Here is a 72,089-nt window from a genome sequence, read left to right as displayed (position 1 = left end):
TCGTGAAGACTCTGTGGCGGCCCGGCGCTCGTGAAGACTCTGTGGCGGCCCGGCGCTCGTGAAGACTCTGTGGCGGCCCGGCTCTCGTGACGGGTCTGCGCGGCCCGGCTGTCTCGTGACGGGTCTGCGCGGCCCGGCTGTCTCGTGACGGGTCTGCGGCGGCCCGGCTCTCGTGACGGGTCTGCGCGGCGGCACGCCCACGGAACCTCGAAACAGGGCAGCACGCTTGTAGATGTCCGGTGCCAGCACTGACAGCTCATGGGAATGCTGGGATGCCAGGCGCGCGCAGACGCCGGAGTTGGTGCAGAGCGTCCACGAGAACCCCGAACACAGCAGCTCGCTTGTACTGACCCAGGGCAGGGCCATGTGTCCGAGGAAACCCGGGAACTGAGCCTCGCGTTCTTTCATGCCCAGGGACGGAACCGAGCACCTTGGAGAATCCTGGAACGGAGCCACGCGCTCTGAAGAACCACGGAATGAAGCTGAGCACCGTGGAGAACCCTGGAACGAGCTGCGCGCTCTGAAGCACCTTGAACGAAGCCGAGCACCTTGGAGAATCCTGGAACGGAGCCGCGCGCTCTGAAGACCCATGGGACGAAGCTTCTTCATCCTCAAGGGGACTGTCGTGGAGATCCACCACCTCCATCCCACACATCCCCAGAAGAAGCTCGCAGAATTCGGCGAGTGAGCCAAAATTGCCCCCATTGGCGCTCCATAATCTGCTGGTTTTTGACAGAGCGTCACCAGACAGGAGAGAGATGCAGAAGGCGATCTTGGCTCGTTCTGAGGGAAACTGCACAAAGTTTTCCTCCACATACTCGCCGATGCTCCTTAGAAACCCGCCCAATTCTTCTCCTTTCCCGGAGAAGCGAGCCGGAAATCCCTTCGCCGCGGAGGGCGTGGCGCAGCCGCGCTTTCATGCTCCGGCTTCTGTGGCTTTGAGCCGCGGAAGCAGCTTGGAATCCCGGCGAAAATCTGAGGCTGGGTTTGGCTGCCACTTCATCGCGCCGAAATCGCGGAGGGCGATTCCGCCGGTTCAGGTCGGTTCTTCTGTCAGGCTGATGACGCGAAGCGAAATAGTTCAATCATAGTCTTTATTTACACAGTTCAACAAAGAAACACTCACTGCTGCCGAGGTGAGAAAACAAACAAAAGAATATCCGCCGAGACGAGTAATCCCAAAACGAAACCTTGAGTCCGAAACGAAAGTAAAAGGCAACTAGTAATCCCAAGAGAACAGAACCAGGATACGGAACCAGCGGGAATGCTGGCGGTCGAACAGCCACGGGTATCACCAGCATGACAACACAAGAACCGACAGCCTGTGACTCGAGAACGTGAGTTTATATAGTCTGAACCGTAACGAGTCACAGCTGTCGGTGTTCAGGCAGGTACGGGATAATGAGGAACATTGAGAGCTACTGAAGGGGCGTGGCAGGGTGAATCTCTGACAGCGGCCGAGGAAGGCGTGGCAGGGGAATCCTGACGGTGGCCGAGGGGGGCGTGGCAGGGGAATCCCTGACAGTACCCCCCCCTCCAGGGGCGGCACCCGACGCCCCAAAACCCCACCAACGCCAGGCGGGCCGGGGACTCTGGAACGAGCTCTCTTGGGGACTCTGGAACGAGCTCTCTTGGGGACTCTGGAACGAGCTCTCTTGGGGACTCTGGAACGAGCTCTCTTGGGGACTCTGGAACGAGCTCTCTTGGGGACTCTGGAACGAGCTCTCTTGGGGACTCTGGAACGAGCTCTCTTGGGGACTCTGGAACGAGCTCTCTTGGGGACTCTGGAACGAGCTCTCCTGGGGACTCGGGCACGAGCTCTCCTGGGGACTCGGGCACGAGCTCTCCTGGGGACTCGGGCACGAGCTCTCCTGGGGACTCGGGCACGAGCTCTCCTGGGGACTCGGGCACGAGCTCTCCTGGGGACTCGGGCACGAGCTCTCCTGGGGACTCGGGCACGAGCTCTCCTGGGGACTCGGGAACGGGAGCGAGCTCTCCTGGGGACTCGGGCACGAGCTCTCCTGGGGACTCGGGAACGGGAGCGAGCTCTCCTGGGGACTCGGGAACGGGAGCGAGCTCTCCTGGGGACTCGGGAACGGGAGCGAGCTCTCCTGGGGACTCGGGAACGGGAGCGAGCTCTCCTGGGGACTCGGGCACGAGCTCTCCTGGGGACTCGGGCACGAGCTCTCCTGGGGACTCGGGAACGGGAGCGAGCTCTCCTGGGGACTCGGGAACGGGAGCGAGCTCTCCTGGGGACTCGGGCACGAGCTCTCCTGGGGACTCGGGCACGAGCTCTCCTGGGGACTCGGGCACGAGCTCTCCTGGGGACTCGGGCACGAGCTCTCCTGGGGACTCGGGCACGAGCTCTCCTGGGGACTCGGGAACGGGAGCGAGCTCTCCTGGGGACTCGGGAACGGGAGCGAGCTCTCCTGGGGACTCGGGCACGAGCTCTCCTGGGGACTCGGGAACGGGAGCGAGCTCTCCTGGGGACTCGGGAACGGGAGCGAGCTCTCCTGGGGACTCGGGAACGGGAGCGAGCTCTCCTGGGGACTCGGGAACGGGAGCGAGCTCTCCTGGGGACTCGGGAACGGGAGCGAGCTCTCCTGGGGACTCTGGAACGAGCTCTCTTGGGGACTCTGGAACGAGCTCTCTTGGGGACTCTGGAACGAGCTCTCTTGGGGACTCTGGAACGAGCTCTCTTGGGGACTCTGGAACGAGCTCTCTTGGGGACTCTGGAACGAGCTCTCTTGGGGACTCTGGAACGAGCTCTCTTGGGGACTCTGGAACGAGCTCTCTTGGGGACTCTGGAACGAGCTCTCTTGGGGACTCTGGAACGAGCTCTCTTGGGGACTCTGGAACGAGCTCTCTTGGGGACTCTGGAACGAGCTCTCCTGGGGACTCGGGCACGAGCTCTCCTGGGGACTCGGGCACGAGCTCTCCTGGGGACTCGGGAACGGGAGCGAGCTCTCCTGGGGACTCGGGCACGAGCTCTCCTGGGGACTCGGGCACGAGCTCTCCTGGGGACTCGGGAACGGGAGCGAGCTCTCCTGGGGACTCGGGCACGAGCTCTCCTGGGGACTCGGGAACGGGAGCGAGCTCTCCTGGGGACTCGGGCACGAGCTCTCCTGGGGACTCGGGCACGAGCTCTCCTGGGGACTCGGGCACGAGCTCTCCTGGGGACTCGGGAACGGGAGCGAGCTCTCCTGGGGACTCGGGAACGGGAGCGAGCTCTCCTGGGGACTCGGGAACGGGAGCGAGCTCTCCTGGGGACTCGGGCACGAGCTCTCCTGGGGACTCTGGAACGAGCTCTCTTGGGGACTCTGGAACGAGCTCTCTTGGGGACTCTGGAACGAGCTCTCTTGGGGACTCTGGAACGAGCTCTCTTGGGGACTCTGGAACGAGCTCTCTTGGGGACTCTGGAACGAGCTCTCTTGGGGACTCTGGAACGAGCTCTCCTGGGGACTCGGGCACGAGCTCTCCTGGGGACTCGGGAACGGGAGCGAGCTCTCCTGGGGACTCGGGAACGGGAGCGAGCTCTCCTGGGGACTCGGAAGCTGAGCGGCACCCTCAGCGGAACTCGGAACTCTGTGGCGGCCCGGCGCTCTCGTGAACACTCTGTGGCGGCCCGGCGCTCTCGTGAAGACTCTGTGGCGGCCCGGCGCTCTCGTGAAGACTCTGTGGCGGCCCGGCGCCTCGTGAAGACTCTGTGGCGGCCCGGCGCCTCGTGAAGACTCTGTGGCGGCCCGGCTGTCTCGTGACGGGTCTGCGCGGCCCGGCTGTCCCGTGACGGGTCTGCGCGGCCCGGCTGTCTCGTGACGGGTCTGCGGCGGCCCGGCTCTCTCGTGACGGGTCTGCGGCGAAGCGGCACGCCCACGGGAACCTCGAAACAGGGCAGCACGCTTGTAGATGTCCGGTGCCAGCACTGACAGCTCATGGGAATGCTGGGATGCCAGGGCGCGCTCGCAGACGCTCGGAGTTGGTGCAGAGCGTCCACGAGAACCCCGGAACACAGCAGCTCGCTTGTACTGACCCAGGGGCAGGGCCATGTGTCCGAGGAAACCCGGGAACTGAGCCTCGCGTTCTTTCATGCCCAGGGACGGAACCGAGCACCTTGGAGAATCCTGGAACGGAGCCACGCGCTCTGAAGAACCACGGAATGAAGCTGAGCACCGTGGAGAACCCTGGAACGGAGCTGCGCGCTCTGAAGCACCTTGGAACGAAGCCGAGCACCTTGGAGAATCCTGGAACGGAGCCGCGCGCTCTGAAGACCCATGGGACGAAGCTTCTTCATCCTCAAGGGGACTGTCGTGGAGATCCACCACCTCCATCCCACACATCCCCAGAAGAAGCTCGCAGAATTCGGCGAGTGAGCCAAAATTGCCCCCATTGGCGCTCCATAATCTGCTGGTTTTTGACAGAGCGTCACCAGACAGGAGAGAGATGCAGAAGGCGATCTTGGCTCGTTCTGAGGGAAACTGCACAAAGTTTTCCTCCACATACTCGCCGATGCTCCTTAGAAACCCGCCCAATTCTTCTCCTTTCCCGGAGAAGCGAGCCGGAAATCCCTTCGCGCTCGCGGAGGGGCGTGGCGCAGCCGCGCTTTCATGCTCCGGCTTCTGTGGCTTTGAGCCGCGGGAAGCAGCTTGGAATCCCCGGCGAAAATCTGAGGCTGGGTTTGGCTGCCACTTCATCGCGGCCGAAATCGCGGGGGCGATTCCGCCGGTTCAGGTCGGTTCTTCTGTCAGGCTGATGACGCGAAGCGAAATAGTTCAATCATAGTCTTTATTTACACAGTTCAACAAAGAAACACTCACTGCTGCCGAGGTGAGAAAACAAACAAAAGAATATCCGCTCGAGACGAGTAATCCCAAAACGAAACCTTGAGTCCGAAACGAAAGTAAAAGGCAACTAGTAATCCCAAGAGAACAGAACCAGGATACGGAACCAGCGGGGAATGCTGGCGGTCGAACAGCCACGGGTATCACCAGCATGACAACACAAGAACCGACAGCCTGTGACTCGAGAACGTGAGTTTATATAGTCTGAACCGTAACGAGTCACAGCTGTCGGTGTTCAGGCAGGTACGGGATAATGAGGAACATTGAGAGCTACTGAAGGGGCGTGGCAGGGTGAATCTCTGACAGCGGCCGAGGAAGGCGTGGCAGGGGAATCCCTGACGGTGGCCGAGGGGGGCGTGGCAGGGGAATCCCTGACAACATGTGTCCCTTAGGAAATATTATTAGAAGGCAAGGGATTAGCTTCCACTGTTACGCTGATTATACCCAGCTATATATCTCATCAAAACCAGGTGATACAGCTCAATTGGCTTGGATAACTGAGTGTGTTTAAGAATTAAAAGACTGGATGACCGATTACTTTCTACTATTAAATTTTGATAAGACGAAGATTTTGCTCATCTGCCCAAAAACCAGTACACAGAAGCTCCAGCATTTCAACCTGCATTGAGCTGGATGTTCTGTAACTACTAGTTCAACAGTAAAAGACCTGGGAGTTATTTTAGACCAACTTGTCTTTTAAAAATCATTTCAACCATGCTACAAAAACAGCCTTCTTCCACCTTAGAAATATTGCTAAGCTAAGAAACATGTTATCGTTATCTGATGCAGAGAAGCTCGTCCATGCATTCATGACCTCCAGACTGAACTACTGTAATGCATTACTAGGTGGATGTCCTGCGTCATTAATAAAGAAACTACAGTTAGCCCAGAATGAAGCAGCCAGAGTTCTCACAAGGTCAAGGAAATATGATCATATAACCCCAATCTTATCATCCCTACACTGGCTACCTGTTAAGTTTTGAATCGACTACAAACTACTGCTTCTTACTTACAAAACACTAAATGGTTTAGCTCTTAATTATCTTTCCAGTCTTCTGGAAATCCGTCAATCCGTCAATCCGTCACGCTTTCTGACATCTCAAAACTCCGGACTTCTAGTAGTTCCTAGAATAGCAAAGTCCACTAAAGGCGGTAGAACATTCTCACATTTAGCTCCTAAACTTTGGAATAGTCTTCTTCTCTTTTTAGCACAGCCTACACATAACAAACATCACATCATAACCTTGTGCTTCAGTACATCTAATCAAATGCACATTATCAACTTGTGCTGTTAATATCATGAACAACAGCTACGCTAATTTCTCTCCACTGCTTTTCTTTCTCTCCCCATCCAGAAGCATCCTTGTCAGGGTTGGCTGGCAGAAAGGACCCAGGAAGGACCCAAAAGCAGGACGCCACCGGAAGAATAAAACCAGGTCAGAGGGGGTAGCACAGGCAGGAAAGAAAGAATGTCAGAATACTTGTGGCGACTAGGTCATGGCACTCACGGGGTTAATGTTGAACGTCCGTGGTGCAGGGAGCACGAAGCAGAAAGCGGATCTAAAGAAGCATAGTGAGTCCGAAACCAGTCTGAGGTCAAGAGCCGGAGAACAGAGCAATAGAGGAAACCATGCTGAAATCGAGGGGAAAAAAATTTTCCACAAGGGGAAATGATGGTGCCGAACCGGACGCTGACGTCGTGACCATGAAAATGTTTGTGCAACTGGCTGACAGTAACCCCCCTCCAGGGCGGCTCCAGACGGCCCACCAGGACCTGAAAGAGCGATATGCCTGTGGCAGTGGTGGGAAGAGTATTATAAGCGTATTCAGCCCAAAAAAGGTTTTCCAACTATGTAGATGTGTCTTGTGAACAAAGAATGCGGAGACTAGTCTCAAGTTGCTGGTTGAGCCTTTCAGTCTGGCTATTGGACAGAAAATGAAACCCGGAGGAGAGACTGATGGAAACACCCAGGAGACGGCAGAACTCCTTCCAAAAAAGAGCAGAGAATTGGGGACCCAGATCGGACACAATGTCCCAATTATTTATATATATATATATATATATATATATATATATATATATATATATATATATATATATATATATAAACACCATTTAATACTTATAGCACAGCCATCTTCAAGTTTTTCCAATTGTTTTTTTGAACAGGTTTAGGCTCTGACTGGTCCTTTTGAAAATGTTGATCTACTTCAGAAGCATTTTCTTTGATGACTTGGGTTTATGTTTAATGCTGGAATGTATTTCGTCATCTTTAGCTGTTTTGCAGACACTTGCAGGGTTTGTAGATTTTTTTTTGTGCCTTCCATGATTCCATGATACATTGCCAAGAGTTCGAGTTGCAGCTAAAGTGTAGCAACTCAAATCCAAGATCCATCCACCAGGAGGCTTAACACCATGTATGGAGTTAGTCCTTTATGTAGGAGGCACAACCCAAAAAAGTTTAGATGCTGTGTAAAATATAAAAGAAAACAACAATGGATTAATCTGAAAATCTCATAATTCAAATTCAAATTTTATTTGTCACATACACTTTCATACAGACTATTTTGGGTGATTCCAAGATGGCAGCGTGGCAGTAGCTCACAGCGGCCTCTCTGGATTCAGTGATGGTGCTTTTACCATATTTAGCCCGACTTTTCACAATACATGGAGACCAGAGACAGCTGTGTTCATGTGTATGACCACCAGATGCTGTTACGGTACAGGAATCATACAACCACTAATCTGCATGATAAAGTAACCAATAACCATCACAACCTCGACTTGCTGCAAACTCGGCCACAAAGACCAGGCCCCCAGCCCTTGGTGTCATCTGATGACATTGGCCAGGAGAGGGGACGTTAAAAACGCTGCTTGATAAAGCGGAAGTGCAACAATCAGGCAGGTGTCCGTGCTAGGCTAAATGCTAACTCTAGCCGGCCAGCTTTCTTGTCCATTATTCTTTGTGAGGTCTGTTCCGAGTGAAACCCGTCTTGGAAAACCTCTGTATGACCCTGAACACTTTACTGTAACTCAGTTTCAGGGTGTAAAGGATCTTCTTACATCCTCGGGATCTTTGTGGAGAGAGGGTGCCCCTCCGCTCCAGTGTTTCTGCCGAGGGTGCCGCTCCAATCCAGTGTTCTGCCGAGGGTGCCGCTCCGCGACAGCGTTCCGCCGAGAGTGCTGCTCCACTCCAGAGTTCAGCCGAGGGTGCCGCTCCGCTCCAGTGTCCAGCCGAGGGTGACGTTACACCGCTGCCTGGCCACGAAAGGGACATCGTACCACCACCTGGCTGTGAAAGGGACGTTGTACCGCCGCCTGGCCGCAAAGGGACGTCATACCTCTCCAGGCGATGTCACTCCTCTGAGTTCCTCTCCAGGAGACATCACCCCCCGATGTTCTCTCCAGGTGATGTCACTCCTCCAACCTCTTCTCCAGGTGACGTCGCTCCTCCAAGTCCATCTCCAGGCGACGTCGCGCCTCTGAGTCCCTCTCCAGGCAACGTCACGCCTCCGATGTCCTCTCCAGGAGACGTCACGCCTCAGAGTTCCTCTCCAGGTGATGTCAATCCTTGAAGTTCCTTTGAGGACGACAAAGCCCTTCCGAGCTCCTTCCAAGGTGCCAAAACCCTCCAGAGACCTGCCATGGACGCTGTCAGACCCCAGGATCTGCTCCAAACACCCGCAGAAGACGCTGCTCCGCTCCTGTCCTCTGCCAAGGGCATCGTACAAAAACCTTCTGCAGCTGGCAGAAACTGCAGGTGCTGAGGACGAGGATGTGATACAGCACAATAACACTGAACCCCGCCGAGGGCGTCGCTTAGCTCCAGACCTCTGCTGAGAGCTATGTTCGGTCTCTGGGCTCTGTCAAAGGCGTCATTCTGCTCCTGTTCTCCGCCGTGGGCATTGCACAGCTCCTGGACTCCGCCGTGGGCGCTTTTTGGCCTCTGGACTCCACCGTAGGCGTTGCTCGGCCCCCGATTTCTGCCGAGAACATTGCTCGGCCTCTGATCTCCTCCAAGGACCTCGCTTCGCCTCTGATCTCCGCCGAGAACTTCGCTCCACCTCAGATCTCCACAGGGGACATCACTCCGCCTTGGGTCCTTCCCGACCTTCCCCAGTTTCTTGGCGGTGCATTACAGGCCTCCTTCTTCGACCCTGGACGGTTGGCGGGGCCTTCCTCTGAGTGCCCTGCCCCGCCTGGTGTGGGTGGTTTTGGGCCGTCAGGTGTCACCCCTGGAGGGGGGTAAGGTCAGGAATCCAGTTCTGTCTTCACTAATGTCAGACCTACTCAATGGCTACGGACACCAACCTTGTTTGAGACTGCCAGCATTCCCCGCTGGTTCCGTGAATTACATTCTTTCCGAGGTTTACTTTCCTTTCAGTGTGGATTACACTCCTTCAGTGGATTACACTCCTTCCGTGGATTACATTCCTTTCGAGACATGATAGAGCTACTCCCTCCTCCGGTTCGTGGTCCGCACCCTAACAGAAGCATCTTTGAAATATTTTTTAAGCATCTTTGATGTATTTTTAAAGCATGCTTGAAGCATCTTTGGAGTATCTTTGAAATATTTTTGAAGTATCTTTCAAACGTCTTTGAGGAGTTAAATGTCATTGGTGTTTGTAGAGCAACACTGACTAAATGGATCAAAATAATGACTTGTTTTTCTTATTACTTTCTTTCGGCTTCTCCCGTTAGGGGTCGCCACTGCGGATCCTCCGCATGTTTTGATTTGGCACATGTTTTACGCTGGATGCCCTTCCCAACACAACCCTCACCAATTTATCCGGGCTTGGGACCGGCACTGAGAGTGGCTGGGGATGGTTCCCTGACCGGGAATCGAACCCGGGTCGCAGCGGTGAGCGCGCTGCATCTTAACCACTAGACCACCAGGGGACCTTACTTGTTTTTCTTATTAATTAAATAAAAAGCTCACTAGATATAGAATTCTGCTGCTCTGAAGCACGCAGAGAGATAAAGTAGTGCCATATGATCAAATCTATCTTCGTTTTTGGAGTTAAGACCTGGTGCTGTTTTTGTAAAGTTTGTCTCCAAATTCATCTTGTGCTTCAGGCTGTCAATCAGAACTTACCGTATTCGCCATATAAGTTCCACCACATGCAGACATTGTTCATGAAGGAGTCGGTAAGGTCATTAGGAAATGTCTACAATAACTTTCTCACTTTGGATGGAACACTGGAACTAAATGTTACTATATAAATTGATAGATCTTACAAATACTGACCTCAGGTTCAATGTTGCCCTCTGATCCATCCACCCTCGACCATTGTTTTATTTCTCCCTCCATCCTCCACCACTGATCCCTCCATCCTGTACCACTGCTCCATTAATCTATTCATTAATCGATCCATCATCTACCACTGCACATCATCCATCCTCTACCACTGCACCACTGATCTCTCCATCCTCTACCACTGCTTCACTGCTCCATCCATCCTTTACCACTGCTTACTGACCCCTTAATCATTTACTGCTGCTCCACTGATCCCCCTATTCTCTAGCATTCCTTCAATGATCTATCCATCATCCACCACTACTCTATTGATCTTTTCATCATCTATCACTGCACCAAATACACACATACTCCCTCCTCTACCACTGCACCAAACACCCTCCATCCTCTACAACCACTCCACTGATCCCTTTATTTTCTACCATTCCTCCAAAAACTATCCATCCTCGACCACTAGTCCACTAATCTTTCAATTTTCCAACACTGCTTACTGATTTCTCCATCCTCTTGCACTGCTCCACTGATCCCTACATTCTCAAAAACTGCACTGCATGTTCTTAATCTTCTTTCCCAGCTCCACTGATCCCTCCATCCTCTACCACTTCACCACTGATCCCATAATTCTTTACTGCTCTACGCAACCCTCCATCTTCTACCACTGCACTATTGATCATTCTGTCCCCTACCCCTGATTGCCTGACCCCTTCTCTATTATCATCACTGGCTCACTAATCTATTCATCCCTTAGGATAAAAAGAAAACTTGCATCTTTCCCGTTCTGGCACTGAGGAATAGAATGAGCGTCTACTTGATGTCCAAGCATTTCTGTCTAAAACAGTTAAAGACCTACATTTTCCAGAAGTACTTAAATAAGCATTTAAAAAAATATATAAATTCTTTTGCATTTTTGCAACTATATTTTCTCCCAACAAAATTTTTGACTTACAGCATTCCGGGACCTTGTCAACCAGTATCAGGATTTATTAGTTAATGGGGCCTTTGTATAAGGAGGTCATTAAGCAAAGACAAATACAACAAAGCAATCTGTGATTAAACTTCACAGAACAAGACGTGGGTCACATCTGGCACATTTCTCAGCATACATAGAAACAGAATGTAAATATTGCCAAGCAATGACATTTGTTTTAACAAATAATCTATAAACTAACTGACACATACACCTGGCATGGGCAAAGTCCATTATGTATGCAATTAGTGTAGTGGCAGGCCATCAGGGCCAGCAAGGCCTTTTCTGCTGGCCCAAACATTGTCCATGAATAGGTATTAAATTATTCCCAATAGTCTATTCTGTGGTTGAAGAAATCAAAAGGCACTACAAAAATAAACAGAAAACCTGGGATTTTAAGTTAAAAGGTAGATTGATTCAGGTAGGACACCAATTAAGGCCTAAGTGTGAAATGCATGGTCCTACAGGTAGTTAGGGAAAATATTGAGTTGGACAATACCAGTAAAACGTGATCGTTTATGGGAAGAGTAATGGCTCCGGACACATCTTGCAGATAGACAGTACTTAAAATATACATACATGTAGTATTGACTTCAGATCTCAAAAAACAGAATAAAGAAATAAGCATGTCAGGATCTTCCGGGCACACGGCGCACACTTTGCACTTTCTGCTGGCTCTGTTGTTTGCCTGTGCCCCATTAAATCCTGTTTTCTCTTACCCTTTCACATCCTGCATTTGAGTCCTCACTCACCCAATCACCTAGTCACCTGCATTTTCTAAAAAAAATAATCTGGCCCTGCACACCTGCTTTTCTGACAAAGCGAGCCTGTAGTTTATAGGTCAGTCGAAGTCGAAGATCTCCTGCTATAATAACACCCTTGTAATTTCCATTTCAACTCTAATAAGTTTTCGTTTAAAGATGTATATTTTACTCTTCTTTTTGGCCTTCTGTCCACACTGAAAACGTAGCTTTTTAAAAACGCTCTCCAAAGTTAATACATTTCAAAATGTAATTTTCACATCACAGTGTGTACTGTAAAAATGAAGGCTTTTAAAAAAGGCTTTTTTATCATTGCCACGATGATTCAAAGAGTTGGAAAGTAAATGAACATCAGGCGGAAATAACACAGGTCAAATCGTCTAACATTTTGCTCATTTGCAGTACAGGGACATAAGTGTTTTCATGAGCAACTTTTGGGAAATGATTGAAAACGATAGTGTGGATTGTGTGGAGTGTTTTAAGACACCATTGTCAAAGTAATCTGGATTAGCTTGAATGAATCTCTACAAATCTCCATAAAATCTAGTGGAACATCTTCCCAGTAGAGTGGAGGTTAATATAACAGCAAAAGAAGACTAAATGTGAGACTTTAGTTGATGCAGACTGAGACATGTTTTCTGCACAACTTTTTTTGCACTATTATGAAATCTTAATTCTGGACTGCCACTTTATACCACACCACACTGCACATGGACACTTCAAGGACAATCACTAAATCACTTTAATTTTTTTTCATAATAATTTTTTTAGCTTTGAAATTCTATTTATTTTGTATGCTTAAATGTTGGACAGTCAAGGGACAAAGCATTTTACTGTGTGTCATACTCTGTATGTATGTGTGTGTGACAAAATTGATTTGATTTGATGTGGAATGTGATATTCAACAACAGGTGCCAGGTGTACACAAAGTTTTGCCCATTTAGTGCATTCAACATTTTAATTTATTGTTGTAGCTCTTTGTTTCTTGCTCATTTCCTAATGACATTTGTATAGTTGATGAATTGATTAATCTTATTTTGTAAGTTTCTGTTTAATTGCACAAACTTTGCACTGGAGGTCCACTGATTTCTACTGAAAATTCAGTGTGTGGTCTCATTAAATATGCTGAAAACTACACGTGTCCATACAGGAAATGGACAAAAGTGTGGCACAATTGACGTTTAGTCTGACATTATTCCTAATGTATCCTACACTGTAAAAAATAAACCGTACATTTTACGGTAAAAACGGCAGCTGTGGTTGCCAGAACTTTACCATCAAAAATACGGTAGGAGCGTTATTGGTTTTACGGGATTGCACCCATTGTACTGTATATTTTATGAATTTTAATTGGTTTTATAACTGTCCAAACAATGTTTATGTTGTTATAAAAGCAGTTAATACATTTCAAAATGTAATTTTCACATCACAGTGTGTACTGTAAAAATGAAGGCTTTTAAAAAAGGCTTTTTTATCATTGCCACGATGATTCAAAGAGTTGGAAAGTAAATGAACATCAGGCGGAAATAACACAGGTCAAATCGTCTAACATTTTGCTCATTTGCAGTACAGGGACATAAGTGTTTTCATGAGCAACTTTTGGGAAATGATTGAAAACGATAGTGTGGATTGTGTGGAGTGTTTTAAGACACCATTGTCAAAGTAATCTGGATTAGCTTGAATGAATCTCTACAAATCTCCATAAAATCTAGTGGAACATCTTCCCAGTAGAGTGGAGGTTAATATAACAGCAAAAGAAGACTAAATGTGAGACTTTAGTTGATGCAGACTGAGACATGTTTTCTGCACAACTTTTTTTGCACTATTATGAAATCTTAATTCTGGACTGCCACTTTATACCACACCACACTGCACATGGACACTTCAAGGACAATCACTAAATCACTTTAATTTTTTTTCATAATAATTTTTTTAGCTTTGAAATTCTATTTATTTTGTATGCTTAAATGTTGGACAGTCAAGGGACAAAGCATTTTACTGTGTGTCATACTCTGTATGTATGTGTGTGTGACAAAATTGATTTGATTTGATGTGGAATGTGATATTCAACAACAGGTGCCAGGTGTACACAAAGTTTTGCCCATTTAGTGCATTCAACATTTTAATTTATTGTTGTAGCTCTTTGTTTCTTGCTCATTTCTAATGACATTTGTATAGTTGATGAATTGATTAATCTTATTTTGTAAGTTTCTGTTTAATTGCACAAACTTTGCACTGGAGGTCCACTGATTTCTACTGAAAATTCAGTGTGTGGTCTCATTAAATATGCTGAAAACTACACGTGTCCATACAGGAAATGGACAAAAGTGTGGCACAATTGACGTTTAGTCTGACATTATTCCTAATGTATCCTACACTGTAAAAAATAAACCGTACATTTTACGGTAAAAAAACGGCAGCTGTGGTTGCCAGAACTTTACCATCAAAAATACGGTAGGAGCGTTATTGGTTTTACGGGATTGCACCCATTGTACTGTATATTTTATGAATTTTAATTGGTTTTATAACTGTCCAAACAATGTTTATGTTGTTATAAAAGCAGTTTATACCTGTCAAATTACAGGGTTTACATTTACATTTATATTAGGGTTCATAACCATCTTTTTTACAGCTCAAAACTGTTTAATTTAAAGGTTTATGTTGTAATAATTACAGTTCAAACCTATAATTATTTCACAAAGCAGGCAGGAAACTATTTAAACTAAGGAAAAAACATTAAATATGTAAATGCTGTTGAATTATTTTTTATTATAAACAACCACAGTGAATTCAAAGCATCATTTAATCACACTAGCTGAAGCCTAGAAGAGCTAAAGTTACATTTCTAAGCATTCAGATTTTACCTTTAAGAAACTATTAAGAGTACTTTTATTCTAATTGATGAACACAAACCTAAATCAAATCATCAAAACCCATCAAAATCTATTAATAGACTTGGACATCAGTGCGGTCCCATGTATTTTTTTTTATAAAGATTGGCAGGCATTTAAAACAACATTACTGTATTTTCTGTTCTTGTGTTTTAACAGAGGTATACAGTGGTTTAAGATCAGATTAAGATGTCAGTGAAGACTACTCATTTAAAATTTAGATTAAGAATTTCAAACATTTCTGCTACCCAACTGCCACTTTAAACTGAGCTTGAGAAGATACAGTAGGTAACGGTTTAGATAAACATTTACAGTAAGAACTACTAAAGCAGAACAAGGCACAAATGCTTATTGAGTATAGTATATTGTTACCACTAAACATGTGGTTAGGGTGAAGATTCTTGGGTTCACTAGGTGTCACTTTTTGCTTTTCTTTTCCACAACTTTTGTGCCCTTTTCAGGATTGATGAAGAAAAAAACACCTTGAAAAGAAAGAAACAACACTGAAACTAAATAAAGCCACATATCGAATGAACCTTCCCTCCTAGATGTCTTTACATACTTCTGCAGGAATTCAAGCACTGACGCCAGTTCAGTAGGGTAGTGAATGTTGAAACAGTAGTAACTGCCGAACATTAGGCAAACAGCATCGATGAAAGTAGTGATGTCATCGTTCACAATCTTGAGGTCCACACTGAACATGAATGAGCAGCATAGCAGGAGCGTCCTGTGGATACATTTCAATTCAAAGAAGACATGTACATGTAGCAAGGTAATTGTGTATTTACCAGTGGCGGGCCGTGCATTTGGTACCTGGGCCTTCAGTGGGGACGTACCCGACTTATTCCACCTCTTAATACAACCATTATCACGTCATGATTATTGAAACCATCAATACTGTACAAAAACGCAATATAACAATGCGCGGCATTAGAGAGAGAGGCTTTTAGCATATGGAGGCTAAATAACACTTTACTAAAGCAAGAACCCCAGTTAGGACAACTCCAAACGTCTACATTACCACCGCAACTATGCACCTACATCATCTGGAGCAGTTCAGAATCATGACAAAAACAGAAAAATAAAATAAAATCCAACCTACTCAACAGAGATGCAGACTCATAATTTGCAGCACTCCTCAGAGGCTGTAATCCAGTGTACTGCTCGTATTCACTGGTCTGGAAATTGCAAATAAACCCTTACCCAGGCTGAGACACGCTAGCTAGCTTGGCCGACCTCCTCACGATGTCTAGCTTTTACACAGTGTTGGGGGTAACGTGTTACAAGTAACGTGCGTTACGTAATAATATTACTTTTCTGGAGTAACAAGTAAAGTAGTGCGTTACTTTATAAATGTACACATTAATTTCTGAGTTAATTTTTGTTTTAAAGTAATGCGAGTTACTTTTCAGTTAAATTATTTTGCATAAAAAAAAAAATACTGAATTAAAATGAACGTAGTCACGTAGAATCGCGCACTCACACGTGCGAGCCGCGGGAACAGAAGCTGGTCAGAAGCGAAGATGGCAAAACAGAGCATTACATTACTGTGATGGAAGTGTTCTTATTGTTTTGAAATAGTCGAGAAAAAGGAGAAAGAAATAATGGTTAAGTGTAGATTATGTGTTGGTGAAAAGCTCTTGTCAACTGCAAAAAATACCACTTCAAAAAAAAAAAAACATCTGCATGTAAAGCACAGCACTACAGATGTGTGTGTGTGTGTGTGTGTGTGTGTATAATGTTGAATATATGCAACATTATGCGATGTTGAATATATGGAAATGGAGACAGAAATATAGAAAACTTTTGCCGACTTTCCACCACTGCAGATCTATGGACTGCTCAGAATAAAAGTTCTCCGTGGGAGACACATGTACGATGCCATCACAGCGGAGAGAGAGAGAGAGAGAGAGAGAGAGAGAGAGAGAGAGCAAATTCACAGCTCGTTTGCTCTTTGTGGGAAGATAAACTGCCACAGTCACTGATAATAGCGCGAACTTTGTAAAAGCGTTCAGAATGTTTCAAGCTGATGATGAAGCAGAGAATGATGTAGACGAGGACGAGGTCATATTCACGGAATTGCACGATGTTTTACGAGATGACGGCGAAGGCAGATTGAAAAGCAGTGTACAGAAGAGTGCGACTGAAAAGTGTTCAGCCTTGTGGTCAAAATTTAGTCGATCATCTTATTGTTCTCTAATAAGTTATTAAGCATTTTTAATGTATAAGAAATGTCTTTTGCTCTAATATAACTGATTTCTAAATGGCAATTATCTATATTACACCTGTTACACCTGTAAGGCGTGAAAGAGATACAAGTAATGCAAAAGTAATATAACGCATTACTTTCCATAAAAAGTATCTAAGTAATGTAATTAGTTAGTAATTAGTTATTAGTTAATTAGTAATTAGTAATTAGTAGTTAGTCAGCTGTGTCTCATTTTGTACCCCTTATTATACATACAATGATGGTGCCCAAATGTTTAGGTACAGACAAACAAAAACACAAACTATACAATTTCCAGCATAGACACCACACATTACTGTACGCAGAAGAAGAACATTCAAATAGAAGTTACACACACTTTGCATATGCATATTTGATCAGATTTATTCTTCAACAATATTTCACAGAAATAACAGCTAAACATTTTAACCACATAAACAAACATACACCTTACTGCTGTTTCAAACACCTAAATGATGTTATACATTTTGGACTGGACTTTATAGAGCTTGCAAATCTGACTACATGCGCTGCCTAGACATGTTTATGCGTCATGAAAACAGAGACAGGATACATGCTATACTCGTGTTTTAAACCACACACTGATTAAAACAGTTTAATCCAACTTACCACTGTGCCCATACACATTTATCTTTAAAGCATATTTCTACTAATTTGTAGTTCAGCTCCGACAATGCTTCGCAAGAATCGCCATTTGGCCACTGCTCAAATGTGGGAAAGCAAACGTGCCATGTGCTCCATACCAATCGTATTCAGGTGCTAAGGCGTAACGTTTATCATGGTTGGATAATGTTAACGGTTACCTTTCAAATGCTTGTTGAATTTTCTTACCTTTAAACAAACTCCTGAGGACAGAGACATAACAGATCATTGAATTTCACAGAAATTTTGTTTTACACACCCTAAAAAATGTTAAATCACTGTTAATTACAGCAAAATAATATTACAGTTCTTAAAATCAAATAGACAAATGTCAAGGTGGACATTTGTAAGCGTTTTAGGCCAATTAAAGCATACAATTTGTTTTTAGTTCTTGTATTTCAACTTTACACAGACAAAGATGATTTTATCAAACATATGTTACAATTATTTATGCCCTCTGTCCTGCATTGTGGTTTTCATTTGCACACTGCACAGGGATGTCAATCATGTTTATGTATTTGTAATAAGATATGTTAGGATTCCATGAAACAACTTTAAAATAAAAAAGATTCAGTTTTTACCAAAGGTATTTTAACATGTTTATTTCCCTTTTGTAAAATAAAAAGGCAATTATTATTCTTTTTTATGGTAAGTAATACAGTATATTGTTACTTTTACTTCAATTCATATGTTTTTAACTGTTAAATTTAAGGTCTTACTCTGTAAAACTAATTACAGTTTTTCACTGTAAAATCTACGGTTATTGCAAGTTTTGTGAAATACGGTCTTATCCTGTAGCATTTCTACAGTTTTTTACTGTTAAATTTACAGACATTTTTTTACAGTGTACTATAACAAATGTGTAGCAAATAACCGCTTTTAATTAGAGCCTTCAAAAAAGCTTCAAAAGCCGACAATAACAACCGAGAAAAATGTGTATGTTTCAGCCTATGCATTTTGTAGGTTTTGTAGGTTGGTTGATGCTTTTTAACATCCTGTCATGTCGAATAATTTGGATGTGTGTGTTTTGTAGACTTTCATTTCATGTTCTCCTTTGATTTTACTATCTAACAAAGTTATATTTTATGTGATTTTTTTTGTTTGCTTATTGACAATTAGTTTTATTAGAATTATTATTTTGATTAGTATTTTCAACTAATTTATTCATTTCTATTTCTTATATACTTGGAAAGCGCTTTGAGATGTATTTTTTAAAGGCCCTATATAAAAATAAAGATGATGATGATGATGATGATGATTATTATTATTATCGTTATCTTTCAATTGTAAAATGAGTCTCACAATTTTGCGTTAAAATATTTCTGTTGTGTACTTGTGTTACTTTGTTATGGCTATAGAGACGGTTTCTTGTAAAAACAAATCCCCTGCTACTGTTGTTCTTTTGAATAACTCTTGCTACATTCTTAGAAAGCCAGCTAGATTCTCATTTTAGTAGGTATTCTTGCTAAACTGGAAATATATATGTTGCTGTGTTTTGTTTTACTGCTTTAAGGTGAGGCTTTGTTTGACAATGCCATTTTGAGCAGTCATATTTAAATTTAAATTAATTATTTTATATATATATATATATATATATATACACTTTTGCTCATCAAAATCATCAGCTTGTGTACTACATTTCTTACCTACATGTTTCTTCTAATCGATAACTCCAGAAACAACCATAATTAATTTATACCTTTGCATGAGCTACATACCTAAATATTTTCAACTAAAGACAGGTACACACTGTGCGAGAATTTTTACAATTTGGTAGACAAATTGTAAAAATCCTAAAAGTTTATTAACCCTGGCTAAAATCTGTAGTCTTTGATCGCTAGTTTGCTGGTTTACCAAAAGTTTAATCACTGTTGTGATCATTTTTTCCCTCCGATAAAATTCTGGCAGTATCAGAAGATTTCAGCCACTTTTCTGCAGCATGACTTCCCCTAAGACCAAAAACCGAAAGGAGTGCCGAACCTGATGATGCAGTTAGTGGGAGAACGTCAAACCACCTCAGGGAAAATGTTAAAACGAGTCAGGTGGACACTACTGCAAAAAGAGAAACTTTTTAATAATAATAATCTCCTTTATAGACTGGAAAATGTTGTGTTCTGGCTCAGGTCTTATCTGATTGATCGTAATTAGTTTGTTGATGTAAACGGTGAGTTCTCTACACTTACTTTAGAAATGTCAGTCGCTTTTGTTTTTATTTTTTATGTATGCTACGTCTGGGTGAAACTTGTTTGCAAACATGGTAATTCTACTGTAAGCCTTGAGACATCGGAGACATAATAATGTTCAGCATGCTCCTGAGCTGTCAATGACCCTGCCCCCTACTGCTCTTGGGACCCTTTAGATTTCATGCTGATGCCCTTTTTCTGGATTGTGCCTCCAAAACTGCCAGCCTACAAATACAAGAGCTTATTGTGGATCTGATTATGAAGGTGGCTTTGAAATGCAGTTTAAACAAATAGTTGAAGGTGACCCAGGTGAGGATGGGTTCCCTTTTGACAATAGCTTCCTCTCTAGGTTTCTTTCTAATGAGGTCTGAAAGTATCATCATGATCACCTCTGGCTCTCTTAAAAGGGATAAACTGGGGCCAGTGGGAGCTCAGTGGTTAAGGCGCTGGGTTACTGATCGGAAGGTCGGGAGGTCAGGTGGAGCTGCCACAAGTCTTTTCTAAACGTATAAAATTATACAAATATATACAGAAGCAAACATTAAGATTATATGTAGAAATATCAGCAATTCTAATTTTTAAATATGTATTTTAAAATAAAAATACTTAAAATATATTTCCTCCACCTATAGGAAGCAGTTAAATAGGTGCTATAACGAGCGCGTATGTAAACCTGCTACAATGTGATATTGTTAGTATACTTTAATGACATATTTATTCATGTATAATAAAGAGGACAGTGACTAATAAGACAATCATCATCATAAATATGTGTCCTTTGTTTAGGCAAATGTCAGATTATGCAGCATGTCATAACACACTCAGATACACACCTACAAAGACAAAGCCAGGAGACTCAAAGGCAAAAAAATCCATGTTTAAAGTATTGAGTGATCATCTGCATGAAAAGTTACAGTTTGGGCGCAGTGCCAGCCGGCCGTCCACACACCCCTCCCGAAAAGATCTTGAATTTGCATATTTCTGTCTAAATGAAACTGCAGCAAATCCCAGAGAGCTATCTCTGGAAAGAACACTGAAGAGCGAGATTAAGTAGAAGCTCCTTGTACACAATAACATGCATAACTGACATGACATGTCAGTCTGAATGCATTGCAAATACACGAGGGCACATGCCTAGAGCTCATCTGCCGTCAGCTCGCATGAGAGAAAGGTATAAATGTGAATCATCGCATTCACATGAATAAAACACTTTATATATGGTTTCCAGTGCATACAAAATGTAATCATTCAGTAAATAAATAAATAAATAATGTGATATAAATATAGAAATCATTATTTATCCATAAAGTCAAAAATATTGTCGTTTAATACATACTATATAAATAAATTATTAAATAAATAATTATTGCATTTTAAATAAAACGAATCATTTATTTAGAAATACATACAGGTAGTAAGTTACGGTGGTTCGACTTACAATTTTAGATGCGCTACACTTTATTACTTTAAAACTGACCAATAATTTGTGACCAATATTTTTCTGTAAATATCGATCGATTCCTCCATTAAACTGTTTCTCGAGCACCTTCTCTCAGAGCCACTGCTGCGACATGAATATGACATTTCACAACGCTACGGAGACCGAGGTGCGTCCTGAGAGTCACATAGAATACAGATTAACAAGGCAGAGGTAGAGCTGTAACTTCCTGAAGCAAAAGTGGGAAGTAATGAAGTACAAATACTAAAGTAGTACTTAAGTCAATTTTTCTGCTATCAGAATTTTACTTCACTATTTATTCGTCTGACAACATTTTACTTTCACTTATTACATTTTTGACCTAAATATCTGTATTTTCTACTCCTTACATTTAAAATATATATTTTTTACAAATATTTTAACTTTTAATTTTTTAGGCAACAAGAAGTATTTTGGATGAGACAGAGGGAGTCAGCGACAGAAACATTCCTGATCACCAGATCATCATTTTCTCTGCTTGTGTTCCATATGGTGGATGTTCAGCCTGGATACATTCATTAGGTTACAAAATTTGTAATTTGTTTGTATTAATATATTAATATAATGTGAGGTCCAGTTATCAGCGTGACACTAAAAAAGGTTGTAGTAATTACTTTTTTACTTAAGGGCATGTCACTTCTTTACTTTAACTTAAGTAAAAAGAACTTCGAATCAGAACTGAAACTTTTAGCAGATTCTTTTAAAACATGAATATCTGCACTTCTACTGAGTGAAGGATGTGTTCTTTTGTCATCTCTGTCCTAGAGGCAGAACAGGTAAAGAATGTCTGGTTTTATTTACATTGTTTCTTCTTATTTTTTTTCTCAGCACAATGTCGTGTATGTGAAAGGGGCCAGAAGGCTTTCTGTCTAAACCGAAGAAATCAAAGTGAATTATCTGCACCATATTCAGATTTTTTTTTTCAGAATCAAATCGAGTTCGGATCGCACTGCATCGTATTGGGGTAATTCGGATCGCAACACATTGGTAGCTTTAATCATAATGTTATAAAAAAAAAAAACTTTTGATTGCAATATTGAAAAATAGTTTTCTAAAATAATAGTGCCTTTCATACTAGTTACTCACACGCACATGTCCACGCATGCACCCACACACACACATCACACCTGCTCGTCACGCACATACAGTACAAACACTTCAAAAGCACATATTAGACATACCATTCACCCATCGACATACACATAGGGGAGTGGTTGCTCTGTGGTTAAAGTGCTGGGTTACTGGTCTGAAGGTCGGGGGGTTTAACCCCCAGTACTGCTAAGCTGCCGCTCTTGGGCCTCTAAGCATGGTTCTTATCCCTCTGTGCTCCAGGGGTGCCGTATCATGGCTGAGCCTGCTCTCAGATTCCAAGTAAGATGGGAAAGGTGAATAATTTCACTGTGCTGTTATGTATATTTGGCAAATAAAGGCAACTATTCTATACATACATATTTTCCACTGTACTGTAAGTGATGAACAGCAGGGTATAATTTTTTTTATGTATTTTTTTAAATCTTCATTTATGATTTTCTCTATTAAAAATAAAGCTCATACACTTAAAGCAATACAGAACAAACAATTAGGTCATTAATGCAAGTAAACTCAAACAACATCAATTAGGGTACCAAACACAACTAAACTTTTATTTTTCCTATTTTCGAGCTTCCTTTTAATGTTATTGATTCAGAACTTGATATTTCAGATAATTAGACATGTTTAAGCTTGAAGGATTTCATTACCATTTTTTACATTGATGGATTTGTTTTGCCTTTTGGTCTACCAAACACTCACTGTCTCTTGTATTAGTGTTTCTCGGACTTCCATTAAACCACAAATGGATTCTACTAAACCTGTATCCAAGTCTTGTTCATTGTTAAAAACTTGCTTCCTCTTCTTTCGGCTTCTTCCATTAGGGGTCGCCACAGCAGATCATTCCTTCATCTGCACATGTACAAACCATCTCAATCACACCTCTCTCACATTATTTCTGTGATGCTATGTGATGCTACACAGTAGTAGTCTGAAATTATTTGGGTCATGTTGCAGCCATCAAATTCCAAAAAAAAAAATAATAATAATTCCAATAGTACATTTCTTCAGGTTAAACAATTTATATGTTTTCTATGTTTTGTTGTAAATAAAATGAAATTTGCATAAAAATGTATTCTGTTCTTATTTACATTTTACACAGCATTCCAGTTTATTTGGTATTGAGGTTATAGACTATAATTTTTTTGCCTACTGTTGTCCACAAAAGTCTTCAGAAGCTGATTCGATCTGTCCTATTTATTCCATCACTTGTAACAGATGTATGTGTGACAAGATATCTTAAAAAGATAAATAAATAAATAACTTAGATTACACTACTTAGATTACAGTTAACCACCCACAAGACATTTTCACATCCTTTGATTGGACGGTCAGAGAGCGCACTTGTCAGGGCTCACAATCCGCATCTGTTGCAAACTTCGCAATCTCAAATATATCCATGTGGATTTAATAGCTGTTTTTTTATTTCACAGTGACTGACAGAAAAGAAAAGATTTGTTTGGTTGCAGATACACTTACTCATCAGGACAGACTTTTAAATAAAAGCAGGACATGTCTATTATATGTCCATTATGAAAATGTTTTATTATCATTGTTGTTGTTGTTATTATTATTATTATTATTATTATTATTATTATTATTATTAATTATTTGCTGTTTATGAGGTGGTTTCTGGTAGATCTCTACTACATGTGCACAAAAAGTCAAATTCACAAAATTATTATTTTTTTATAATATCAATTATGTGTGTCTGTGTGTGTGTGTATATATATATATATATGTGTATATATATACACAGTACAGACCAAAAGTTTGGACACACCTTCTCATTCAAAGAGTTTTCTTTATTTTCATGACTATGAAAATTGTAGATTCACCCTGAAGGCATCAAAACTATGAATTAACACATGTGGAATTATATATGGAATTATATACATAACAAAAAAGTGTGAAACAACTGAAAAATGTCATATTCTAGGTTCTTCAAAGTAGCCACCTTTTGCTTTGATTACTGCTTTGCACACTCTTGGCATTCTCTTGATGAGCTTCAAGAGGTAGTCACCTGAAATGGTCTTCCAACAGTCTTGAAGGAGTTCCCCGAGAGATGCTTGCCACTTGTTGGTCCTTTTGCCTTCACTCTGCGGTCCAGCTCACCCCTAAACCATCTAGATTGGGTTCAGGTCCGGTGACTGTGGAGGCCACCCATATATAAGCCACTGAATTTTACAAATATTTTTATTTTGAACATCAATAAGCCGCTGGTGTCTACACTAATGAACTTTACACAGGCTTTAACGAAAGACACGTTACACACGGTGTAACGGGTGAAATATGTTGTGCTTCCTTTAGGAGCATAGCGGTATTTTGGGAATAGCATGCCACTGCATTTATCCGGTATTACTGCGTGTGTGCAAGACAAGGATTATGTCCTTATTATTTTCTGATGCTCATTTCTAAATTTTGACTAACCCTTAATGCTGTTGCCAAGAAAAATAAAAAAGCACGAGTTTTGGAAACCTGTCTGAGCTTATATGATTTCTGAGCTATCCCATGACCCTGACTCAACGTGTTACAACGGCTTGTATCTAAACAGTAGCCTACCAAGTAAGTCATTGTTCACTGTCTTCCTCCTTCCTTTCACAACTATTTATCTCGGGAGATTATCTTTTGGCATTGTTGTGCGTTTAAAAAATCACCTGGTGAATGCTTTTCTCCCGATGCCGTGCAGCTCAGAACGCAGGTGAGGTGCGTTTTTTCGTTTCTGTTCGGAAATTTCATTGGTCTAATGTTATGTCGCTCAGTTTTTTGGCTTGAAGTTTGTGAAACCAGGAAAAACCCAGGAAAAATTCATAAATAAGCCGCTTCGTTGTTTAAGCCGCGGGGTTTAAAACGTAGGAAAAAAGTAGCGGCTTAGTAAAAATATGGTACTTATTATGTGTCTATCAGAAAGCACAGTTTGTAGCAGTTGCACTGTAGCATCTTGAAGGGTTTCTTAGTGATGGCCAGTATCCCATATACCTCCAGAATCCCTCATGTTCATGTTCAAGTCACAAGTATTGGGATTTTTTAATTTTCCAGCCATATGTTATTGTTTTCCCCCCATAATTGTTTCCATAAAGTTGGAGGCGCACAACTGTATCGATATCTTTGGATGTGGAATAAAATTTTTCTTTTACTTGAACTAGGCTCCACTTAAACATTTTTAAGCATGACAATGCCCCCGTGCACAAAGCCAGCACCCTGAAGATCTGCTTTCCATGGATTTAATATGTGTGGAAGATCTCCTGCTATAGAGCTTCAACCCTCTTTAATAGCTTTTGGGATGAATGTAAACACTGACTGCACCCCAGGCCTCCTCACCTTTCCCACCTACATCACTACCTGACTTTACTAATACACATGTGTCTGAATGAATCTTCATAAAATCCAGTGGAACATCTTCCCAGAAAAGTTTTTTAAAGGACTATTTAAAGAATTCCATACAATAAATGAATAATTCAGTCAGCCAGTGACAGTGACAGTATAAAGCACAAATAAAGAAAAATAAAATGAAGACGTTATACTGAATCAAAAGCTAAAACAAGGAATACACTTGCAAGAGTTTTACATATAGGCACTAACATATACATTTAAATTGTATAACCTTTTTTATCTCTATAAAGCTTTTATGAGAACATGTCCATTATTAAAAGCCAGTATCAGGCCATGCATTTCACCTCCAGGCCTTCAGTGGTGTCTGAACCAATCCACCTTTTAATACCATCATTATGGTGTCACGTCTACAGAAACCATCAGTTTTATAGAGAAGCACAGTAGAACAAAGCGCTGCATCACATACAGGAATCTCATAGTAAAAATGAATGTAATTACTAAAACAAGAAACCCAATAAACACAATTCAACATGTCTTCTTTCACTGTAGCCACAACTGCACCTCACACATACATCATCTCTAGCAGAAGCCTCGATATTCACCTCATCCTGATCTCATAATTATGAGTTACTAACTCAAAATTATGACTTAGTATCTCATAATTATGTTTTAGTATCTCATAATTATGAAATAAGTTGGGGCAGTCTGTGGCAGGGGAGCATTTTAGTGCATAACATCTAAGGGAGCTTTTCTTTGCCACAGTCACCATGGCTGCTCTTCAGCGATAAATACACATCATTCACTGTTCGTAACTGTTAGATTCTGTAAAGCTGCTTTGAGACAATGTCTGTTGTGAAAAGCGCTTTAGAAATAAACTTGACTTGACTTGTGATGTTAGAAAGGTTGGAGTTGATGAGAGAGTCTTTTCATGAATCGCCATCTGTGAGGGTTAAAAGAAAAGAAAATAGTGGATTATATAATCTTTCACATTATTTCTGGGGAAACTCAATTACCATCAGTACTGTTTATACTGAACATTTCAGGTTGAGGTTTTGTTGGGAAAATGTATGTTGCAATCGCAGTGCTATATAATTGAAAAAGATTTGGCACTTTACATCTTATCTTTTGTGACTATACTTAAGTCAGTTCAGTGTATGTTTCTACTTGACTTAAGTGTTGGTTTACTTAACTTTACTTAACTACAATTCAAAATTTATTTGCTGATAAAAAATGAGCCCAAAGTCAAAATCAACTCAAAAGATAAAAACCAAAGAACCAACTTAAATATCTGACTCAGATATTTATCTGACTCATAGATGTGACTCAAAGACGCAAGTAAAATTTTTGACTGAAAGATCTGAATCTAAGCCCTATCAAATATACATATATTTCTCAAAGAGCTCACAGATTTGACTTAAACGCACAACTCAAATATTTAACTGAAAGAGTTTACTTCAATCTAACCTAGATGTCTCAGTTCAGCTTAATTTAGGCTCAGGTTGTCCACGCTCTGAACCACGTGTGAAATCTGGCCAATAGGCAACATCGCCACAACCAGGAGCTACAAAATGGCTGCGCTGTGGTAGCGACATTAGCTTCTGCTTATTCAGGTACGCGTTTTGTGTGTGAGATTCTGTTCAAGCATGGCAGCCCCATTTGGGCTGGACGCCACGGTGCAGACGTGGCCGAGGCTGTGTCTGTATGCCTTCCCCCCGATTGCACTGCTCTCGGGAGTTCTGCAGAGAGTTTGCCGGGATGGAGCCCGTCTGCTCCTGCTAGCACCTTGTTGGCCGGGCAGACCATGGTTCGCGGACCTGTTGTCCCTCCTCGAGGGCCCTCACCCCCGCTCAGAGTTGTGGAGGCTATGGCTGTGGCCCCTGAGGGAGCACAGTTTATAGCAGCTGGTCTCTCTACTGATGTAGTAGAAACCATCCTTCATTCCAGAGCTCCCTCCACAAGGAGGTTGTATGCTGCAAGGTGGCGTCTGTTCACAATGTGGTGTGAGCACCACCAGTGAGACCCAGTTAAGTCAAGTCAAGTCTAATCAAGGTTATTTCTATAGCGCTTTTAACAACAGACATTGTCTCAAAGCAGCTTTACAGAAATCAACAGTCAACTGCCGGTTAACTGCCCGGTTGGTTCAGTTCTGGAGTTCTTGAAGGAACAGTTTGCAACAACGTTGACTCATTCAACCCTGAAGGTTTACGTGTCCACTATTGCGGCTTATATTACCCTGCCTGCGGGGCAGTCGCTGGGTAGGCACCCTCTTATTACACGTTTTCTCTGCGGCGCCTGGAGGCTGAAGCCTGGGACGTGATCCACAGTGCCATTGTGCTGGTGGCTCAATCGGAGCCCCCCTTCGAGCCCCTAGCCAAAGTGGCCCTTAGGTACCTGTCTGTGAAGAACGCTTTCCTCCTGGCAATTTCCTCCCTGAAGAGGGTCCTACAGGCTCTGTCCATGGCCTTGTCTACCTAACCTGTCGTGCTGCAGGCATTCTACCCTCCTCCGTTTTTAGCCCCTGACCAGGAGAAGCAAAACCAGCTGTGTTCTATGCGAGCACTGGACACGCTCTTCAAAGGAGGAGTCCGTAGAGAAAGTCACAGCAACTGTTTGTCTGCTATGGCCCAAACAGGAAGGGATTCCCTGACAATAACTCTTAGCAGTATGGTACTGGATGCTATCTCATCGTCTTATGAGTCCTCTGGTCTCCCTGCTCCGCTCTGGGTCAAGGCTCACTCCACTCAAAGTGTGGCGGCCTATTTGGCCTGGTCTGCTGGAGTCTCACTCCAGGACATCTGCGACGCTGCAGGCTGGTCCACCCCGCTGACCTTCGTCAGGTTTTATGACCTCGACCGTAGAGCCACTCTGGGCTCCTATGTCCAATATGCTGGTTGTGAGGCTCTCACACACTAGGCAGGGTCTGGTCAGTGTGGTGTGATTGGACACTCATTTCCAAAGCGTTGCGACGCAGCTAGAGTTCCTGTAACCCTAACCCTAACCCTAACCCTAACCCTAGATCCCTGAGGGAACGAGACGCTGCGTCCCTGGGCCACACTCCCTGCGTTGCTGCGGCACTTACCTTCTCTTTTTGCAGAAGCTAATGTTGCTACCACAGTGCAGCCATTTTGTAGCTACTGGTTGTTGCAACGTTGCCCGCCGATGACGTCACGACTTGCCTATTGGCCAGATTTCACACGTGGTTCAGAGCGTGGACAACGTGAGGCATTCCCAAAGTGTTGCGGCGCAGCGTCCTGTTCCCTCAGGGAACTATGGTTACATATGTAACATATAGATGATGTAAGATAGTCATCTACTTGCACCACTAGATGTTATTAATGTGACTTCTATTGAAAAATCTTTCTTTGCAGAATTAAACTCAGAATTGTTTTTTTTATTTTATTTATCCATCATTTGCTTACGAAAGCAGGGGTCTGGAGATCAATATCAGCTATGTGTAGGTCAAGGTGCGGGAAGGAGACAGGAAATGACGTATGGCTTGATCGACAAAATATGAAAACTTTATTTTCTGTTGCCTTGGATGCCAATATAAGAATTGTTAGCTTTTAAACACTGTCCACTGTGTAACAAAAAATAAAACAACTATAAAAACATTTTTATTTACATGACATTTTGCTAAGGATACAGGGAGCCACAGTAGGGGAGGATACAGCTCCAGAGCTGGAGGTTGCTGACCCCCAAATTAGCTGTATTACTGGTTGGGTTACAGTCTACATTATTTTAGATCATTTTGTCCAGGCCTAAATGGGTAAAAGCTCTGGTATTGTTGGAAAAGCAAAAATGAAATGCCATTTGTTCAAACTAGCTGTTGGTTTGACAGAAATAGTCTAGAACAAGAGCACACAAGTTTGTTCACAGTCTGTTTAAAAGTAAAACATTTTTTTTTAAATCTCTTTAGTAAAAGTAAAGATTTTTTTTCTGTCATTGTTTTTCCATTTGTAACATGTAATAGTTCACTTGAATCAAAGAGCAGAGAAAGAAATGGAGCACTTTACCTGACTCTATTCCCATCCCCTGTACAGTTTAATCCTCTGTTGCTGCTCAAGTTTCAGAATGAGGTCATATTCGACTCTTCCTCTGTGTACACCAGAATTGACTAATGGATGATGCCAGTGGTCAAAGTAATGGTACCATCGTCGGTTTGCACTGGCCCCGAATCCGAATACATTCACCTGCGACAGAAAGAGATTATACTCATTATTTCTCCTTGAGTTTTTTGTTGGGAAACAAATAAAGGGAATAAATGTTTTATTAACGGGCTTTATTTCTTAAGAATCTTCATCGTTTGGTTATTTAGTTATTTTTGGCCTGGCATTACATCAAAATCACGCAGACTAATGATTTATTGGCTGCAGTATTTATGATACATATGCAAAAGGTAATTTTACTTATAGTAATAATCATTTTAAAGTTTTTACCTAGTCGCAGATGTGCATCGCCAACATGAGCATGATGAAGCCAGTGGACGGATATTTCCCTTGTTTCTTCAGCCAGCTTTCGTAGATGTACCTCATAAACTCTGGATTAATGATCATCACCTTTGAAAACAACATCAAAAAACTTATTCCGTTTTTGGTAGATCCAAATCAAAGCAAACTTTAAATGATCTGAAGGATCATGCGATCTAGTATAGTAACTGATACTCACTTTAGCAATATCGCTACAGCGGACTAGTCGCAGAAAGAGCCGATCGCTCTCCTTTAATAAGGGCAGGGCATCTTATGTCTATGAATCTCTTTGTGGAGACATTTCACATAAGGAATCTCCATTGTCAGTGCTTTTTAGCAATTAGAGACAATGTGTTTTAAAGTTACATTTTCTGACTTTGGAATGTATTCAGGATAGAACAGTTAAAACTTTGGTTTTGAAAGTGACAGCTGTATGTGAAAAAACCTGTATTGATTGCAATTATATACTGATGATATGTTGTTAACATATAGCCGCTATACAAATTAACATTTACATGTATTGCATAAATACACCACTTAGTCCTACAATAGAGTAATAGAGATCCTGCATAATTACACCAACATGCCCTTCATTATTATCATCAATTATTTATTATAATTATGATTATTTAATATGAATAAATATAATTACATAATTACAGCAATTTTATTCATTATTTATCATTAGCATTATTTTTAGCACCACAAAAAATTTTTCTCCTCCTGACTCATTGGGATGCACAATGTATTATCCTATACACATCCCAGTGCACTCAGGATTGGTGGAGATCGATGGAGCTACCAATTCTACCCCCAAGTATCTAAGTGAATCGGCCAAACTTTTCTGTTACTCACCTTGTCCTTGTTCGCTTTTACTGTCGGCTTCACGTGAAGATATGTGCTGAAATGTGAGATAAAGAAACAAACACCATTCTTTACTTCTAGTACATTGCCCTGTGCGTGGTCTTTGCCCCGACGTCCTTCTCATAACCTTTGGTTGGACCATGGTTCATCCTGTGGGAGAAATTCGACAAGGTTTCCTGCCATTGTACAGCATTACGGACAGACTCTCTAAAGGTTAAGTTACATCAAATATGGCAAGTAATCTGTGAGCCAGTAATAAAATATAATCAGGCCATTACACAAATCTCCAGACAGTAATTACACCCAAATCTAACATTACTTGCACAGAAAAAAGTACCATTTATATGACACTCTTGCATCTCAGGTTTTGTTTTAATTGAGCAAATCCTTATAGGCTTGACAGCATTATTAGGAGAAATATCCTAGTTATGCTATTTTCGATTTCTTGTTACACGTTTTCAGAAGTAATTGATGAACTTGTGACCGATCCGGGATGTGTTTTTCCATCACTCCAAGAGTTCCCTGTACTTGCTAGGTTTTTCTGCACCCGTGACCAGCAGTCTTTGAAAAGGGCCTGTATGCAATTACTGGGTGGGTCTTGACTAAAAAAAATGAACAATGCACTCTAGAAACCATTGCCACTGATGGTTGCTTGGCCAAATTAGAGCCTGGCAGCTTTGTGGTCCAGCATGTACATTATATGGACAAAAGTATTGGAACACTTGACTTTTTCAGCCATATGTGGTTCTTTCCCAAACTGTTACCATGAAGTTGGAGGCACACAATTGTATCAGACGTCTTTGAATGCTGTAGCATGAAATTTTCCATTTACTTGAACTAGGAGACCCGAACTTGTTCCAGCATGACAATGCCCCTGTGCTCAAAGCCAGCTCCATGAAGATCTGCTTTACATGGGTTGGAGAGGAAGATCTCCTGCTTTAGAGCTTTGACCTCAACCTTATTGAACATAATGAATGTAAGCACTGCCTCTTTACCTCACCTCAATTCAATTCAATTCAATTCATTTTTATTTGTATAGCGCTTTTAACAATGAACATTGTCTCAAAGCAGCTTTACACAGATAATGTGGTGATTAAACATAAATATGTTCTTTGTAAGTATGTTTGTCCCTGATGAGCAACTGTGGCAAGGAAAAACTCCCCGAGATGGCATAAGAAAGAAACCTTGAGAGGAACCAGACCCAAGAGGGAACCCATCCTCATCTGGGTTGCACCAAATGTCCATTTGAAGCAGATATACAATGTTGTGGGGTACAGTGATGATGATCAGAAGCAAACTGCACTCCCGAGTCAGTGCAGCAGACCGCCGACACCAACTACAGTCCAATCCGTCCTCAAAGCACCCGTTCTACTCCGAATTAAGAGACCGTCCCGAGCTGCACAGAAGTGTGAAGATCCAAGGAGGGAGAGGGGCAGGAACACTGGTCACTGGAGCCTCAGGAGCATGTTTAACTCGACCGAAGAGAGAGAGAGAGAGAGAGAGAGAGAGAGAGGGTGACGGAAGAGAAGGATATGGATTATTAAGTGTAACTATTGGTGTACGAAAGTTAATGTCACTGTGCAGTTTGGACTCCGGCAAGACTCGCTATGGCAGCATAACTAAAAGGGAGAACCAGAAGGTAACACAGACATGAGGGATCTCTGGGATGAGGCGACCCACCACACCACCGTCAACAAACCTGAGTGAGCGTGTGAATGTGAGGGGCGACAGCATACAAATATACCAGTTCACCAAACACTCTATATCCATGTTCCCTCCAGATCTGTGCCTTTACCTAAGAGAAATCTACTGATAAAAGGCTTGACTAAATAAATACGTTTTCAACCTCGACTTGAACACTGAGACTGTGTCTGAGTCCCGAACACTGATTGGAAGGCTGTTCCATAACTGTGGGGCTTTATAAGAGAAAGATCTGCCCCCTGCTGTAGTCTTCATTATTTGAGGAACCAACAGATAGCCAGCACCTTTTGATCTAAGTAGGCGTGGAGGATCATACTGGTACAGAAGTTCACTCAGATACTGCGGTGCGAGACCGTTAAGTGCTTTATCGTCAGTAGTAATATTTTATAATCAATGCGAGATTTGATTGGGAGCCAGTGTAGACTGATTAAAACAGGGGTGATGTGGTCATATTTCCTAGATCTAGTGAGGACCCTTGCTGCTGCATTCTGGACTAACTGAAGCTTATTGATGCACTTACTCGCACACCCAGACAGTAAAGCGTTACAGTAGTCTAATCTAGAAGTAACAAAAGCATGAACCAGTTTTTCTGCATCCTGTAACGACATCATATTTCTAATCTTAGCAATATTTCTAAGGTGAAAGAAGGCGATTCTGGTGATATTATTCACGTGAGACTCAAAGGAAAGACTCGGGTCAATAATCACACCAAGGTCTTTGACAGCCGTACATGCTGAAACAGAAACACCATCCAGAGATGCTACGAATCGGAAAGTTTACTTCTAGCTGCATGTGGTCCTAGTAAAAGTACTTCCGTCTTATCTGAGTTGAGCAGAAGAAAGTTATTAAGCATCCACTGTCTAATGTCCTTTACACACTTCTCAACATTGTTAAGCTGATCTCTCTCATCTGGCTTTGCTGAAATATACAGCTGTGTGTCATCAGCATAGCAATGGAAGCGAATCCCATGTTTATGAATAATTTCACCAAGAGGCAGCATATATAAAGAGAAAAGCAGTGGGCCTAAGACAGATCCTTGAGGAACACCAAACTTTACCTCATAGAGCGTGGAGAACTCACCATTTACATCCACAAACTGATAGCGATCAGTCAAATAAGACCTGAGCCAAGAGAGCTGTTCCTTTATTCCTACAACATTCTCAAGTCTAGCAAGCAGTATAGTGTGATCAATGGTGTCAAAAGCTGCACTAAGGTCGAGCAAAACAAGTAAGGAGACAAAACCCTGATCAGAGGCCAATAACAGGTCATTTACCACCTTAACTAGCGCCGTCTCTGTGCTATGATGAGGCCGAAATCCTGACTGATACATTTCAAAATGTTATTCATAAGCAGATGTGAGCATAACTGCTGTGCTACAACCTTTTCTAAAATTTTGGATATAAAGGGGAGATTTGATATCGGTCTGTAGTTGGACAACTGACATGGGTCAAGGTCAGGTTTCTTAATAAGGGGGTGGATAACTGCCAGTTTGAAGGATTTCGGTACATAACCAGTGCTAATGGAAGAGTTAATTATTTTTAAAACAGGTTTGATTACCTCTGGAGCTATCTGTTTAAAGAAACTAGTAGGCAAGGGATCGAGAATACAGGTTGATGATTTTGATGAGGAGATTAATGAAATTAAGTCACTCTCATGAATAGTAGTGAAGCTTTGTAATTGATTGTCTGCTATAATGACACTGCTGTCTACAGGGTTACTTGTAAAATAATTTGGATTTATATTAACCGCCTGGTTTTCTTGCCTGATGTTTTCAATTTTATTATTAAAAAAGTTCATGAAATCATTACTACCTATTGATGGTGTGCATGTTAGCGCAGTGCTTTTATTCCCTGTTAATTTTGCTACCGTGCTGAATAAAAATCTAGGATTATGCTTGTTATTTTCTATGAGGGTGGAGAAATATGCTGATCTGGCAGCACTAAGAGATTTTCTATAATTTAGGAGGCTCACCTACATCAGGTCCCGACCCTACTAACACCCTTGTGTCTGGGTAAGCACAAATCTCCAGTAGGCACACTCCACAGTCTAAAGGAACATCTTCCCAGAAGAGTGGAGGGAATGGTGTTGCTTAAAAAACACATCCCATACTTATGACCAGGTGTCCTAAATGTCATTAATGTAAATGCTTTTGCATGACGTATTTAGTGTTCACTTGAAGAGGTTTCTAGTGAAGTTCTCAGTTATGAGTATAAAAAGATTTTTGCAAGCACCGTTAAATGTTCTACTCTAATTGGTCAGATGGTTTTGGCTTATGTTCTATTGTAGCAGCAATGAAAAAGGGTGCTGTAAGAGCAAAATGCACAACAGCTGCATAAGGGTTTTATTTCTCTTACACCACTTTAATTAAATACATGAATGCCAATGATATTGTTTAAAATAGCAGCTGTAAACAGGTTATCCATCACCAGACCCATGTTTCTTCTCTCTCTTGAAGTTGACGACAGCTTTAATCCCAATTGTTACAAGTCAACAACACTGGAGACTCTTTCCATAACCAGTGTAACCTCATGGTGTTTTTATCTTACATAAGTTCAACACCCTTTTATCTTATTAGCATGGATGGAGATGTAGACAGTTTAAACAGGGGGAGTGGTAGCTCAGTGGATAAGATAACCTTTGGCCAAAAGGTTGTGAGTTAAAATATTAAAAGATTTGCAGTATTTGCGAGACATCTTATCCAGAACAACTTACAGTTATCTCATTCATACAACTGAGCAGGACCTGTTCGAGCTTGGTATTGCTGGGATTTGAAATCACGACCTTCTGATCAAAGTCCAACCTCCTAGCCACTGAGCTACCACTGGTGTCTGAGAGATGTCACTGCTGTGCCTCTAAACAAGGCCCTTAACCATGAATGATTTAGTTGTAATGAGGTAATTGTAAGTTCTTCTGTAAAAAGGTGTCCTTTAAACGCTATAAATAAAAATAGATGATGATCCTACCTGAAGACAAAGTCGTGAGAGTCTATAATCGCACCGTAATGGGACCTGATGAGGTTGGCCGAGTTGCCGACCACAGCACAGGTTCTACAGCGGTCAGGACTGGAATCATTATAGTGGTCTTCATCACGGAACAACGAGAACAGAGGATCCACGACATCACTAAGTTTCACTGTTCGTGCCGGCTGGAGCCTCTGCCACATGGAAAAGAGTGTATTGTTGCAGAATAAAGCGTGTTATAAAACGTATAATATAAGCAGCACTAATAATGAGAATGTTATTCGAACATTGTTATAACATAAAACATTATGATAATAGAATAATGTCTGCATTAGGAATCTTCCTGTGGTTAAATGTTTGTCTTCTCCTCCCCAATGGTGTTCATTCTCCATTATCATCCAAATAGAACACACACACACACACACACACACACACACACACACACACGCGAGTCAAAACGGATTGTTTTCATTGCAGTGTTGCTGGAATGAATCCAAACCTGTACAGTGAGCTGAGCAAGAAAACTATCGCTTCAACATAATAGAAACAATTATGACCAAAGGTCATTGTGCAATATGCACACACAGACAAACGTTTTTTGTGTGTAGCTGTCAAAGTACAATGAAAATACAGTTTTACAAAAATATGAGCTTATTGTGGGTGTATTCAATATATACAGCATATCTGTCTTAATAATGGATTCTGAATGCCTGGAAGCTGTCAGTCAAAACCATCGGACAAATAGGTAGTTGTGGTCAGTTTAATGACACACATGAGCACACACACACACACACACACACACACACACACACACACACACACACACACACACACACTGCATATAAGAAAAATGTAATGTTGTAACTGTAAGTCTTACTGTGGACTTAATAATAGAATATATATATATATATAGCACATGTCTTTGTGTCTTCTTATCAGTCTTGACAGTATTTGATGTCACAACACAACGTATCAGGTAACACTGATGAACAATGATGAAGGAGTGCACATATCTGCTTCTTCTTTTTAAAACTGAAGTGTAGGTATGAATGGATAAATATGGATGAAATTTCCTGTTGTTATTTTCCATGTAGTTTATAATACAGTATAACAGTATAATATACTGCTATTATTAAGACATACAGCCTTCATCTGAAGTATTAAAACAGCAGGACAAGTTCATTGTAAAAAACATAGCCATTCAAAAGTATTGGAACAGACAGTCCTGAAGTAAATGAAAGCGAATAGAACGCCGTTGTTGTTTGTAATAACTGTCATAGCAGAAATGCGTTTGGTTTTTCCATTGTAAAGTCTTTTCTGTGCTTTTTCCTTTTGGTTTTTCTCTTCCGTCTCAAACCCTCCATTTGATTGCTACCAGTGTTTGTTTTCATTCCAATATATCAGTTTCCGTGTTAACATGTGACAATAGTTTTTAGACATCGGAATGCATTGGAATGATAAGATCTTGTTTTCCATCATCAATACTGGTTAGTGAACGCATACCAAAACCAAGTCATGACCATCCTGAGATTTGAACTCACAACCTTCAGTCACTTTAAACACTGAGCTACGACTTTGAGCTCAAACCTGAACACCTTCATTGTGAAGCAAAAACAAAAGCCTTGGCCCTGACTTTCAACTGCTTTAACTTAGGACTCTATTTTAACTTGAAATAAAGGCAAAATCAAAGCACTTTGAGTTTTCTTTAGTGTTTTTTTCTAGTGACTGCTTGCTTCATCCACACGCCTACTCAAAAAAACAAACAAACCACAACAAATCTCATTCATAATTGTAATCCAATATTCAGGAATTTTGTCATTTTCTATCCGAATCTTTATATTGAAATCACTACATTGTCTACAAAATGTCGGGACTGATGTAACAGTATAGGATTTTTAGGTTTATGTGGAGTAATTTCCTAATCATTCCTATTACTATTAGTATATTTGTGCTGAAAAAAAGCCTCATCTGACATTTTTATACCATTTTCCCCTTGTTTGTTGCATATTTTATGTAAGACAGAAGCAGAAAGCAAGACGCATTACACAGCTAATTGAGGAGAATTCCCACAAATAAAAGAGCTCTGAATGCAGCAATACATTGGTGGTGAAACTTGTTCTAGAAGGATCCGGAGTGACTGGGATGCAGGAGGATACACACTGTGTGTATGAAAACGTCTGGAATCAGGTTAAGGTTCACGAAGGTTTCATCTCTTACAATCACGTTTTTCTTTTCTTTTAATTAATAATGAAAAATTGATCGAAAGTTCACTTGTTCAAAATTCAATGAAATCTCACAATTCAACGTGAACAAAAGGTTTTAAAAGGTTTTCTGCATGAACCATATTGTTGAGCATAAAAGTTGAGATAAGAGAGAGAGAAAATGTATACATATGTCCTGTATATATATACACAAACACACAAGTGAAGGTAAAACAGACGAAATAAATAATTAAGAATATTTCATTCGGTTTGATCTTGTAGTTTGTAAACCTGTCATCATTTAAATTCATATTAATATGATGATATTATATATTAATATTATGCTGAAATCAATGAGGTTTAATAAATAATAATAAATAATCCATTAATCACTCAATTAATTAATAAATAAAAAAATGACAGAAAAATGGAAGCAAAAAGAAGAAATTATGTGGTATTTAAAAAAAAATAATATGAACAATTGTAGTCTAGTGGTTAGGATGCGGTGCTCTCACCGCTGCGGCCTGAGTTCAATCCCCGGTCAGGGAACCAACCCCAGCCACTCTTAGTGCCGGTCCCAAGCCCGGATAATTGGGGAGGGTTGCGTTAGGAAGGACATCCAGCGTAAAAACATGCCAAATCAAACATGCGGATGATCCACTGTGGCGCCCCCTAACGGGAGAAGCCGAAAGAATGTTTAATATGAACAATTGAATGAACGAATTATTTATTTATGAATCAATTTGAAATTAAAAAAGAAAAAAAAAAAAACGCATCCAAACCTCGCCATCCACTAGTTGTGCGTGAGTGCGCTGAGATTGCTGTTGGTCCTGTTCAAAAGAGTTGGCACCCTGCTGTTGAAGCGCTCCATGAACCACGAGTCCTCCTGCGGTTCCTTTACGCAGCCCCTGCACGCGCACAGCTTTGGCGCTTCGAAGTCGAAGAAATCGTCCAAGCCGTATCTGAAATTGACTCGGAACACACACAAGAACATCGTCCACATGGTCACGTAGATGAGATGACTCTTGAATTTCATCCTCTCTTGGGGGAAAAAACAATAAACAGGGGGGCCGGGAAAATAATTAAATAAAATACAATAAAATAAAATAATATATAAATAAAAAAGAGAGAAAATAAAATAAATATACTAGATCATTGTCCTGCTGCTAAAGGAAGGCCTCGAAAACTGCCAGCCTACAAGTAGTATTGGTTCCCGTTTCAGAATAGGTTCTTCTCAAGGTTTCTTTCTAATGAGGTCTGAGGTATTATCATCATCATCACCACCTTTGACTCTCTCAAAATGGATAAACTGGGGCGAGTGGGAGTTCAGTGGTTAAGGCACTTTCTGATCAGAAGGTCGGGAGGTCGGGTGGAGCTGCCACTCTATATGTATATGTGACAAAGTCTTTTCTAAACGTATGAAATTATTCTGTATACATTTGTATAATTTCATACGTTTAGAAAAGACTTTGTCACATATACATATAGAGTGGCAGCTCCATTACCTCCGACTCTCACAGAGATTGTTCCAGATTCTCTGAATCATTGGATGATATTATGCACCTGTAGATGATAATATCATCCAATGATTCAGAGAATCTGGAACAATCTCTGTGCGTAAGGGTCAAGCCCGGAAAACCATACTGGATGCCTGTGATCTTCAGGCCCTTAGACGGCACTGCATCACAAACAGGAATGCTACTGTAATGGAAATCACAACATGGTCTCAGGAATACTTCCAGAAAATATTGTCGGTGAACACAATCCACCGTGCCATTCGCTGCCGGCTACAACTCTATCGGTCAAGAAAGAAGCCGTATCTATACATGATCCAGAAGCTAAGGCTCATTTTAAATGAACTGTGAAAAATTGGAAAACTGTTCTGTGGTCAGACGATTCAAAATTTGAAGTTCTTTTTGGAAAACTGGGACCCATGTCATCTGGACTAAAGAGGATAAGGACAACCCAAGTTGTTATCAGCAGTCAGTTCAGAAACCTGCATCTCTGATGGTATGGGGTTGCATGAGTGCATGTGGCATGGGCAGCTTACACATCTGGAAAGGTACCCTTAATGCTGAAAGGTATATCCAAGTTCTAGAACAACATATGCTCCCATCCAGACGTCGTCTCTTTCAGGTAAAGCCCTTGCATTTTCCAACATGACAATGCCAGACCACATACTGCATAAATTACAACATCATGGCTGCGTAGAAAAAGGATCTGGGTACTGAAACCAGCCTGCAGTCCAGATCTTTCACCCATAGAAAACATTTGATGCATCATAAAGAGGAAAATGCGAAAAGAAGACCTAAGACAGTTAAACAAGAAGCCTGAATTAGACAAAATGAGACAACATTCCTATTCCTTAAACTTGAGCAACTTGTCTCCTCAGTCCCCAGACATTTGCAGACTGTTATAAAAAGAAGAGGGGACACCACACAGTGGCCTTGTCCTAACCTTTTTAAGATGTGTTGATGCCATGAAATTTAAAATCAACTTATTTTTCCCTTAAAATGATAAAATGTTCTCAGTTTAAACATTTGATATGTCATCTATGTTGTATTCGGAATAAAATCTTGAAATTTGAAACTTCCACATCATTGCATTCTTTTTTTATTCACAATTTGTTTAGTGGCCCAACTTTTTTGGAATCAGGTTTGTAGGTTTTTTTAAATAAAAATTATTTTTGAATATATTTTCTCCACCTATAGTAAGCAGTTAAATAGGTGCTATAGTGAGCACGTATGTAAACTTGCTACAATGCGGTAAATGTCAGATTATCAAAGTGACCAATAATTTGTGACCGATATTTTACTGTAAATGTCGATCGATTCCTCCATTTAACTCTTTCTCGAGCGCCTTCTTTTAGAGCCACTGCTGCTACATGAATATGACATTTCACAATGCTACGGAGACCGAGGTGCGTCCTGAGAGTCACATAGAATACAGATTAACAAGGCAGAGGTAGAGCTGTAACTTCCTGAAGCAAAAGTGGGAAGTAATGAATGCTATCAGAATTTTACTTCACTATTTATTCTTCTGACAACATTTTACTTTCACTTATTAAATGTTTGACTTAAATATCTGTATTTTCTACTCCTTACACTTAAAGAATATATATTTTTTACAAATATTTTAACTTTTAATTTTTTAGGCAACAAGAAGTATGCGGATAATGTGGGTGAGACAGAGGGAGGCAGCGACAGAAAAAATTCTTTTTTTTGTATCAATATATTAATATAATGTGAGGTCCAGTTATTAGCATGACACTAAAACAGGTAGTAGTAATTACTTTTTACTTAAGTACATGTCAGAGCCCAAACTTCTTTACTTTAACTTGAGTAAAAAGTTAAACTTTTAGCAGATTCTTTTAAAACATGAATATCTGCACTTCAACTGAGTGAAGGATGTGTTCTTTTGTCATCTCTGTCCTAGAGGCAGAACAGGTAAAGAATGTCTGGTTTTATTTACATATTTTCTTCTTTTTTTTTATTACCACAAAGGCATGTATGTGAAAGGGGCCAAAAGGCTTTTAAGTAAATTGTTATTTTGCTTTCTGTCCAAACCGAAGAAATAAAAGTGAATTATCCGCACCATATTCAGATTTTTTTTCATTGAATCGCATTGTGTTGAATCAAATCGACTGCATCATATTGGGGGTAATTCGGATTACAACACATTGGTAGCTTTAATCATAATGTTATAATGGCACAATGTTATGCCTGGTCATTGTGTTCATTTGTATTATTCTCATTCTGTACGAATAAAAAGACATAAATAGAGTTGACAACAAGTGCAATGTGTTTAACAATTAAATAAAAATCAGATGAAACACCTGAACGCCCTGAACAGCAACCTCACAGTGTTGTGGGGAAAAAAACTTTGATTGCAATATTGAAAAAATGTTTACCTTAAACTTCAGGCATTTTTGCTAAAATAAAAGTTTTTTTCATACTAGTTACTCACACGCACATGCCCATGCATGCACACACACACACACACACACACACACACACACACACCTGCTCGTCACGCGAATAATGTTCAAAAACTTAAAACGCACATATTAGACATACCATTCACCCATCTACATACACATAGGGGAGTGGTTGCTAAGTGGTTAAAGTGCTGGGTTACTGATCGAAAGGTCGGGGGTTCAACCCCCAGTACCGCCAAGCTGCCGCTCTTGAGCCCTTAAGCAAGGTCCTTAACCCTCTGTGCTCCAGGTGTGCCGTATCATGGCTGACCCTGCGGTCTGACCCCTGATTCCAAGCAAGTGGGGAAATGTGAAGAATTTCACTGTGCTGTAATGTTTATGTGACAAATAAAGGTAACTCTTCTACATATGATACGGTGCAGAGAAACATCACAGAAACATAGACTCACAGACTATAAAACACCATCTTCCAGAATGCGGAATGCGGACGCTTCTCTGGCAGACGAGCTAAACATCTTTTACGCTCGCTTTCGAGGCTTCTGCTAACCATGCTAGCAGCACTAGCGGCACAAACAGCATGCACGCTGAGAGAGCCGGAGAGGTAAACACGTTTACAATCTCCGAACAGTGAATACCAGGAAGGCAGCAGGACCAGATGGCATCACAAGTCTGTTTTTGAAAACCTGTGCTGATCTACCATCACCGGTGTTCACTGAGATATTCAACCTCTCCCTGGAACAGGGAACAGTTTTCCTGTCCCAAAGAAACCCCAGCCCACCTGCCTGCCTCAATGACTACTGCCCTGTAGCCCTGACCTCAGTAGTGGTGAAGTGCTTTTAGTGACTGGTCAGAGACTTCATCGCTCCATCACTACCAGACACACTGGATCCTCTACAGTCCGCATACCGCCAGAACCGCTCTTCTAAATAATGCAAAATGCTGTTTGTGGACTACAGTTCAGCATTCAACACCATAATTCCCTCTACGCTCACCTCTAAGTTGGAGGTCCTGCCACTGTGTCAATGGATCTCCAACTTCCTGACAGACAGACCACAAGCCGTACAGGTGGGCAAACACAACTTATCCACTCTTACCCTCAGCACTGAAGCTCCTCAGGGTTGTGTTCTGAGCCCCCTGCTGTACTCACTGTACACATATGACTGTGAGGCCACTTCCAATTCCACCACCATCATCAAGTTTGCTGACAACACTGTTGTGGTGGGCCTGATCTCCATCAACGACGAGACGGCCTACCTACAGAAGATTAAGAACCAGGAAAACAATCTTCTCCTAAACACCAACAAGACTAAGGAGTTGATTGTGGACTTCAGCACGAAGCAGGAGCGGTCATACCAACCGCTAAACATCAATGGGACCACAGTGGAGAGAGTGGACAGTTTCCGGTACCTAGGTGTGACAGAGTGAACTGTCCCTATGGTCAGCATGATGCTACACACACACACATTACACTTTCACTTCTCCTCTGTTCTCGCTACAGTGCTGTGGGTGCACACACGCCAGGTAGCACGCCGCTCGCACACACACACACACACACACACACACACACACACTCACTTCATTCTCTCATCTCTCATCCTGGACAATAAGCGCACACACACACACACACACACAAAAGGACTTCCTAAAACTTTGTGTACATGTTCTTTGTCTCCTTTTGTTTGTTGTTTAAGTTTCATGTACTCACCTGTTTGTTGCGTCGGTCTTCCGGGTTGGGTTTGGATAGCAGCCAACCGGAGCGCTGAATAGCGGTTGGCTTTAAAGTGCCAGCGCTGCGTCGCGCATGCGCGGTAAAACCGGAAGTCGGCAAGTTTATGTTGATGGGACATTTTTTTGGGTGATTATTATTATTATTGGTATTGTTATAATTTTTTTTATTATTATTATTGTTATTATTGGTATTGGTATTGTTATTATGTTTATTATTTATTATGATATATATAATGTTATTACGCCATTCTATGACTGGCTACCAATTACCAAACCCCTTTGGGTGAAATGGGCTTACACTTTATAAACCAGTCTACCACTTCAATTCGGGTTGGAGTTTTAGGAGTGTTGTATTGTGGAGTTAGTGGAGTTGGAGAGCTATTGTAGTGAATGCACATGAGCAGGTGCACCTACTTTGTATGTAGGTTTCTTTGCTTTCCTCGTAATTGTCTTTGTTTTGTTATTTTTCCACTTGTTCTTTTCTGTGGAGTTGTAAGTATTTTGGGCTTTGCAATTGAGCACGCTGTAAATAAACACCACTTTACACGGAACATCACAGCGAGTATTGCCATCATTTGGGTAAAAGGCGAACCCGTAAGGCTGCTCTACCACATTTGGTGTCAGAAGTGGGATGGCTACTCGCAGGACAGTGCCAAGAGGACGCAAAGCCAGGATGGTGCTTCGTTCCCAGACCCAGGCAGCCACTGATGAAGACGGTGCATGGGGAACAGTGGATTCAACTGAGGAAGAAAGAGAGGAGGATTAGTTGCCTCCTGTACGACCCAAGGGTACGGCATCCAGGACTGGAGCAGGGCCACCCATTAAACCATTCGAAGAAGGGATGGCAGAGGTGTTCTGGCAACATGCATGCACAGGAGCAGCAAGAGCAATGCTACCTCCAAGCGCTGCAGACTCTGCAGGAGACCATGCAGCAAGCCATCCAACCAGCTTCTTCATCACTGGGCCTGGAGAGCCCACGAATGGAGCTTCCTACACCAGCTCCCCGTGGAAGTGCTACTGCACTGAGGGTCCAGGGCACACCGACGCCCACCAGTCAGCCAATGCTCAGAACCGAGCCCAAGTTGCCAAGCTTCCAGCAAGTGGAAGACATTTAGACTATCTGCATCGGTTCGAGTGGCTCTCCAGAACCTGGAAGTGGCCGGAGGACGAATGGAGCTACCAGCTGGTTCCACTGTTGACCGGGCAAGCACTGGAGGCCTATGGATGAAGACCAAGCAGCGGTCTACAGTGAGCTCAAGAAGGCGCTGTTGGAGAAGTTTAACGTTTCTCCAGAAACCTATCGTCAGCAGTTTCGTGCGACTACGACCCCAGTTGCAGAGACATCCTCAGAGACGTGTAAACGGCTGAGGAACTTCTACCACCGTTGGGTGCGACCGGAACTTCACACCAAGGAGGAGATTGGTGAGATCAATCTCCTGGAGCAGTTTCTCCGTGTCCTGCCATACGAGATCAGGATATGGGTAAAGGAACGGGAGCCGAGAACTGGGCTAGCTGCTGCCAAACTTGCCCAGCAGTATCGGAACGCTCACCAGGAGAATCGTCGTTTCCAACTGGTAAAAGGTGACCAGAAGAGTTCTACCAGTGGATGGAGCGCTGAAGAATCTCGCCGCCACATTCAAGCCAGCAAGGGGGACAAAGACACCAGAGAACAGAAACTCACATGCTACTATTGTCAACAGCCAGGACACAAAGCAACCGTGTGCCCAGCAAGAAAGGCCAAGCTGACAGGGTTTTGTTATGTCCCAAGAAAGGAGGACAGTACAGGGAACTGTATGGGGAACCCCCAACTCGTTCCAGTGACCGTTAATGGGAAGGAGTTGAAGGCTTTTTTGGACACTGGGAGTTCAATGTCACGTGACCAGTGTGTCTTTCACGAATCACACAAAGCTACAATGTGTGCATGGAGAGGTGAAACAGTACCCCCAAACAGAGGTGAATGTGACCATAAATGGACAGACATACCTACTCACTGTGGCTGTTGTGGAAACCCTACCAGCGGATGTTATTTTGGGACGTGATGTACCGGTATTACCAGAACTGGTACAAGCAAACTGGGAGGAAGAACGAACGAGATCCAACGTCCAGCTAGCCTGTCCAGTTGTCACTCAGGCCCGAGCTAAGACTGGACTGCAGCCGTTGCCTGACATGGACAGTAGCTTGGTGCAAGGCGGGACCAAGGGGCCCAGAAAATCACGTCGCCAACGTCAGCTAGAAAAAGGACTTGGTACCCCGGTGCCGGAGATTAAAACCGAAGGACTGGAGGTGAGTGGATGGACTGTACCGGTGAACATCGTGGAGCTGCAGCGTGCAGACGAGTCGTTAAAACCTTTATTCGAGAAAGCGTTGCAAGGCAAGCAAACAGACATGTGTGGGGAGCAGTACGTCATTAGCAACAATATCCTCTATATGAAAGCTTCGGATGTAACCAGGTTGGTGGTGCCGAGATGTTGTCGCCCCGTGGTGCTGCATCTAGCACATACAGTTCCCTGGGCAGGACATCTGGCTCTGCAGAAGACCTACACACGTATCAGCTCACGATTTGTCTGGCCGGCGTTGTATGCGGATGTACAAAAGTCTCCGACATGTCTCCGTCCCATTCCAGCGCATCGCTATTGACATAGTAGGGCCACTGGAAAAGAGCAGTACAGGATATCAGTATATCCCCTTCATCAGTGACTACGCCACTAGGTACCCAGAGGCATTTCCTCTCTGCTCCATCACCACCCCTAAGATAATAAACGCTCTCATTCAGCTGTTTTCTCGGGTGGGAATCCCAGAAGAGATCCTCACGGACCAAGGGACTAACTTCACCTCAAAGCTGATGAAACAGTTACACCAACAGCTGGGGATCACCGCTATCAAGACCAGTCCATACCACCCGCAGACAGATGGACTGGTGGAGCGCTTCAATAAAACACTCAAAAGCATTCTGCGGAAGTTTGTGTCAGAAACTGGAAGGGACTGGGACAAATGGCTACCTTTCTTGCTATTTGCCTACCGGGAGGTGCCACAAGCATTGACTGGCTTCTCACCCTTCGAGTTCCTGTACGGTTGGCAGGTCCAAGGACCTCTGGATCTCCTCCGGAGAAACTAGGAGGACCCTTGTTCAGAAAAGAAGGCTGAAAAGGGCATAGTCCAGTACATCCTAGAGATGAGGGATCGTCTGGAAAACTACAGGAGGCTGGCAGAGGGGAACCTCCAAAAGGCTCAAAAGTACCAGAAGACGTGGTATGACCAGCAAGCCCATTCCAGAGAGCTACGACCAGGACAGAAAGTACTGTTGTTGCTGCCAACGTCCACAAATAAGCTCCTTATGAAGTGGCAAGTTCGTCATCAAAACATGCCTTCCGAATGAGTAGGTGCTGTGGTCGATTATTAGAGTTCCCCTCATTCTCCTCTTTTTCTACTGTCTTTTAGTGAAAATTAAGTTGCAGAGATCACTGCAACACAGAAGATTTCAAAAGAGTCAAATCGTATTATGGAAATTAGGTAGGTGTGTCATTCAGTGCACTCTTAGTGCCGTTCCCAAGCCCGGATAAATGGGGAGAGTTGCGTTAAGAAGGGCATCCAGTGTAAAAACGTGTCAAATCAAACATGCTGATAATGAATACGGATGATCCGCTGTGGCGACCCCTAATGGGAGAAGCCGAAAGAAGAAAGTAAGGTAGGTGTGGCATTAAAGGGTGTTAGAACGAGGTTTGCAAACACTTAAGAAGTTTGTATGTGCTTTTTTGAACCCTCTTTTATAGATTCAGTCTCTGTTTGCTGTTCTAATAACCTCCACTCTTATGGAAAAAGGTTCCAATAGATAATTTTGGAAGATTTGTGGACACTCAATCAGCCACAATGGTGATAGTTAAGTCAGGTACTGATGTAGGTGAGGTGAGGGGGCCTGGGGTGCAGTCAGCCAATAGGGTTGAGGTCAGAGGTGGCAAAAGTACAAACATCCTTTACTTAAGTAGAAGTGCAGATACTCATATTTTAAAATACTCAGGTAAAAGTCGAAGTACTGATTATACTTTTTTACTCAAGTAATAAAGTTTGGTCTCTGACAAGTAAAAATAATTATTACTTCTACCTGTTTTAGTGTCACTGGTAACTGGACCTCACATCATATTAAAATTAGGGCTGTCAATTGATAAAAATATTTAATCGCAACTTAATTGCACATTTCTATATGTTCTTAATGTACCATTTATTAATACTTTCTGTTTTTAATACTCTAAGCAGCATGAACATGGAGCAATATGGATGCTGTATGCAAATGTATGTTTATTATTAGTGAAACCAAACGGAATATAGAGCATGAAGACAACAAATTCTTGTAAATGTTTTAAAGTAATAATGGTAGTTTAAATTACGCAAATCATCAGGACAACAAATGGAACCTTTGCTATGTTTCCACACGGACAGTTAATGAGGTGCTACCTGAGAAACTGCACCACTTCAAGTCAAGAAGCTTTTATTATAACCGATTTATGGTACGTAATGGTTTTATAGGATTTATTGTATAAATAACACTAATCATACCGATTACATAGTCAGAGAATATTTTTATTTGATGTAAATGTGGTTTATGTAAAAGACATTTCAAGTTTTCTATACATATATTTATTATGTCTGTGAGGCAAATATTCACTGAGATTCAGGTTGTTTATTTTACGTGTTTGTGGAAAAAGATGACATGGCAGAGAGCGCCCCCTGTCTTTTTACTTTATTTTACAAAAGCCCAGCGTTTTGTTATTATAAGTGTATACAAATAAAAATAGATATTTTACAGATTCGAATGATGTATTGTTCTTATCTGGACAATCAATTAAGACAGTCATTTAAGTTTCGCCATTATGAGGGAAAGGAAAACAGTTTATTTATTTATTTTTATATCTAGGTAAAGAAAGGACGTCATTTATTTATGTATTTATATTTTTTATAAAAATGGTAAAAACAGAAATGTGTGCTGAATTGATAGCGCTTTAATAAAATTTAGTGCCGGTAAAAAGAATTTGCGTTTGAATTTGACAGCCAAAAATAAATTAATACTAATTGAATAAAAAAATGTTGTTACCTAATGAATGTGTCCAGGCTGAACATCCACATATAGAACACAAGCAGAGAAAAGATGATGATGATCAGGTGATCAGGAATGTGTCTGTTCTCAGTCATGTTTACATCACTGACTCCCTCTGTCTCATCCACATTACACTTCTTGTTGCTTTCTGCCTGCTGATTCTTAGCTTCGTAAACAAGTCTACATCTGTGGTGAGTGAGAGTCAGGACTTTATACACCAGTGGATTGAAAAAGACGCGCAATGACAGGAAATCGGTTGTTCAGCTGAAATCAGCGCAGTGAAAATAAAAATATTGACATTGTACCAAATCAATGGATTAAAACTAAAGTAACGAGCCGGTTTTGAAAATGTAAGAAGTAAAAAGTACAGATATTTGTGTAAAAATGTAATGAGTAGAAGTAAAAAGTTGTCTGAAAAATGAACAGTAAAGTACTGATACCAAAAAATCTACTTAAGTACAGTAACAAAGTATTTGTCCTTCGTTACTCCCCACCCTTGGTTGAGGTATAGCAGGCCATGCAAGATCTTTCAGTCCAACGCATGGAAAGCGTATCTTCATGGAGACATTGTCATGCCAGATCTTTTAATTCACATGCTAATAAATAATGCTAAATATTAGATACAAGTAAAAAACCCATAATGTAAATATTACTCCTGGGCACTCTTGGGATCAGAACATGGTGAATAATGGACCAACTAGCAGCAGAGACATGGAGGTCACTGCTTGATGATTAACATGAATTCCTGAACAACATGTGAAAAGTGTGAGGTCATTATGGGTTCTCTACTAGAATGAGAATACTTTTACTAATCTAGAATCAAGTGCTGCTGAGTTGAATGGTTTAGAGCGGGGTCACCAACATGGTGCCCGCAGCTGATAACACAAACTACAGATCCCACAATGCAGCGCTTCAGCTGCCTTACCGAACGCTAGACTAGCTGGGAACATTCCAGCGTCGATCAAATCGAGCTTCTGTTGATGTATTTGAACTCTATTGTACAGTTATTGTGAAACAGCGCCTCACAGTGGTGAAGAGTAAAGTTGACTCTGAGTAGATGTTTACTGACACTGGCGGTAAACACGTGTGTGTGGAGTGAATGTGACTGTAATTAAGGAATTGAATCTGAGACGGAACTACGAGACAAAACACCAGGAGAAGCTGGAGAACAGAAGATACAGAAAGGAGAAGAATTAAAGAAGAACCTGACATTTCAGCAGACGTTTTCACCACAGCAAAATCACAAAGTGAAGCTGGTTTTGGGCCCCTGTGCAATTGAGTTTGACCCCTGCACTAGATGAATATCATTAATTATTAATAATAACATATAATTAAAGGTAAATTGAGCAAATTTGTGTATCAAACTGGTAGCCCTTCACATTAATCGATACCCAAGAAGTAGCTCTCGGTGTCAAAAAGGTTGGTGACCCCTGGTTTAGAGGAACACTTCTCAATAAGCCCTGGGTAAAGGTGTGACATGGGTTAGGGTTTGATAGGAGTTCTATCAAGCCTGCAAATGTTAGTAAAGTATCTTTCCTCCAAAGACTGCTGGTGATTCCTGTCCAATTAATAAATAGACGGAAAAACTCCAGTGGAAGAAGTACATCTTTATCCTACTTTTCAGTGGAGTTTGAAGATGTAGTCCCTATAAGGTCTCTTTATAGAGTACAAATAGCTGATTTTTTTTTTCCATTGACAGAACACCAGTTTTTTAACTAGAACTCTTAGTGCATATATACATTTTTTTGAATTCTGTAAATTAGATTATTGTGCACATGTACTAGAGATCCACCAGCAACCAGCCTAAAAACAGCAAATAATATTTTAATAATAATAATCATAATAATACATTTTCATAATGGACAAATTTATATACATATTAAGCTTGTGTGGTTTAATTTAATTGTTTTCTTACATTATGCATATCTATGTTCTCTCATTTTTTTTTCTTCTTTTTTGTTGTTTTGTTTAAAATATGTTTAAAATGTTAAAATATTGTTTAAAAAAATCTATTTAATATCGGTATAAAAAAACTTATTACTCCGGAAAGTTTTTTCCATTTTGCTTTGGTTAAATGAATTTTATAAACAAGTGCAAAAAAGAGAAGGGGACTGTGAAGATCGAAGCAGACCACAAAGGAAATGCGGCTATGAGACTTTGAAAGAGAAAATATTTCTTCAATTAGTTCTGCTGTTCTTTTGTCTGTCATCCTTTTCATTGGCCACCTGATGTCGCCATTGTACACATCTGTATCTTCCACCTGCATTCAATCTCCCAATGTTCATTTAAACTGCTCGCCTGGTTTATTTACATTTACAGCATTTGTAAAATGCCCTTATCCAAGGAGTACTCACAATTATGCCATGTATATAACAAAGCAGTTAACGGTTAAGGACATAAAAGGAAAAATAATCCCTCTCACATGGACTCACACATCTTTCTGTCACCAACCCTGACAGACTCTGACTCCCATGCCATCGATCCCAGATTCAGATCAGTCAGTTAGAGTAGAGAGAAGAAGTCTAAAGAAGACTAAATTAAATATTATGAACTTTAACTATATGGGATTGGGATTAGAACCCACAACTATAAAACCATGACACCGATTTTTAAGAAGTCCAGTTTGTGACTGCAAGTGAAGAGCTGGGGAATAAATTAAACAGCAACATAATAGAATCATGATGAAATGGTATCACCAGTGTGAATAATTCTAGACATATTAATAAATAAATCCACCACCTTTGCACTTCCTGTTTCCAATTTTGTTCTTCAATCGATAGCATTGAGTTGTAGTTCTAGGCAGGTTCCTGCTTCTCCAGTCATAAGGCAATATTTTATAGAGGTCATTCAAGGGTGCAAATCATAAAACTGGAGAAGGTGCTCAAATCATTTCGATTAATGAGACCAGAAATGCAAGTTCTTTTTACGTATGAACCCCACAATAAATAGAACTGAGAAAGCCGTCTTTACCTCTAAACAATAAAAAAAATCCACCGTTGAAAGAAAGACACAGACCTGGCAACAATGGAGTGAAAAGCATTCGGGGAAGTAAATTAGTTTGAATGAGTGAGCTGTAATGACTCCCTCTTACATGGTGTTACGATGTTAGAAAGAACATCACTCATAATCTTACATTCCAGTGCTCATGTTAGTTCTCACTCTCCAGTGTTCTGTATTGTTTAAAGACTATAATCACACTCTTGATGTCACCCAAATGAGGATGGGTTTCCCTTTTGAGTCTGGTTCCTCTCAAGGTTTCTTCCTACTTAACATCTAAGGGAGTTTTTCCTTGCCACATTCACCATGGTGCTCATCAGGGATAAATACACATCATTCACCTTTACTGTTAAAATTCTGTAAAGCTGCTTTGAGACAATGTCTGTTGTGAAAAGCGCTTTAGAAATAAACTTGACTTGATTTATGATGTCAGAAAGGTTGGAGTTGATGAGAGAGTCTTTTCATGAATCGCCATCTGTGAGGGTTAAAAGAAAAGAAAATAGTGGATTATATAATCTTTCACATTATTTCTGAAGAAACTCAATTACCATTAGTACTGTTTATACTGAACATTTCAGGTTGAGGTTTTGTTGGGAAAATGTATGTTTGCAATCGCAGTGCTATATAATTGAAAAGATTTGGCACTTTACATCTTATCTTTTGTGACTATACTTGAGTCAGTTCAGTGTATGTTACTACTTGACTTGAGTGTAAGTGTTGGTTTACTTAACTACAATTCAAAATGTATTTGCTGATAAAAAAAAAAAAATGAGCCCAAAGTCAAAATCAGCTCAAAAAATAAGAAACAAAGAACCAACTTAAATATCTGACTCAGATCTGACTCATAGATGTGTCTCAAATGCACAAGTCAAATTTTTGACTGAAAGATCTAAATCAAAGCTCCATCTAATAAACATATATTTCTCAAAGAGCTCACAGATTTGACTTAAAAGCTCAACTCAAATATTTAACTGAAAGAGTTTACTTAAATCTAACCTAGAGGTCTCAGTTCAGCTTAATTTAGGCTCAGCTAACTTGCTAACTCAGGTTGGTTTGGTATCTTGTGTTAGAAACAACGGGAGATTGAGTAAGTAACATTAAAAAATATCAACAAACACCGTAAAATGTAACTAATTCAATTAGCATATATATATATATATATACAGTAAGGAAAATAAGTATTTGAACACCCTGCTATTTTGCAAGTTCTCCCACTTAGAAATCATGGAGGGGTCTGAAATTGTCATTGTAGGTGCATGTCCACTGTGAGAGACATAATCTAAAAAAAACCCACAGAAATCACAATGTATGATTTTTTAACTATTTATTTGTATGATACAGCTGCAAATAAGTATTTGAACACCTGAGAAAGTCAATGTTAATATTTGGTACAGTAGCCTTTGTTTGCAATTACAGAGGTCAAACGTTTCCTGTAGTTTTTCACCAGGTTTGCACACACTGCAGGAGGGATTTTGGCCCACTCCTCCACACAGATCTTCTCTAGATCAGTCAGGTTTCTGGCCTGTCGCTGAGAAACACGGAGTTTGAGCTCCCTCCAAAGATTCTCTATTGGGTTTAGGTCTGGAGACTGGCTAGGCCACGCCAGAACCTTGATATGCTTCTTACAGAGCCACTCCTTGGTTATCCTGGCTGTGTGCTTGGTCATTGTCATGTTGGAAGACCCAGCCTCGACCCATCTTCAATGCTCTAACTGAGGGAAGGAGGTTGTTCCCCAAAATCTCGCAATACATGGCCCCGGTCATCCTCTCCTTAATACAGTGCAGTCGCCCTGTCCCATGTGCAGAAAAACACCCCAAAGCATGATGCTACCACCCCATGCTTCACAGTAGGGATGGTGTTCTTGGGATGGTACTCATCATTCTTCTTCCTCCAAACACGTTTAGTGGAATTATGACCCTAAAGTTCTATTTGGTCTCATCTGACCACATGACTTTCTCCCATGACTCCTCTGGATCATCCAAATGGTCATTGGCAAACTTAAGACGTGCCTGGACATGTGCTGGTTTAAGCAGGGGAACCTTCCGTGCCATGCATGATTTTAAACCATGACGTCTTAGTGTATTACCAACAGTAACCTTGGAAACGGTGGTCCCAGCTCTTTTCAGGTCATTGACCAGCTCCTCCTGTGTAGTTCTGGGCTGATTTCTCACCTTCCTTAGGATCATTGAGACCCCACGAGGTGAGATCTTGCATGGAGCCCCAGTCCGAGGGAGATTGACAGTCATGTTTAGCTTCTTCCATTTTCTAATGATTGCTCCTACAGTGGACCTTTTTTCACCAAGCTGTTTGGCAATTTCCCCGTAGCCCTTTCCAGCCTTGTGGAGGTGTACAATTTTGTCTCTAGTGTCTTTGGACAGCTCTGGGGGTCTTGGCCATGTTAGTAGTTGGATTCTTCCTGATTGTATGGGGTGGACAGGTGTCTTTATGCAGCTAACGACCTCAAACAGGTGCATCTAATTTAGGATAATAAATGTAGTGGAGGTGAACATTTTAAAGGCAGACTAACAGGTCTTTGAGGGTCAGAATTCTAGCTGATAGACAGGTGTTCAAATACTTATTTGCAGCTGTATCATACAAATAAATAGTTCAAAAATCAAATATTGTGATTTCTGGATTTTTTTTTTTAGATTATGTCTCTTACAGTGGACATGCACCTACGATAACAATTTCAGACCCCTCCATGATTTCTAAGTGGGAGAACTTGCAAAATAGCAGGGTGTTCAAATACTTATTTTCCTCATATATATATATACACACACACACACACACACACACACACACACACACACACACACACACATTTATATATAGTAATTGTTATTGTTCTAAAACATTCTAGAAAAAGTATAAATATAAATGTATTTGTTCAGTGGTTTTGACTGACACCTCTCATGCATTCAGAATCCAGTATTCAGTATTAAATACTACACACACACTGAACATACCAGTCTGTATGCCATTTATATACTACTGCATTTTCATTGTTTTTTTTTAAATGTACCTAAAAACAGTTCTGTGATGTGTGTGTGTGGGTTAGGGTTAGGGTTAGGGTTAGTGTGTGTGTGTGTGTGTGTACTTAATTACATGACTGATAATTTGTATGTTTTTCTTCAGCCATGCAGTGTTGCTGGAATGAATCCATACCTGTCGAGGCAGCTGAGCAAGAATATTATCACTTTAACCACAATAGAAACAATTATGATGAAAGGTTAAAGGGATTATACAACATTCACACACAAGTCACTGAGGTACAGTAGCTGTCGGAGAACAAAGCAAATTCAGTATTAAAAGCATTGTTAGGGAGGAAATTCTTCCGAAGACCTTTTATTCCCTTTCATTCATTAGCGATGATTGTATTGGAGTTATTGAGCTGTGAAGGCTATTAAAGAATTTTACAACCGTATAATTTAATTATTTGACTCATATTCTAATGCGATCTATACTTGGCCTTGTTAATACCCAGACAAACAAGTCGCAACTGTCACATTTACTGAATCAACTTAATTGACAAGCTGAATCAGTTTAAAGCACACATGTTTTAGGATCAAAAACAGGTCTGTGTTTTTCTGTCAGCCATTACAGTATTTTGTGTCGCAACAATGTCACATTACCAGTTGAAAAAGAAAGGCATGGGTGTGATATTTAATGTACCATAAACCGCTAAAAAAATGCAATTATCAAAAGGTTTCTAAGGTTTCTAACACACCACACCAACGCTGATATTTAACTTCAAATATTAACTTCAGTTTATAGTAATAGCCATCTGTATATTATGTTCATAATACACACATATTCATCTGTATATTATGTTCATAGTACACACATATTTATCTCTATATTATGTACATAGTACATACACATCTGTAAATTACTGTTTATAGTCCTATAATACCATTTTATTTAATTTATGTAGCTCATGTAATCACTATATATCCTGCTCTTGCTGTTATTGCACTCTGGTTAGACCCAAACTGCATTTCGTTGCCATGTACTTGTACATGTGTAATTACAATAAAATTGAATCTAATCTAATCTAATCTAATCTAATCTAATCTAATCTAATCTAATCTAATCTTTACAGCAGCACAAACCACTGGGCCACTGAACAGATCCAAATAATGTGGCATCTACCAGGAGGCTATATGCCCCTAGATGTTGGCTCTTTGTGTTTTGGTGCCCACAGTGGTGATCGTTTCCAATCTACTCCCATGTTGGCTCAGTTCAAGTTCGTTTTAAGTTCAAGTTTATTTCTGTAGCACTTTTTACAATGGACAATGTCTCAAAATCGCTTTAGAGAATGGGGGAATTGTTTCTCCCTGATGAGCAGCCCGGGTGACTGTGGCAAGGAAAAACACTTAAATGAATGAAACCTGAGAGGAACCAGACTCAAAAGTGGAACCCATCATGAGCACCAGAATGTGTGATTATGAGTGATGTCCTTTCTACAGTCTTCTACAGTCTGTTGACATTATGGAACCAGAAGCTCCTGAGCAAATCATAAAATAGCTCAACATTTGAGATCATCATAGATCCAACACAGCTTCTCCATGCCAGAGCCTTTAAACATTCAAAGGAGTCCAATGTCCAAACTCTATATGAAGTGGGATTTAAATGGTGCTGGTACGTCTCTAGATGGTTCGGGATGTTTGCATGGTCGGCATCTACTTCTTTGAAGGTCCATAATTTTCATGAGGTGGGAAACAACTGGAGCTTGAACAACCTCGGGATTGGTAGAGAAAAAGGAGAGTGGAGAGAAATTAGCTTAGCTGCTGTTCATAATATAAAGATGAGAGGGTGAGTCAATAATAAGGACAATGAAGCTCATTGAAAGAAAGAAAGAAAGAAAGAAAGAAAGAAAGAAAGAAAGAAAGAAAGAAAGAAAGAAAGAAAGAAAGAAAGAAAATTAAAGTAAAACAGGCTAGGCTGGATTATATATATATATATATAATTTTATAAATTAATAAAGTTTTATTAATTGTAGCCGTATCTGAAATCGACTCGGAACACACACAAGAACATCGTCCACATGGTCACGTAGATGAGACGACTCTTGAATTTCATCCTCCGATGAGAAAATGAATAAACAAAGGAGTTGATCGGGAAAAAAAACTGGTTTTAGGGGTTTATAGAGCAAGATTTAGTGAATAACAAAACAATATATATTTTTTATTTGTGTATGTAAACAATATTTAATATTTGGCTTTTCAAACCATAAACAGGCACCCTCTGGACGATTAAGATAATACTATACAGAAAAAAAACGTATGCCCCATAAAACAGACACATGGGCATCACCAGTAAATAAAATTAAATAAAATAAAATAGCTACAAAAAATGTCATCCATCACAAATATGTTTTTTTTTTTTCTTTTTTTTCCATTAAATAATTATTTACATAGAATTGCTATAACCACTGCCAGATGAAAACCCATATGTATATTTCAGTAATAATGACATGCATTAGTCCTGTTCTTACATATGTAGTGGTTAAAAAATTTTATTTCTTCAAAATAGAAGAAAAAAATACATTTTGATTAATGTAATTTGTAACTCTTATGATTAGGATGTTTGTTTTTTTGTTTAATCTGAAGAAATGGAGTCAAATGTATGGGATGTAATTCTCAGAGAATCCTGTAGGGGGGACTTGAGCAGCTCGTCATAAAGAAATTGACCTGTGCTGCATTGTCTTCAGGGCTTCATCTCTTTACACGTTTTTTTCACAGGTGTAACACATACAGAGCGTATCTGCTAAAATCATATTCATGAAACTGTTGGCATCGATCCTAATGGAAGTAAACAGAACTGGATTTTCTGCTACCTGTAAATGATCAATACTGTTTAAGTACACAATGTGCAACAGCGAGTTTCATTTTTATTTAGCGAACACTTTTAACAATGGATATCATCTTAAAACAGCTTTCAAAGATAGAGAGGTTATAAGGTTGGAATGTGTACGTTTAGTGTCTAAGTTTGTTTCTTATAATTGTAAGTTTATTCCTTATTATTGAGTCAGTGGCAACTGTGAAAAAGAAAAACTAAACCTTAAGAGGAACCAGTCTCAAAAGGGAACCCATAATCATTTGGGTGACACCAAATGTCCATTCAGTATACAGGTGTACTGCTCAGTGATAGGTGCTTAAGTCCAAAACTGTGTTCATGCAAACTGCAGCCTTAAGCCTAGTGATCAGTAACATCTTGAAAATTGCTTGTGTGGTACTGATGGCTGTCACATGGCTGGGCAGAGCAATCAGAACGATGGGTGTTTCACTTTACTGTGTTAGTGGGTCTATAAAGGAAACCGTTGGTGCCTTTTGAAGTGCGTTTTCCACGATTACTGGTGACCAGAGGTGGCAAAAGTACACACATCCATCACTTAAGTAAAAGTACAGATACTCATGTTTTAAAATACTCGGGTAAAAGTTGAAGTACTGATTATACCTTTTTACTTAAGTGAAAGTAAAGACGTCTTGGCTCTGACATGTACTTAAGTAAAAAGTAGTTATTACTTCTACCTGTTTTAGCTGTTAACTGGAGCTCACATCATATTAATATCAGACAGACAGACAGACAGACAGACAGACAGACAGACAGACAGACAGACAGACAGACAGATAGATAGATAGATAGATAGATAGATAGATAGATAGATAGATAGATAGATAGATAGATAGATAGATAGAACATTGTCATTGCATAGTACAGGTACACAGCAACGAAATGCAGTTTGGCATCTACCAGAAGTGCAAAAAGTAGCAATCGTGCAAATAGTGCAGATAAACATGTATCATACTTACAGCATGTGATATGTATGTAAGCATATGTACAGTAATTAAATATAAAGGCTATAACAGTGCAGAGACGTGTGGACATCATTAAGAGCCTTTGCTATGTTTCCACACGGACAGTTAATGAGGTGATACCGGAGAAACTGCACCTCTTCAAGTCAAGAAGCTTTTATATATATATATATATATATATAATCATAGACATTTTACAGATTTGAATGATGTTTTGTTTTTATCTGTACGATCAATAAAGACAGTAATTTATGTTCGTTTCGCCATTATGAGGGAAAAACCCACAAAACGCCACCCAGAGGGTTAATTGTGTAAAACATGGCGGATTTTGTGTTTGATTTGAGACTTGGCGCAAAAATAAAACAAAAGTTTACTGATTAAAATGATTTTTCGGTGGAATTTATTTATTTATTTTATATCTAAGTAAAGAAAAGACGTCCTGAATAAGTGTATGTTTTGCTGGAGGTTTTAATTTGACCCCTTTTATATTTATTTATTAATGTATTTATACTTGTTATAAAAATGGTAAAAACAGAAATGCGCGCTGAATTGATGGCGTGTTAATAGCATCTAGTGGCGCTTAAAATTATTAAAAATTTGACAGCCTAATATATATATATATATATATATATATATATAAATACAAAACGAATTAAAAATGTTGTTAACTAATGAATGTATCCAGGCTGAACATCCACATATAGAACACAAGCAGAGAAAAGATGATGATCATGATGAATGTGTCTGTTCTCAGTCATGTTCTCATCACTGACTCCCTCTGTCTCATCCACATTAACCCCAAACGTCTTACTGCTTTCTGCCTGCTGATTCTTATCTTCGTAAAGAGTGAGAGTCAGGACTTTATACACCACAGCGGATTGAAAAAGACGCGCAGTAACAGGAAATCGGTTGTTCGGCTGAAATCGGCGCGCAGTGAAAATAAAAAAATATATATTTCACCAAATCAATGGATTAAAACTAAAGTAACGAGCTGGTTTTGAAAATGTAAGAAGTAAAAAGTACAGATATTTGTGTAAAAATGTAATGAGTAAAAGTAAAAAGTTGTCTAAAAAATAAATAGTGGAGTAAAATACTGATACCAGAAAAATCTACTTAAGTACAGTAACGAAGTATTTGTACTCCGTTACTTCCCACCTCTGCTGGTGACGTAATCAAATATCTGGCGCAGCTTGATGGTGGTTTTGTTTAGTTTTTAGTGTGGCCTGAGGAATCCAGCCATTATCGCGCTAAAACCATCTCACTTCTTTGTTTTGAGTTTCTCGGTGCACCGTAAACTGTGAAAGTCAGTAAACTGTCAGGTATTGTTTATTAAACGGTAAAAATAGTAGATTTGTGTTTATCTTTTCATAATTAGAAAAATTGGTAAATTGGCCTGACTATTCTGTGGTTTGCTTCTTCTCCAGGTGTTTGGGTGACCAGTTGTAGTGAGGGACAAGTTCGATCCCCGGTAAATAAGCCTTCAGGGTGGCATAGTCGGGTTTTCGTTAGTTAGGTATTTTTGCGCTCTACATTTTATAGAAATCTTTCTTTGAGAAAAAGTTGGACCTTCTGGCACCACGCCTGCTTGAAGTTTTAGTTCGGATCAAAAATATCTGCAGATACAGATTCAGTGTGGAATGAAGTTCCAGTAGTAAAAGTACATAACACTAAAAGTAAAACCCTCCTTTTACATTTACATCTACTGGAGAAAAAGTATAAAAAGTTCCCGTTTTTCAACAGACTTCAGTATGAACAGTTAAAGTAATGATGTATGAGTACTCTGTATGAATAATGGAGGCAGTTAAGGGTTGCATTCTCCTGCACATCAGACCATTAGAAGAAGATCCGAAATCCAAACACACTCCCATCACAACCCTGTGATCTCTCTCCACAGCTTCTCATGGCTATTTAATTTTGAAGGCTAATTTCCTGTTTTACAAATTTACAATGTGATATCTCCCAATGTGAATGTCCTCCACAACCTCACCCTAGTAGCAGAGATTGGCTGTTCCTTACCCAGTTTGAAGCCTCGAACAAATAGTATATTATTCCAGATGTGTTCTTTCATAGATTGGATTTCTTCAGAATTAATGTACAATGATGAAGAAAAAAAAAAAACACAGATGGTGGTGTTCACATTGACCTCCAAGGTACACAGTAGATCTGATCCATGTGAATTATTTCTTTCAGAATGCTTTCCAGTCTGGTGGCTAAATGTATTTTATAGTCACTTCAAAATAAAGACACAGGTCTCTGGGTTTTGATATCAGTTGGATCTCCTTTTTTAGGAGTAGTGTCAGGACTGCCCTCCTGCAACTCAGTGGAGGCAACCCTCCAGTAAGACTGTCATTACCTTCCATTTACTTCCAGCAAGTCCTCCAGTAAGTCCTCCCCCATGACAGCCCAGAAACACTTGTAGAACTCTGCTGGAAGTCTATTGATTGCCGGTTCTTATCTAATCTCTATTCTATGTGGGGCTTCGTGAAGTCCCTCTGAAGTCTATGCCCCATGTATCAAGGTATTCTGGGAGGCAGTGCTCTTAGGAAGATTGTTCGGTGACCTGGTCCAATTCATTCTCACTGGTGTAGAGCTTTTTACAGAAAATGAACTGCTCGTTTGCCCCCAGTTTTGGATCGCAGATTGTAAATAAAATGTTTCTAAAGTTTTAAAAAAGGACTTTGAAGATACACTCATTTGGTCTGCATTCTGAAAGCATGATCTTACAAGTGCACCTTGTACCTTGTAACTCTAGATTTTTTTTTCTTTTAGCTGTGAGGGTCTGAATATGATCTTGTTCACCTGTTGGCTGTATCAGGGACTGGATTTCTTCCATTCTGCTATTTGTTTTTTTGATTGGGCAAAATATCTTGTGACTTTTGACATAGTTATTTGGTTTGTAATTTGCCCAGGGCCCACCACTGTTGTTAGGATGTTGCAGTGGTAGAAAAGTGGTTGTCATGTAAAGCATATTTGCTTATATATATATATATATATATATATTTGTTTTAACTGTTCCAAAAAAATGTAAAAATGTCATGTTTTTTTGTCATGTAAAAGAGCTGTATTAAAATGCCAGTTTCACGTTTTAGTTTAATTAAGTTTAAAACACATGAAACAAAAATGTAGTCTGAAAGACCAACAGGACTAATTAAACAACACTTTAAAAATTTTCAAATGATGTTTAAGAACATAAAACCTGTCCAACCTTCTATGTGGTATAAAATCAGAAACATAAAGAGGTTTATGTTTGCACTTACAAAAAATTTGTTTTGTTGATGAAAGCTTCTAGTTGCACATTTTTTTAAACGATAAATAAAATGAAAAATAAAATAATAATAAAAGAAAATTTTTGCACATTTTTATATAGAAAAAGAAAGTATTATTGCACAGAAAATACAGAGTAAATAAGTAAAATTTGGTATTGCAAATAATTTTCTTTAGAGCATATTTAAGTGTTCATAAGGTAGATTGCCTAGGAGAAGAAACTGTTGTCTCTGGCTGTCCTGGTGTTTGGTGCTCTGTAGCATTGACCAGACGGCACAGGTTTTAAAAAGTATATGTCTTGGATGTGAGGGATCCAGAGACATTTTTCTTACTGAATATATACAGTTCCCTTTCAGGAACTCAAGCTGCTTCAACAATGCTCTGGGAACGCTTCTGCATTGTCCATGCTCTAAATCATTTGTGTAATCAGTCTAATGGAAAGCTTGGCATCACCGATGGGGTGACGTCACGACCAGAAAACTATAACATTACATGGAGTGAAGCCCATGCTAGCTTCTGTTTGTTCATGAAGCGCTCTTGGTAAGTGGTAAATGTCAGAGAAAAAAATATATATACTCTTTGAGGAGGTCTCGTTCCTCAGGCTCGCAGATGGACCTCACAAAGTCCCTCTGTCCAGTAAGCTCAACGAGAGATTTCCCACCTTGGTGGGAACCAAGCAAGCTTTGGTCATGGAACAAGAAGTAAACACTCTCCTGAGGAAGGAGAGACCAACGAGATGGTCCCTCTATCAGACAGAGAGTCTGGGTTCTACAGCCGGTACTTCATCGTTCCTAAAAAGGATGGAGGTTTGTGTCCCATTCTAGATCTACTTCAGCTGAACCGCTCACTAATGAGACTCAGGTTTTTTGGAGTTCACTCCAGGCATGGTCAGTGCCTTCCTGTAACCTAGAACGGGTTAAATTCCTTAGGTGCCCTTGGTCATCCCGCAACCTGTTAGGCTCCAGGCATTTTATCCTTTTCAGGCTCCAGACCAGGAAAAGCTAGTAAGAATGCAGGCTTCAAAACTCTTTAAGGCCATCAACCAGTTTTTTAATTTCATACAGAGCTGGTGGATGGTGTCTTGTAGCTTGTGACGTCTCTCAGGCCTTTCCACACTGAAGCAAATTTTTCTAAGAGTAGTTTTTTAAACCACTCTAATCTCTTTTGCCAGTGTGTGCCTGGTCTGATTGTACAAGATTTGTTTTCTATTCCTATAGGCTTGGCCTGACAAAGCTCTTGCTGTGAACCATGGCTTATCATTGTTGTATGTTAAATGAGTTCTGGAAGGAATGCATATATCCTCACAGAAGCTGATATAAGATGTGAGCTCATCCAGATCACAGGCAGCAGCTTTAAAAATACTCTAATCAGTGCAGTCAAAACAGGCAAACAGGCAATGGTCTATCTTTTTACATCCCTTACTACAGGCTTAGCAGTTAGAGAGTCCTAAAGCAGTTCTGCATATAAAGTAATATGCATATGGACTGTTTCAATCCAATCGGCCAGCTGTTGCAACAATGTGCTCACACATGCTTGTGTGGGAATGAAAACACTGACCAGAATGAAAGAGGAAAACTCCCACGGTAAGTAAAATGCTTCCAGTTGATGAGCTGTTTTAGATCAGGACAGCACAACTACTTTAATGCTGTTATCTGTACACCACCTTTCATTGATGTAAAAGCATGTCCCACCACCTTGTGATTTCCCTGCAGTATCGCAATCCGCTTTAAACTGCTGGAAGCCTGGCAGATTTAACGGCCATGCATAATTGTCAATGGCTGTTCATTATTTGTCTACAAAATGGAGCCTCTTTCTACTGGTGAGGTTGGAGCATATACACAGATAAAACCAAGAAGCTTTGACTTCTAATGGTCTGCCCTTCACAATCACCTCTGTGTATGAGACTGGAGTAAAATTCAGTGAGAATAAAATTGCCACACTTCCACTAGTGGAGGAGTTGTGGCTTTTAAGAAAAAAGACCCGATAATTGCTGTTTCGAGTGTGACAACGGGGTCTGGAGAGACAGCCAACACAAGGACTGTGCTCTGAACACAACTGCAAAAGGATGTCGCGGTCCATTTAGCACCCTCATTTTGAAAAGCAGTTGAACACATGACGAAAGGGCGGGTCAGAGGAAGGAGACATGGCTGGTGCCTGATCAAACACACAGCTGCTCCTTACCATCTTTGAAGAGCCGAAGGCACATACAAAGAGATGAAGAGATGGGTAGAGGCAGGCAGCAGCAGCTCTGTTACTAAGGATTAAAGAACCTGCCAAGCCCAACCACGCGCCTGCTTTGAACAGCCCCCAGGACCACCAACATGTTTGCCCAACTTTTTTACACACCTTTACAGACCCACCTTTATGCACACGTTCAAAGCCACATTTGCATTGTACAAAAAGCCCAATAAACACTTGTTTGCAACCTATTTCTTAGCCTACCATATCTGTTCATCCCGACGCAGCCGTGAGGCTCTACACTGGTGGAGGTCATTGTGGGACCGGTAGGGAAACCAGTTTTCCCAGGTCGAGGTGATTTTGAAATGGCACAGACTGAGCAGCTTTGGACGTACCTGGAAACATCTCCGATTATACCGGGCCACCAGTAGCGAGATCAAATAAAAAGGTCAAAAAAGTAAAAAAAAAACTCATTAGGAGCTGATGGCAGGTATTTGGGATGAATGTTCTACTCTTAGGGCATTCTGGTGGGGCAGGTTCCGAAAGGGTTGCCGTTCTAATCTCTTCATCGATTTTCCACTCTGTGGTACTTTGTACCCCCGATGGACTAAGAACGAACCGCTGTACCCCGGAAACTGTACAGAACAATGATGGAACTCACATTTCTACAGCTTTAGGTAGAGGTGGTGTTCCTGTAATTGTTCCAAGATCCGGGCGACATGACACATAAAATCGTGATGGAGGCAGTCTTCCCTTCATTGCCCTTGTGTATGCACACTAGGATTGTATGCACTCCATAGATCTAATTTGGTGAATACTTGGGCTCCACAGAGGTCTTCTAGGGTGGCCGGGATCAGGGGGTTGTAAGGGAGTTGTACAATTTGAGAGTTTAGAGATCGGTAATCTATACATGGCCAGAGACCGCTGTCCTTCTTCCCCACAAAGAAGAAGCTTGAAGCTGCTGGGGAAGAGGATGGGGTGATAAAGCCCTGTTGTAAGGCTTCCTGAATATAGGCCTCCATTAATGCATGCTCTGGTATTAAATCAATTGCACAATCCCATGGGCAATGAGGGTGCAGGCGAGTGGCAGCCTGGTTACTGAACACATCCTGGAAGGACCTATACTAAGGGGGAATTTTTTCTTCCTTGTGGGTCTCCAGACTTTCGATCTGCAAGGGAAATTGGGACCGGTTGTGGTTGGGGTAAGTTCAGCAGACAGTGGTTCCGGCATTGTTGACTCCACTGGATTATATCACATGGGCTCCAGGAAAACCTAGGGGAGTGTTGTGAGAGCCATGGACACCTAAGAATGATGCTGACAGTACAGTTTCCTAGGACAAGGAACCATATCTTCTCCTGGTGGAACAATCCAACCTGTAGAGTGAGTCTGGGAGCACAGTAGTTGACCCAGCCATGCCCTAAATGCCTTCGTCTGTATCGAGATTTTTTTATTTTTCGAACTTCACGATCGAAGTTGGTTAGGGTTTCAAAGAGGTTAGTTCGATCTTCTGTCACGAATCACCAGGCAGCAGAACCTGGGAGTAAAACAAAGTGTCGTTTTATTAAACCTACCAGTCAAACAAAAGAAAACTATGAAACTAGAGTGCAAAGAACATAGAACTTAACTGGAGCAGGCTTAACAAGGAGCACAGGATCACAGGGACACACAGGAGCAGTAAGGAGTCCGGGTGATCTGGTATGGTAGATCAGACAGCGAGTGATTGGAGAGGGAGCTCTTTAAAAGGGACCTCGTTATTTGAAAACAGGTGGAGGTGATTAATAGGAGGGAGAGGCTGAGCGAGAGTGTTAAAAGTTGGAGGGGGGCATGGCTGGTGGTTCTCTGACACTAGAACATTTAATTTCTTATTAATTTAGTTTAATTAGTGTTTTTAAAAATAGACATTGTCTCAAAGAAACTTTACACAGAAAAAGACTAACCTCTTCCTAAAACAGTTAAACTAACACTTTTCCAGGTTTGATTTGTTTTTATTTTTAAAAAATCCTCTCACATTTGTAGGCTGAATTATCTTAAATTTGTCATCTAGTGTACCAGTGTAGATCTATTCATTGATCTTTCACTTTCATTTTTGTACATCACACATGGGCGTCTGCTAAATGCCATAAATGTGAATGAAAGTTTGGTTCTAATAAGTGAGTCATTGCCAAGTGAGGCAAATAAAATACTCCCTGAGATGGCAAGTGAAAGAATTTATAATAATTACAGTCCAAACGCATCCTCAAAGTTTTTGGGTTGCTCAGTAACTTCACAGATATTTAGGCTTTCCAGGAAATAAAATCATTGCAGTGGTCAAAATCCCAGTATGAAAAAAAAAATATATATTGACGTCACACAGGTGTAAGCACAGTGATGTGCACATGGATAATTCAAGAGCTTGTTCAGACTTTTGTCATTTCTAGACTGGACTTCTAAGATTTACTTATGACATCCGACTCCATTCGCAGCATAGATAAAACCGAAACTAACTGTTACCATGGAGTGGCATAAATCCTCCAAACAAACTATAAATGTACTTATACCTACACCTGGCAGTATTTAAGTCAATGGCATACCACTTTGAGGAAATAACAAAGAAAAAACAGAAAACGTGACTTTAATGAATAGGATTAATGGCTCCTGCAATACCTCGCAAAAATATTACAAAGTAATGATGACTGAAAAATCTCATGCAATGGAGTAAAGAGACCATCAGGCCTGTAGCTCATATGTGTTACAGTGAGCTGCTTTCAGGATATAATCATTAAGACTGTTGCTGTGATATAAAAAGATTAAAAGACTAATAGACGTTAAAGCTGAATTGTGATTATGTTGTGATAAGATTTTTAAACATTCTGTACAATGCTGAAAAACGTTGGATGTCAGTCTGGCCATCACTGACATTTTCTGAAAGTTTGTTAAAAGTGTGTAAACTAGGACCTGACCGCTAGATTAGTAGCTATAGGTAACATTATTATTTACGGAGATAAGGAGCTAAGACCTCTGGTGGACATGTGATGGATAACAGTGAAATGTGTACATCTTATGTGGCATATTTTATTGGAGAAAAATTGTGCACCAAAACACTGGAACCTACAAAATATAGTACTACTTTGAAAAGATTTTGTAGGATTAAAAGCACCACAAAGCTGCTGCTGTTGGCCTCCTTAAAAGCCCTTAAACCTTAACAGTTGAGTTGTATAAATCAGATAATTGTCGGTCACTTTGCATAAGAGCATCTCTCAAATGCTCTCAATAAACCCATATTTTATTTTATTCACAATAGTACATAAAAAAAACATATCAAATGTTAAAAGTGAGCAAATGTACCATTTTCAGAAAAAAATAAGGTTATTTTGAATTTGATGGCCACAACAAGTCACAAAAAAGTTGAGACAAGGTCCTGTTTACAACCGTGTAGCATTCCCGATCAACAGTTTGTATACATCTAAGAGCTGAGGTGACAGTTGCTTAAGTCTTGGAAGAGGCATTCCTGTGTGATAAAAGATTCTAATTACAGTCCTGGGTCTTTTTTGTCATATTGTTTGTTGACAATGATACACCAATGTTTTTAGTTGGTGAAAGGGCTGGATTGCAGGCAGACTGGTTCAGCACTTTTTTACCAGCATAGGCATGCAAACCTTAGCAAAAAGAGATGTCTGCCCATTCCATTAACACTAATGCAACCCTATACCTTTAGAAATACAGGATGTTTTTAGGATGTGCCCTGATGATAAGCTGGATGGTCCATCTTCTCTTTAGTCCGTAGGACTTGGTGTCAATGGTTTCCAAAAATAATTTTAAGAGGAACCAACAAAATATTAGACAGGTGGCCATAAAATAATGTCTGATCTGTTTATGCTACCACTGAGTACAATTATTCATAAACATGGTATTAGCTATTTTGTCATGCTAATGGTACAAAGTGTGTTATCCCGACTCGGTCTGTTTGAAAGAAAATACTTTATTTATCTATATTTACACACTATCACTTTCAAAATATTTCCCTTGCACAGCAATACAGAGCTCCCAGTTTTACCACAAAACAATTTTACACTCGACATTCTATCAGTGAACAGATGATATCAATTCAGGGAGTTTTTAATTGCCAAACTATGCCCCACTAATTATGGAACTTAGGGCAAGTTATATGGACTTATTTATGAATTTACAATTTCTATTTATCTATTTATTTCTATGAAGCTGCTTTGCGACCATGTCCATTTTTAAAAATGCTATACAAATCAAATTGTATTGAACTGAATTATGCTACAGTAGGAATAAATGAAAGACACATATATAATGTTGAGGGATGTGTGAAGCACACTGAACACTGGAATATTTTTAATCTCCTTCTCCTTCATTTTTTTTTTTTATCAAAATTACTTAGACTTAATGCAGTTAGAAATAAGTTACTCAATTATATTTCTGAAGATGTATTATACACGTAGTGAAGTTTGAACATGTATTATTCTTTATTTCTGTGTCTTATTTGAACTGAAAAATACAGTAAGGGCACAAAGCCAGTCAACCTAATGTAGACAAAAATAGAACTATACATCATGCCTTGAAATGAGACAGAAGAGCTCCACCCAGTTACAGACTGGTTTTGCACACAATAACATGCATAGATGACATGATGTTTGACACCTTTATCTGTCATCAAATGGCTTATCATACATTATAGAAATATTTACAATGCTTGAATATCAAATTAAATTAAAACACTTTATGAATCAATTAATAGTTGTTTATAGTGATAAATCTTCAGTGATTTTTTATATGATGATTGAATAATCAAACAGTAAAATAATAAATAAATTTGGATTAATAATCATGATTTATTAATAAAGTATACATTATAATGTAATACATATTAGAATGCATAAAATGAATGATCAATTATTTATTAAAATATAATTTTATTAATAAAAAATATTTTTTTCATTAATTATTTACATTTGTTTAGTATTTGTTTTACTTATACCTGGCTACAGAACACTTAAAAAAAAAAAAAAAAAGAATAAAAGATTGCGACAAATGCAGCTTCACTTCTACAAGAGCAAAAAGATAATAAAAACAACAACAAGTGCAGTAAAGACCAACAACATGAACATCAGAAACCCTGACATACAGCAACTGCCTGAACAGTAGCCTGCTGACTGCAGAACAATAACAAACAAATTCCAAATAGCGTTTTAGTCTCTTTTTTTTAGTTTTCATTACCCTATTTGCCTTCTTCAATCAAACAATATAGTGTATTTTAAACTAGTCACTCACACACACAAACACACACACTCTTCAAAGGAACTTGTTATGCACACCCATCACATACACACACATGTAGAAACACTGAGGTAAACATATTAGGCATACCAAGCACCCCACACAAACGATTTTCTCAACCTCAGTTCCAAACAAGTTGGGGCACTGTGTAATATTAAAATAAAAATAGAATGCAATGATTTGCAAATCTTATAAACCCACAATTTAGAACATCTAATGTTGAAACTGAGGAAATGTACCATTTTAAGGAAAATTTGGTTATTAAATGGTGACAACATAACTGAAAAAAAAATGAGACAGGGCCATGTTTACTACTGTGTAGTATCCTGTCTTCTTTCAAACACAGCCTGTATATGTCTGGGAACTGAGGAGACCAGTTGGTGGAGATTTGGATGAGGAACGCTGACGCATTCATGTCTGATAAAGGAGTCTAGTTGTTCAACAGTTCTGGGTCTTCTTTGTCGTATTATTTGTTCTATGATGCACCAAATATTTTTAACTGGTGAAAGGTTTGGACTGTAGACAGTCCAGTTCAGCATTTGGACTTTTTGTTCAATGCTGTTTTGCATTGTCTTGCTGAACTATGCAAGGCTTTTTCTGACAGACATTATCTATGTGGAAGCAAAGGTTGCACTAAAACCTGTATATACTTTTCAGCATTGTTGGCATCTTTCCAGATGTGTAAACTGCCCATTCCATAGGCTTGACTGCACCCCAATACGATCAGAGAGTGCTGATACCATGCCACAGAGAAGTGGACAGTTCCAAAACCAGATGAGGTTCAGAATTCACAAAGTAAAAAAAAAAAATATATATAAATATATATATATATATATATATATATATATATATATATATATATATATATATATATATAAAGCTCAACTATAAGGCAAGAAAAATGTAGAGCAAAAAGAGTCCTTAAAAAAACTAAACTTACATAAACCAATCAGGCGTAACATTATGACCACTGACAGGTGAAGTGAGTAACCCTGATTATATCTTCATCATAGCACCTGTTAGTGGGTGGAAATAATTATGAGGCAGCAAGTGAACATTTTGTCCTCAAGGCTGACCTGTTAATAGCAGAAATGAGTGCTGAGCCCCCTCAAGAAAATGCCTTCACACTTTAAGTGCCAGTTTGACTGCTAGCATTTATTTTATCTTCTACATCAATAGTTCTTTTTAGTATGTTTGAGTCTGTGGGAAAATAAAACAAAAGGGCCATTTGTTGTTGGGCCCCCTTTAGAGGAGAACCACCCCATACCCACATCAGAGACATCCACTTCCACCACCAAGCAGCCACCAAGCTGAAATTTCAGATGAAGCAGAGACTGAAAGCAAATTTAAGGAATCAATGCACCTGCTTGAAGCTGGTAGGAGTGAATCAGTGTGTGATTGCCTGGACCCTCTTAAGTTTGATGAAGAGGCTTAAGTTAGGATTTTCTTGACATGCTCGTCATATATCCAAGTGTACAAATACAAACTTGTTGAGCATGTTTTTAAGTGTGTCAGTGAAAGCGCCTAAAACGCTCTGGTATTAGTTAGGCTGAAGAGCAGGTTTAAGGGGCAGAGCTTTCTCTTACAAAGTCCCACAGTTATAGAACAACCTGCCAATTAGATTCTAGACTTAGACTTTTTTGATTAGATTCAGCTTTGTCACTGTGCAAAGTACATGTACAGAGTCAATAAAATGCTGTATTAGTGCAATTAGTGATTGCTGCCTGCTCAGGATTGGAGAGAGAAAATATCCTCCTACTGGGAGAAGCTGGGGATCAGGTCAGTGGCCCAGATGTTCAGGTGGTTTGGGTTAAGGTCGTGGATTCCAGTTTGCTAGGGTTGTAGGAATTTCTCGGGTATCAGGTGCACCTTATTCTTTGTGTTGACAGGTGATGAAGTGCAGGGAGGGAGTCTGATGGGTAATTTTCCCTCAGACCAGGAGTCTTCCATCCAAAGCAGTAATAGTCTGGAGTCCGGAAAGTTTTTGGGCTAAAGAAGCAAATATAAAATTGAGTCCAACAAGACTTGGAGCATGTGACATTTGCCACTCAAGGCTTATTCCACTGGAATTTACAGACCTAGACTGATAGTTCTTCTCCTCTTAAGTGTGGAGAACTATGTTGGCTGCTTCAAATCCTTATGTATAATATTCATGATGATAAACCGAAAACGTGTTTTCTGTGTTTTACCGTTTCTGTAGGTCACCGAGTTTACAGTAATTTGTAGTGATTTTAATATGTGAAAGCCTGAAGCATATAATCTTCAACTAAACCAGTAAACTGTATTACGTCGCCGTTTGTGTCTCTGGTCACTGTGGTTACACTGCCATCTAGTGTTCATTCACAGTCAATTACAGAGTCAATCACAAACAGAAAAAAATTTATTTGGATATTTTCCTTTTTTATTTCTTAATTTTGGTCACGCATTGTGTTCTTAGTGAAATTAAGGCTTGTTTTTTTTTTTTTTTTTAAGATTTTTAGGTCAGATGTTGCAGAAGGATTTATCTGATTTTGGTTTTACATTACATTTACAGCATTTGGCAGACGCCCTTATCCAGAGCGACTTACAGCTGAGCAGGGGAGGGTCTTAGGGCTTTTGCTCAAGGGTCCAGCAGTGGCAGCTTGGTGGTGGTGGGATTTGAACCTGTGATCTTCTGATCCAAAGCCCAATGCCTTAACCACTGAGCTACCACCTGTTTTAGGTTCTGATTTTCTTGTGTGTGTGTGTGTGTGTGTGTTAGGGCAAGCGTTTCTAACTATTTGGGTGTTTGGGTAAGTGTTTGTATAAATGTATTGTTTTGTGTTCGGGTGTGTTATGGTAATTGGGTTAGTGTTTGGGGTGTTAGTTTGGGTGGTTGGTTGTGTTTGAGCAGGAAGATGTGTTAGGGTAAGTATTTTTAGTGGGTGGTTGTGTAAAGG

General features: G+C 40.6%; 1 pseudogene; it reads right to left on the bottom strand.

The window, feature by feature from the left end:
- Positions 1 to 26,470: 26,470 nt before the first annotated feature.
- LOC124392054 lies at positions 26,471 to 43,792 on the bottom strand (annotated as a pseudogene).
- Positions 43,793 to 72,089: the final 28,297 nt, after the last annotated feature.

Source organism: Silurus meridionalis, chromosome 10 (genome assembly GCF_014805685.1).
Source record: "Silurus meridionalis isolate SWU-2019-XX chromosome 10, ASM1480568v1, whole genome shotgun sequence".
Classification (NCBI taxonomy): Eukaryota; Metazoa; Chordata; class Actinopteri; order Siluriformes; family Siluridae; genus Silurus; species Silurus meridionalis.
Note: the sequence above shows the minus strand (reverse complement) of the source record. Positions and strands in the feature narration are given on the sequence as shown.